This window comes from Dipodomys merriami, unplaced genomic scaffold (assembly GCF_024711535.1).
Source record: "Dipodomys merriami isolate MVZ:Mamm:240054 unplaced genomic scaffold, mDipMer1.0.p SCAF_12, whole genome shotgun sequence".
Taxonomy (NCBI): Eukaryota; Metazoa; Chordata; class Mammalia; order Rodentia; family Heteromyidae; genus Dipodomys; species Dipodomys merriami.
In genome coordinates, this window is record NW_027202493.1 from 40,417,483 (window position 1) to 40,489,571 (window position 72,089).

Below are 72,089 nucleotides of genomic sequence, written 5' to 3' on the forward strand. Positions count from 1 at the left end.
TTCCATTTTCTGTGCAATTCAATAAAACTAGGAGTTCGGGCTTATAAACAATTGGAAAAAATTTAAATAATGGTACCATATCCGAAGTTATAAGGGCAAGAAGTGTAGCTCAGTGTAAAGCACTTGCCTTCAGTGTAGGAGGTTCTGAATTCAATCCCAGTATAGAAAAGAAGAAAAGAAAGTAAGACAAGTGTTCCTCTCATATTGCATAGGCTCTCTTATTATTCCTGTGTACATTTTTAAATCTATTTGCTCCCAAGTACAATTAGAATTCAAATGAAACTAGCTAAATTCAGATCTCACTCTGAGAACCACTGATACATTCACATATTAAATATTGTCTTAAAAGACAAACTGCCTTTAAGGTTTCTTGGGAAAGTTATATATGAAGATCTTCATGTACTTCTGGCATAACTTGAAGGTTTATTCTGAAGTACATTCCTGTTTGTTGAAGATATAATATTTTCCTTTTTATTTAAATACTAGTTCACCGTTTCTAATTTTGATACTATTATACTACTAACTTCAATAGCAGTCTTAATGAGGAATCTATTATTTTAAAGAGAAGACTGTTTTATGAATAATTAGAGAATTGTATCTCATATAAACAATGAAACTATCTTTTACACTTTTCCATTATTATACCTTCATACTGCTTCTATGTCTCCCAGTTTTAAATATTCCATAAAACATAGAATATAAATAACTGGTATGTTAACTTTCATTTTATTGGATATAATTTTGCTATTTGTCATCATTATTTTATAATGATGATACATTACTCTGATCATGGTTTATATGTATGACAAATAATGCCTAAATAATTCAATTGTGGATGCTGAAAATTTTTAATGAATTTTCTCATTTATCATGATATGAGCTGTTTTCTCCTATCAAGTTCTTAATATGATACATATATTACTACATTATTATAGAACTATCCCCATATTTTTGTGAATAAAATTCCCACAGATATCATTCCATTTTTATATTAATACATTCATTTTCTATTACATACACTTTTAACATTTTTATTTATCTATGAGAATAAAGCATGTGTGTATGACCACTACCAATCTCAGATCCAAATTATGCAGGTATGGCAAAACTAATTAGGGACTTGAATTTTCTGTGTTTTCACATCCTTTGACTAGTATAGAAATAGTCTTCCTTTAATTGACATGTAGGACCATCGGGATTAAATTTAGATCATTTTATTTTTGGTCTTTGAAGAGGTGGTTTTCATTGCTCATTATATCTTTTATCCTCTATCATTAATTTTCCCTGGTCATGCCCCATGGAATTGGTAGAGTGATTCAGGTTAAAAAGTGCAACTTTATTTCATGACCCAATTCTGTGCCCCCAATGGGAAGGAAGTGTTGATGATTCTCCCTGTCTCCTGTGCTTTGAAGGGATGCACCAATGGCTGCTGTGAGCCTCTGACCTGCAGACGAAAACCAGGACCTGGCTGTGGTCAGACACCCCCTTACCTGACTCTGTGAACACACACGTGAGACCTCCCCCTTTCTCCCTCCCCCACTTATCTGAGCACTGGAGGGGGAGGGGGATAAAACAAGATAGAAACAGGAGATAGGAAAAGAGAAGAGACAGGGAGGAAGGAAGGTCAAACAGAAGGGAGGAGGGAGTGGGGAAGGACCATGTAATTTCTTAAGAGCTTTGAATGATAGAAGGCATATCCTTTACTGGTTAAAGGGTGCTATGATTGAAAGAAAATTATACCTGGACATAAGACACTTAAGTGCTAGTCACAATTCTAACAAAAACTTGGGACTTTAAACCAAGTTATTAGTTTTCTCACTTTCCAAATGGAGTTCATGATATGTTTTTCTTGGTACTGTTACTAGTGTTACTCAGATTCTATAGATTAACCTTTTCATTTTTACGTAGTATCTTACAATTGATAATAGCCATGGCATTTATTTTTTTCTTTTAAATAGAAAATGAATCAAAGAATCTTCTTCACTGAGAAGCTGCTTTTCCAAGACACACCAAGAGGCTGTATATTTTTACCATTGTATATAAATACACATGCCATCGTTGTATTCTGGGTTCTGAGTTTGTGGATTCAACCATTGAACAAATGTACCTGGAAAAAAAAGAATTACGTCTGCAGTGAACTTTTATACATTTTCATGCCATTATTTCTCAAACAATTCAACTATTTACATAATATTTACATTGTATTAGGTATTATAAACCATCCACAGAGGATCAAATACATGGGAGGCCATATGCAAACATTGTGCCATGTTACACAACAGGTATGGCCATCCGCAGATTTTGGTGTCTTCCCTGTGTCCCGTGCCCATATAAAGTAGATACCAGGGGAAGATATTCTTCTTGCTGACCTTTCCACTTTCAGGAAGTTTCTTATGTGTGTTTGGTGCAGTAGTGAAGATTGAACTCAGGACCTTACACTTTCTAGGCAAGGGCTTTTCTACTTGGTTGCCTTTTTGGTCAATATGTAACATTCACAGTTTTCTAGGACCTTTTTTACAGATCGCAATTGCTTTTCATAGGCACCACTCTGTTTCCAACCACAGGAAAACCAAAACACAGCATTCCTCTGTAGTTCACTGTCATTGTCTGTGGACACAAGAGTATGGCAGGGGATCCTGACTATGGCCTCTTCTAATCAACCACCTACATATGCAAGGCGCCTGCAAACCTGTTGTCACGGTCAATTAATTTGAGAGAGGCTCAAGGGAACTAAGGAAAGCACTTAGTGATCTAAAGGATATTACTGGCTATAATATAGGTAAGCAGCTACATGGAAGAGATGCTTGGGGCAAAGTATATGGGAAGGGATGCGGGTGTTCTAAGCCCTCTTCAGCCAAGCTGTTCTATAGGAAGGAACCCTTACATGGTTCAGTAATCTAGGAGCTCCACACATCCTGCCCTTATAGAGAGATGTCATTAGTAGTCACAGTCAACTACACCATTGGCCATTCCTGATTATCTCAATCTCCACCTTCTCTAGAGGGTGGGGCTGAAACTTTCATCTGTCCAATCACATGACTGTTCACCCTGGCAACCAGCTGCTACCCTAAGGCTATCCGGGAGCATCCTTCAATCATTCACAGCATGAGCATACAAAACGTTAGTTCAAAGACTTCAAAGTTTTTTTTTTTGTTTTTTTTTTTTGTCGGTCGTGGGGCTTGAACTCTGGGCCTGGGCGCTGTCCCTCAGCTCTTCAGCTCAAGGCGAGCCCTCTACCACTTGAGCTACAGCGCCACTTCCGGTTTTCTGGTGGTTTATTGGAGATAGGAGTCTCACGGTCTCCCCTGCCCGGGCTGGCTTTGAACCGCGATCCTCAGATCTCAGCCTCCTGAGTAGCTAGGATTACAGGCGTGAGCCACCAGCGCCCGGCAAGACTTCAAAGTTTTAAAAACTATTTTTCCCAGGAAAAGGGGAGGATACAAAGCATATTCTTTCTATTCTAAATCACAATATTATAATTCTTCTTCCTTCCTTTCTTCTTCTTCTTGTTTTGTTTTTTGTTTTTTGTCCATACTGGGGTTTGAACTCAGAGCTTTGTCCTTACCACATCTCCAGTCCATATAAGATCATTTCTTAAGAACACTGCAAGTAAGCTGTAAGAGAGTTTGAACCTTATCATGTTTGGTGGTGTTGTTGGTTGATTGGTTGGTTGATAATAGTGGTGATAGAGTTTAAACTCTGGGCCTGCAAGAGCTATTGTAAAATCATTGAGGAGATGCGCTTAGTGCCACAATAGTGCTGTGTTTTTGTGGTGCACAGATGCATTTTGAGGTGATGAAGACCTTCCTATTTTGCACTGCCAAGGTGTAGCATGCTACTCTTTTGTTAGGCAATTGTGACACCTGCTGTCCGCCATAAAGAACTTATCCTGCTGTTCTTATGGCAAATGCAAAGACTGCTGCTTGGGGGGGGAAAAAGAACATTTTTAGGGGGTGGTGAACAGATGAACAGTTCATTTGTCCTGCCTCTGGAAAGTCCAGTCTCAAACAAGGAAGCATTTTTTAATGGAAGCACTGCAGATAGTCCAAGGCCTGTCTAACTCACCCTCCCTGATTTTTTTCCTGCGAAGGAAGTGATAAACTATGGATTGACCACTAGATGGAGTGGTATCCAAAGCTGCCATATATCTAGGGGCTCACACACAGCACTCTCCCCATTTCTCTGTGAGGCACACATACCATGTACGGGTCTCTGTATGTTTCAAATAGAATCGTGTTGAGTTATAATTTATACACACTAAGATATATTTATTTGGAGGGCATAGGTAATGAGTTTTGACCAAATGTAACCGCGTTTGCAATCAATGTATGGAACATTTCCACCATCTGTCCCTTGAATCTCTCAGCCCAGTCAGTTTCAACCCCATCCCAGGACCCAGACGATCACTCATCTGCTTTCTATTGCTATGAATTGGGTCTATTTTTGTTTCCAGTTTCAGGCTCAGGAAATCTTAAAGTATGTCTGCTTTGCGTCCTACATCTTCTAAAGCATTAGTGTCTGCATTAGTATATCATTGGAGATACTTGTCTTCAGAAATCAATGACAATATATTAGTGAGCTTTCCTTCATGTAAAGAATCTCTGAGATGGATGCTGGTGGTTCACATCTCTTATCCTTGCTACTCAGGAGGCTGAGATCAAAGGATCGAGGTTCAAAGCTAGATAGGGAAGGAAAGTCCATGAGATTCTTTTTTTTTTTTGGGGGGGGGTCCGGTCGTGGGGCCTGAACTCTGGGCCTGTGCGCTGTCCCTCAGCTCTTCAGCTCAAGGCTAACGCTCTACCACTTGAGCCACAGTGCCACTTCCGGCTTTTTTCTTTTTGCTTATATGGTGCTGAGGAATCTAACCCAGGGCCTCATGCATGCAAGGCAAGTGCTCTACCACTGAGCCACCTTCCCAGCCCCTCCATGAGATTCTTATCTCCAATAAATCACCTAAAAATTAGATGTGGAGCTATAGCGCAAAGTGGTAGAGCATTAGCCTGAAGCAAAAGAAATAAATAAATAAAGTTTAGGGACAGCACCTAAGTCCAAATCTCACGACCAACAAAAATAACAAAGCTGAGATTATAAACTAATAAAGAAAAACAATACACTCCTGGAATGAAGCCAGTATGGTCATGGTGTGTAATCTTTTGAATGTATTGTGAATTCAGTGCTCAAGAACGGAGAATTTGAAATTTAGATTTCTTTCACTACATCTGCAGTTGTAATAAATTAACACCTGAAGCCTTGCTCTTCTCAAAGGGTATAAAATATATGCAAATTTTATTTAGAAATCCCCAAATATGTAGACATATACTTTTCCTGCATCCCACAGAAATATAATGGTAAGATCAAAATAGAACAAGAGAAGTAGGCTAAAGTCAAACAACTTTTCTAATTAATAAAGTTTCTTTTCAGGATAAAATACAGCAACCTCTAAGACTATTCCCCAATGCAGTGAGGACAAATGAGAAGGGAAATCCAATTATTTGTACTCTAAAAAGATGTGACTACATTGTTTTCCACTCTTACTCCCATTTGGGAAATTAAAATAAGCTTTACAGACTTGGAGAGACAAAATATTAGATATAAATCAGATAGAATAACTCATTAGAAGTACTTATAGTGCTCTCTCAGTAATTTTACTCTTAGATAAAGTGCTTTTTTCCCAGAGCATATGGTTGAAGTCAGATTTCATTATTAGGAACAGAGCATCTTAGAGTCAGAAGAGACCTTTGATATCTGCCAATCTTAATGGATTTGAAGCTAATTTTAGAAAAAGGCATGTCTAGGATACATATTGATTCCAAGTACTGATGAGGTTTGTATTTCTCTGTAAGTTTCTATTTCTAGCACCTTTCTGTTTGCCTGTGAAATTCCTAACTGCTCAGAATCCTAAGTCTTAGCAGGCAAAAAGCACTTTAATAGAGACCTTTAATAGAGACGGTGTGTATAATATACAACATGAGATGTGCAGGAAAAAGACTTGAGATATCTCTTGTGATCTGTATGAAATTAGAGAGTGAAATTGGCTTGTTAATTTGTGAAATCATCCCGCTTCCCCACTTCGCCTTTGTATAGAAAAGGACAGGGTGCTCATGGAGAAAGAGTCATGGCCTATAATCTGGGAGTTTACTAGATATTTGTGATTAGCTGTGGGCACAAGTATATCTTAGGGATTTCATTTGCAAAATTGTTAAATAATAACTAATGCATAGTGTTAAAGCCAAATGATCAAGAACTTGGCAGAGGGAATGTTCACAGACTCAGTCTTATTTCAACCTTCACTGGAAGGGTTCATTCAAGCCTGAATCAAATGTCTCCATTTTGATCTAAAGAATCTCTGAGGGCTAAACACCTCCATAAACTTTCTCTTGCATGGGGGAACAAGCTGAGCAGTGGGAAACTTCTGGCACAGATGTGAACAGCCACCATAGGCCTCCGTCCTTGATCAATGGAGAGCTGCTCTGACAGGCACACAGAGATCAAGTTGTTCTAGAAGGTACCATTGTTTGCAGTCCATAAAGTTTGAATGGGAAGTCTGTAGAGATGGAGTGAAACTCATTTTTATATTGAGAAGGCCAACACAATGGGTATTTTTGTTATACACACATACATACACACGTACCCACCTCTACATATATATATATATATATAAATATATATATATAAATGTGGTCTTGCTCTAAGTATTTGATGGTCCATGAAAATCTTGTTCATGGTCAGCTCTGAGATTCTGGCAGTCATGTACAGAAATCCAGAGCAATTCTTTTTTTTTTTTTTTTGCTAGAAAAGTGAATATTGAAGTGGAACTATTTTTGAGTTACAGTAAATATGCTATGATCATCTGTTTTATACACTCAGTGTAACCATAAAGTTTTGGTGAATTAATCCAACTTTCAAATGACTATTTATTGCGTCCCAACAGCCTGTAGTGTTGCTAGACCCTGACAGGGACACGTGAATGGTAGACATAGTTTCTGTTTCTGAAGATCTTGAGCTTATTTCCAAAGATGCAAATCAAAGCCTCACTCAGGATTGCTCCATTGCTGTCATAGACAGGGTGTCTGCAAGTTCAGATATAAGATAGTAAATATAAGATTGTAACCTCTGTGTTACAGTCTTCTGGACCAGCAAACACACTTATGAATACCTCATCTCTCACCACCACTAATCCATACCAACAAGCAAAGAGAAAAGCCAAAGTTGACGCCAGCTCACACACACATGAACATGCAGACTGGAGGGCAAAGGTGGGCAAAAATTTTAGCTATCAGGGAAAGGTGAAGGATGAAGATCCGGATATGAAAACATAAATGGGTTTAGGAAAGACAGACCGTGGGGAGACCTTCATCCCAGACAGTGATTTGTCATATGGTCACATTGAAGGCAAAGTGTAACATCCAATAAGAATTAAATATTAAACCACCAAGTACCCTCTCTGTTCTACTTAGTCAACCTTGAAGGAATTATTTCACCTAAAACTGTAGGAGGATGAAAGGGGACATGGCTATGAGGAACTCACTTGAGTGTGCCAATAGAAGGGACAAGGAGCGAAGCAATCAGATGTTTGAAAGTGAAGTGTCTAATGTTTTTACCTGATGATTAGAAAATATTTTGCCAACAGAAGCTGGACATGCTACCTTACATGTTGTATATTTGGCCACCCATGCTTCTAGGAAAACCTTCTCCCAATGGCAAAAAGACTCTAGAGTAACTCAGTAACTCTTGAGTGATCATCAGGTTCTTGAAAATTAAATGTACACCAAGGCCAACAGTCAACAAATTCAATGCACATTCTACAAAATTAAGAAGATTGTGGTAAGTGATGAGGGAGAACAATGAAAGGGGTGACAATGACTTTGACCCGTGATTCTCAGATCTCAGCCTCATGAGTAGCTGGAATGGAGGTAGGTGCCACTGGTACCTGGCAACATCTTGTTTTAATACATAGGAAGACTACACCCTAATATATTGTTTAAAAGTATAGGTCTTGACAGATTCAACCACTTGAGCTACAACACCACTTCCAGGTTAGTCTCATGGACTTTCCTGCCTGGGTGGCTTTGAACTATGATCCTCAGATCTCAGCCTCCTGAGTAGCTAGGATTATGGGCGTGAGCCACTGGTGCCCAGCTATATATTCTATTTATTTGTGATTGCTATTCCCCACAAAGAACCTTGCACCTTTTGGTAGTAATGAGTCAATTTTATGCCTCCTGTGAATTTGTTACACACAAGTTACGATCATGTTAATTGACAACATTGTAATTTTCTAATATTGCGTTTTCCCCTGATTTTTTATTATTACATTCAATATTTCATTTCTCAGCTGAATGTTTCTCTTTGCAGTAAAGGTCTGAGGATAGGAAAAAATAATAAAAACATGAAATCATTGGATTTTGATGTTAAGAAGATCTTAGTGATCAAACATTATAATAATTTCAACTATAAATAAGACAGCAAGGCTCAGAAATAAATGGCTCTTAAAGTTAGTGAATTCATTACAGGAAAACACAAAGTTCCTGACTTGGAATGTGGTGTTCTTTTCAGTACATTACAGACAGAATTAATAGGCTCTGATTGGCTTCTGAATCTACAAAGAGAATTACAAGATGCCCTTAATGTGGGTTTGGAATAGCTTATAATGATATTTCTTTTAAAGTCAGATAGAACATTCTAATTTCAACCCCTTATTAGAAGTACAGTTTTCAAACATTTTCTTCCCTTGTGAAGGCTCTCTCTTTCCTCTGATGACTTTTTGCTTTGCTTTCAGAGCTTTCTGAATCTATGGGTTCCCATTTACCTATTTTTGCTTTTATTTTCTGTGCTCTTTGGGTCTTACCAAAACAATCAACCCCGCTGAAGAGCATATCCCCTGTGTTTCCTTCAAAAAAATTGTAATTTTGAGCCTTACGTTTGAGACATTAATAGGTCTGAGTCAATTTTTGTATGTAGTGAGAGAGAAGGGTGTAGTTTCTTTCTTCTGCACATAGAAGTACATTTACCAATGATGGACCTTCACCCAGGGTGTATGCCTGTGGAATCCTTGGAAGCTCAGTGGGAATCAAGCATAAACATGTGCATGCTCATCTCTCCTTCTAGAGTCTCCATTCTGTTCCATTGTTTTCTGTTTGTATGTCAGCATATGCTGGCATGATTGATAAAACTTTGGATCCTGTTTTAACATCATATAATATAATGTGTCCTGCTCTTTCCTTTTTTGTTCCAGATTACTTGGGCTTTACTGTTTTTATTTATTTATTTATTCATTCATTCATTCATGTATGTATTTTTTTGGTCTGTATGTAGTTGCATTTGCCACTGATTTTTTTCTTCAGTACTGTGAAGAATCACTGGCATTTTGATAGGGATTACACTGAATATGCACATTGCTTTGGATACTATAGACATTTAAATAATATTGATTTAATAATACCGATCAAGAAAACAGAAAGCCTTTCCAGTTCTTATTTTCTCTTCAATTTATCTTATTAGTTTTTTTTTATTTTTTCTAAGTTCTTTGATAAAATTTATTCTCAAAGGCTTTGGGGGATTATAAATGGAATTGTTTATTTCATTTAATTTCTATTCAAATTTTTTCTATAGGATAATCTTACCATTAGTACTATAATTTGAATATGATTATTTTCTTCATTCCTTTCTTTTTCTTCACTAACTCAAATGGGGAGGAGCCTTTCTTCATCTTACGATGCTGCTATGAAGGGAAGCATTTTGAATATCTGGACCAAGCTTGTTTTCTATCTCCAACCCAGAGTATCTGCTCTATCATCTGTCATTCCTCTGGGGTCTCTATTATCGTGAGTACATTCCTTATCTGCTTATGAAAGTCCATAGCACTGTTCCCCAAGTCTCAAGAAGTAGAAGAGAAGAGAGAGAAATAGGAGAGAGAGAGAGAGACTTAGAAAGGTGGTCCTGAGGACTCACCTGGGCTTTAAGAGAGAGTAAAGGCAAAAGAGGGCGCACTCTGGACAAAGTTGCAGGCCTCCAAAAGAAACTATTTGTGGATGATTCTATAAAGACTTCAAACATAGTAGCAAGAAAGAATAAGCACACAAACCTACAACCATAAAACTCCTTATTGAAATAATGATGGGAGTTAACTGGAGCACAGAGAGATGGAGCTTCACTGATCTTCAGCAGAGAAATAGTGAAGAAAACAGTCTCATGAGAGACTAGTCACTAAAATCTGCTTTGTCTCATATTCAGATTCTACAAAGGAGGAATTCTTTTCATGTGGAAATCTGCTTCAAGGTTAGTTGTTTTTTAAGAAAAGTTTTGTATGCTTTAATGAACTTTCTAAGTTAAATACAAGATGCTACTGTGACCTGAGGGAGAATAAATTATAGACAAGTTATAAAAATCTTCATTTTCCCCTATTCCTTACCAATGAGTTTAGAACTGAGGGACAAGGATTTTCAAGTTTGAAACATTGATTACAGAGTTGCCCATCAATTGTGAGGAACAGTAAACTTCTCACTCAAAAGAGAGATGCCCTCGTGTAGAATAAAATAAACACAGAAGCAGCCTGCTTCCATGATTTTTAGTTTCTCATCCCCACTACTTACAAAAGCTCTTTTTAATTTCCTTAAAGTTCTGAAGCACTAGAAATTTCACATAGATAAATTAAATACGTAACATTTCATAGAAGATACCAGACAAATAACTGGAACACTTATAATTAAACATGACACAATATATGATTGACATTCCATGATTGGAATTTTAAAAATTGATTTACTCTTTCTGCACAGTTTTTAGTGTAACAAAGGAGAACTTAGTAGGTTTCTTATAACTTGAAATGTTCTTTTTGCCTGTCACTGTGAATGAAGCCGACATGTTCTATTTGGAGCATGAGTAAATATTTGTTTGGTGAATGGTCAAGGCTTATGGGCCTTAAATATCTCTTCATTGATTTGAAAAATGTTAGAATTTCTCCTGGCAGAGATTATCCGTTGAGCTAAAGTGTGTGGGTGTGTGCACGTGTGTGTGCATATGCATGTGTGCACCCATTCTAGGGCTGGAACTAAGAGCCTGGGCATTGTCTCTGGACTTTTGTGTTCAAGGCTAGCGCCCCACCACTTGAGTCACAGTACTACTTCCAGCTTTATGGTAGCTAATTGGAGATAAGAGTGTCATGGACTCACATGCCTGGGCTGACTTTGAACTGCAATACTTAGTCCTCAGTTTCCTGAGTCATGAGGATTACAGGCGTGAGTCTGTAGATGAAGGTAATTTGAATAATATATCCAAAATGCATAAGGAAAATACATAAGGATATTATCAGATAATGTGGTAATTTATGAATTTGCTCAATAAATCCACATGAAATCCAGTCTCTTTTACAAAGTTTATATATTTTCAATATATTTGTCTTGTTTGCTTTATCAAATGGTCCCTTGTGTTTTTATTACGGTCTTCCACACAGCAAGGACTTCACTTTCTTTAGCGAAAGCATAGGCCTCTAAACATCTTCCAGTGGTTCTTTCTAGAATGTTCTTGACAGTTCTCCTTTTGAAGTTTTAGTACCTCTAGAAGCAAGTGTATATCAGTTCTGAAGTGGGCATCGAGGCCAAGCCCACGTTCCCCAGCACCAGCTCAGTGGCTGTCTCTATGAGAACATGATGTCCAGCCTCCAGCTTTCGCCTCAAGCACTGAACACATTGTGTAATCGGAGCCGGGGGCACTTCCTGGTGCCGGATCAAAACTGCCTGTCTGGGTGCCAACACTCTCCATCCTCACCACAGAAGAAGAGCCAGGACGGAGCGTGAGGCCCGGCTTCGCTCAGGTACCGAAGCCCCTCTTCCACCAGGCTATCCAGGATGTGTCCTCACCACATACTGCTGATGATTTTACTCACTTCTCTGATTAAAGGTAACAACTTTTTATTGAGTTTTTTTTAACTATTATGTCATACGGCAATGTCTAGTCCCAACATTTAAATGATAAATGATGAAAGCATTATTGAAGATGGTAGAAAGGCTTGACCCTCCTACTGGATGATTCTGCACACCTGCATCTCACTCTTCAGGACTCAGAGTCCCAATACTAAGGAAGGAATAATGTTTCTGCATACCTACCATATACGAACTAGACACCTTGCTAGCTGTTAGCCAGTTTACCATGAATTACCATCCTTTCTCTACTTTATAGATAAGGAAAATGAGTCATAGTTGTAGATCAGAGTGTAGATATGCTACCTACTCAGATCATACAGTTAAAAGGGGAGTAGGGAGGTAAAGCTTTATTGAGATCAGATCAGTCCAGGCCCTCTCCCCTTCATTGCAATCTGAGCCCTGAGGTCTCCTCCCAGCTGACAACCTGGGGAAGACTTCATTTAGCACTAGCATGGGGGCCCCTAAACTTATCTAACAAATGGAATCCTACAGGAGTTAAGATTTCAGATGTAGAGATTCCTTAAAGGACCAAAACAATCTGGTAATTTTCATGGAAAGGGGCTTTGAAGGAGGTAGATTCAGGAACAGTCGTTAAAAGATAATAAAATGACAATGTAACCGCTGCAGAACAAGGCTAAAACATGGAAGAAGCCTAGAACATTCCTTCCAAGTCCCCTACAATTGAAAAGGGGGGAGGGTGTATGCTCGAGGCTGCTGATTGGAAACCTATGAACTCCCTATGAACACTTTTTTTCCAATCACTGGAGATGGATGTTATACCAGACGGATTTTCTCCTTATGTTTCCTTTTAGAAAAGGTCATCCTTGGAGTAAAGGGTCAAGAACTGGTTCATCCTAAAAGACTTCCTCTGGTCCAGAAGCGAGATCTTGGACACATCCATGATTTTAATGCACAGGTATAACTTCTGCTTTAGTAAATAAGACTTCAGTGCCTTTGCAATGAGTAAAAAGCCAACATTGGCTCCAATCAGAAGTAGATAAGAGTGCAGGACTGTGTATTTTTCAGAGGATTCTCATTAAGTTGAGAGCATGTGCTCAGGAGTAAACAATCCTATCTTTTAGCAAATTACCAAACAATCAAAACAGCGCATCAGAGTTTTAGCCCTTGCCATTTCTTACATTTCAAATAGAATGAAGACTTCCACCAACAGTTCTCTTGAGAAAGAAAGAAAACTGAGAATTTTCACAGGAACAAAAAGTCCTGCGTGGCCTCTCCCTTAGACAATTGCTCATTTAAGTGTTAAAAATTTGAAAACACTTAAAGTATTTTTTCAAAATTAATAAATATCTATTATAGCAAATTGAGAAGTGGAGGTGTGGCTCAAATGGTAGAGCACAACCTTCATTAAAAAAAAAAAGACAATTGAGAGTATGAAGCCCTGAGTTCAAACTCCACTATTGGCACTAAAAAGAAAAGAAAAGAAAAATTCTGGCTACTAATGGCTCTTGCCTGTCATCCTTGATTCATGGGAGTTTGAGATCTGAGGATCTGTGGTTCAAAGCCCACCCAGGTAGACAAATCCAAAAGACTCTTATCTCCATTGAGCAAACAAAAATGCCAGAAGTAGAAATATGGCTCAGGTGGTAGAATGCCAGATTTGAGCAGGGGGAAAAAAGCTAAGACAGAGCCCAAGGCCCTGAGTTCAAGCCCTTGTGGTACAAAACAAGAAAAGAAAATGGATAAAATACATTGAGAGAACAAGGTTCACAATTAAGTGAATTCAATTTCCACTGTTATAAAAGTTCTTAGAGAATGATCTTAGATATCTATCAAAGACACTTGCATTTTACATTTTAGCTTTTCAAGCTGGCTCACAGAAAGATCGGCATGTTTCCCTATCAACTATGAAAATACAAACTTTTCCAAATGCAATGACTTCCCTTCCCTCTCCCACTACAGAAGTCACTTTTCTAGGCTGGGCAAAGGTAACCACTATGTTTCTCAGAGCGTCACAAGCAAGATGCATCTCAACTTTCCCAATGGCTTCCCTGAGATCCTATTTCTTCTGACTTCAGACCAGAAGCCAGAAATAGTCTGCCCCTCCCATCTGGAAATAATATCATTTTATCCCAATAAGTTTCTTTACACATAAATTTTTCTTTATCTATGTCTTTTCTCGCCTCAAGCATTTATATTGTTCAAAAGTGGATGCAGTCAAAAAGGCAAAACTAGTTTTCTCCTACCTACTGTATAGAATCTGCAGACTCTCCTAGAAGCTACTCTGCAAAGACTTACTCAAGACCAGTTTAACTCAAGATGAACCTAGAGATTTTATCGTGTTAGTGCCCAAACAAGCAAAGAAAAAACCAAGAAAATAATTTGTCACATGTTACCCTTCCATTATTTGAAAACCTTTTTATGAATGGTAGTATGTGTGACTGGTCTGAAGGCAATTTACCAGTAATACTTATAGAAGCTGCCATAAAGCACACCAGGAAAAAGTCAAAATCTAAACTTGCACTGCCTTTCTTTAGAATATCTTGTCAATACTTATGAAAAAGCTTGCTCTTTTTAATGCTATTGATGGGGAAACTGTATTTTAATCATATTTCCGATCATTAATATGGGTTTAACAAATAAACTTTCGCTTACATTGTACTCTGTAGACAGGAAACACACTCCATGTAACAATGCTTTTAAGACTAGGACGTGGTAGTGATTTATTAAATGAAAGAGGCGAGTATAAATAACTCCACACAAAATTGATTACAAACACATAAATAAAGACCTAGGGACTTGGCTGGGGGTGTGGATGTCTAGTAATTTGTGGCTCCCTGGATGAGGGGACTTTTAGATACTTTCCATTTTGCTTTACTTGTAGGAAATAAGTGTTTAGAAAATTATAATTAAAAATAACTTCCATAAAATTCTCCTTATAATACTAGCTCACTTTAAATCCAGCTTCATTCGTATTTATTCCCTGAAGAGCCTGAAGTTGGAAAATTGAGAAGTAGATAAAAGTCCACCTGCTCCTGTGACAGGTGAGACACTAAAGAAATAAATACTAAATAAATACCTGTGAAAATCACATGACAGACCTTGTTTTTCAGGAAATATATGAAGAAGAAATACTATATGAAATAAAACTAAGTGGGAAAACCCTAATCCTTCACCTGCTACGATCAAGGTGAGTTCTTTGTCATCCTATACCTTGCTCATCTTGTCTGGGATATTTCTGTTTGCCTCAACCACCAGTACAGTGAACTCCTCAGCCATTGTTACCTTATAGATTTGGGGGATTCTGCCCTTCAGCCCAAGCCTATCCTTCCCATCAGCTTCAACAGACCCTGGGCCTTGTTCTCTGGACCCTGAATTGCTCTCTTTTTGGGTACTTGGGGTTCTTTATGCTGTGTCTGGTCACCTCAAGAAGAGGATGGATGCATTAGTACTGCTTGAATCCACAGACAAAAAGAAATGTGAAAAGTATCATTTTTCAACTGGCTTCTAAGCTATTCCAAATACATATTAAACCAAGTTCTTTTGGAGGCATGAGCTAAGAAGGAGGAAGAACTTGCTTCATGCTGACATCCTAAGGGCCTTAGCCTTCTTCAATAGCCCTCCATTGATGCTGTGAATTTCCAACGTTTTCCTATGGGCCTTTGGTACTGTCTGTCACAGGTGCCCACACATTAAAGGATGAGAAATTGGCAGATATTAAGTAGAATGGAAAGTTAGACACTACTAGAGAATCTGGTTAATTAGCTTAAAAGAGAACCAAACAATAGGGGTGGGGAGGGGAAGTTTAATCTTTTATTCTGAACCATCTGCTAGATCAGCAGGCCAAAACACAAACCATAATCACCCTGAGAGTCATATTCAGGTTCATTTCAGATCATTCTGGAAAGTTCTGGTTGACCTCTCAATAGGTTTGAGTATTCGTATTGCAACTCCATAATTCCTTAAGTGTTCTTTCATTCCTATGCCTAGACTCTTCTCTACCACAAGGCTGTTTTTAATCTGTTAGGGGCTGAAAATTAACAAATCCTATTTCTGTCCTGCTCTCTGTTTCAGGGACCTTCTGGCCTCGAATTACAGTGAAACGTACTATAACGTGAAAGGAGAAGTGCTTACCAGACACCCTCAGATTATGGTATCTCTCTAATCATCCTCTGCCTTTCCTCTGAACTTTATATCCTGGTGTTATTTTTCAGTCCCAATGCTAGATTTACCAATGAGTCCAAAAAGCATGATTTTGCAATTGAGTCCTGACGGGACTGCCCTCACCAAATGACAGAGCATTAGAAAATAGGACTCGATGAGCCTCCAGGGTGGCTGACCACTAGCCAGCTAGCAATTCAATGTTTCCCAATGTATTTTTGCTTACTAAGCAGATGTGTCTGCATTTAATATGGTACAAAGTGGTAGAAGGGGGAATATAAGGGATCCTACAGGAATTGTGATTGGGGTAAAGGCTGAAATCTAACACGTGAAGCAACTGCAAGATCTCCATGGAATTTTATTTCTGTGGGATTCGCAGCCCTATGCCCCAGCCCTTCTGATGTATGCTACCATTATGGTCTCATCTTCCTTCTCCAAAACAGCCTTCACTTTAATCATTAATATCATTCTAGTGATGTACATTCTATTTTACCTCCATCTACCTTTCCAGAACGTCTCGCCAAGATTGGCATTATTCCCTTTTACCAAAAATTGTGTAAAACCCATCTCCTCTATGTAAAGCAAGTATTGATCCTCATGATATCTAAGTCATAACACAATCTTATAAAATTACACAGCCTTTAAATTCAGTTGAAGATCAAGTCTCATTTTATGTTTTCTTTTTTGCAGGGAAAGGCAGTCCTGGGGCTTGAACTCAGGGCGTAGGCACTGTTCATGAGTTTCTTTGCTCAAGGCTAGTGCTCTACCACTTGAACTATAGCAATCCTTCTGGCTTTTGGGTGATTAATTGGAGATAAGAATCTCACAGCATTCCTGTCTTGGCTGGATTTGAATCACAAACCCAAATCTCAACCCACTGAGTAGTTAGGATTATAAGAGGGAGCTACTGGCACCTGGCCAGAATGATCTGAATTTAAAAGTGTCAAGAATATGGCTTGATTTCATAAGCAACCTAGGAAATGATGATGCTAGCCCTAGAGGGCTAGTTTGGCAAAGATGTGAGGATGGATTTAAGGAGTCATAATGGTATGGAAAGGGTCACATATCTAAAGTTGGTGTCATCACCTAACAAAAATTTATGAGAAATGTTACATACAGGACTTTACATAAAATAATTATACAACTAAAAGTCTCTAAAGGAAGATCAAATATTTCTAAGTGAAAGAATGTAATGAATAAATGCATAGAAATTTTTGAAATACTGATATATTCTCGACAGAAAATAAATGCTGATATGTTATAATCGATTAACTGATATTTGTATAATGTTAATGTCAGTGTTGATGGACTTTTCTATTTTAGGATCACTGTTTTTATCAAGGTTCTATCGTACATGAATATGACTCTGCAGCCAGTATCAGCACATGCAATGGCCTCAGGTAAGGCACAGAATCTTCTTTTTTTTTTTTTTTTTGTCGGTCCTGGGGCTTGAACTCTGGGCCTGGGCGCTGTCCCTCAGCTCTTCAGCTCAAGGCGAGCACTCTACCACTTGAGCTACAGCGCCACTTAGAATCTTCTTATTGTTAAAAGTTTTCCTATGCTTGGGCACCACTGGCTCACTCCTGTAATCCTAGCTACTCAGGAGATGGAGATCTGAGGATCATGGTTTGAAGCCAGCCCAGGCAGGAAAGTCCCTGTGAGATTCTTATCTCCAATTTACCACTCAAAGACCAGAAGTGGAGCTTTGGCTCAAAGTGGCAGAATGCTAGCCTCGAGCAAAAGAGCTCAGGGACAGCACCCAGGCCCTGAGTTCAAGCCCACGACTGACTAAATTTTTTTTAAAAAGAGTTTTCCTATGGACATTAATGATATCTTTTTGACTAATTTCTTTTCTGCTAACCCTGTTAAATATAAAAAAATGATGGGAAAATTGAGAGTGTATGTGTTCAGCAGTGGCAGTAAGCTCCAGCCTGTGACTTATGTTCATTTTCAACAAGATGTCTAATGCAGCGCCCTCGGTAGGATGAGTTGCATGGCATGTGATCAAAGGGCTCAGAGATGAAAAGTTCCCGGACATAAGCTGGCCTGTGTGCTCAGACCAGCAAGCCCAGAGACTTTCTCCTGATCATTCAGTGTGCTAGTGGTCAAACTGAATCCCAAACCCATGTCTCTTGATTTCTGATTCTGTGAATTACTAAATCTGGGTATTTCTCTAAGTAAAAAGTTAGAGAGAAAGCTTACAAGTCTTTAAAGACTTGGACCCAAGGACAAAGAAGAAAGATGCAAGGAGATGGACAAGAAAGACTTACTTTGATTAATTCTCAAGAGTTTCAAGAATTTGAATAGCTTTACTAATGAAACCATCCCAGCATTTGTAACACCATATATGTCCTCTATATGACTTGTAAGGAAACTCAAATTTTCTGCAATCACTCTGATACAACCACCAGTGGGAATTACTACAATATTACTTACACTGAATGCAGAAATTAGACTTTCAAAAACTGCTGAAAATCCAGATAAGTTCACTCTGACACAAACAATTCTGAATTCAAAGATTGAATCTCATTTCATTTCTTAACTTCCCAAACTTAACCTACTACATGCCCATGAGGTCATGACCTTGTAGTTTCTCTTGACAAAATGAGATATATCAGGTGTGGTGATACATGCCTGTAATCCCAGCTTTGGGAGGCTGAAGCAAGAGATTCAAGGGTTCATTGTTAGCCTGGGTTGTATAGTAGGCTAGTGTCTCAAGCAACCAATGGCAGAAGATATCTCTCAATTAGTACAGCACATGCCTAGAATGTTCAAAGATCTAAGATTCATCCCCAGCACTGAGAAAAAAATTCAGTAAATGGAATCATCATAGATCATGTGTATGCATCATGTTCCAATTTCTCTAGGGGATTCTTCAGAGTAAACGATCAAAGGTATCTCATTGAACCATTGAAATACTCGGACGGGAGACAGCATTTGGTGTTCAAATATGCCACCAGGATGCCGTATACTGCCAATCATTCTTGTGAAGAGCTCAATTTCACCAAGGAAATTGTTCCGCAAGAGGAAAATGATAAGGAAGACCAAAAAGCAGAAGTAAGTGGCCCATTTTCAATCTGATCTGCCCAAGTAAAACACCTCATATCCTAATTGTGACCTAGGAAAGAAACGATGAATCCAACTAGCAAAACATAGTATGGCTGTTTTGAATTTGATACTTAAAGGAAGGCTGAATTTCAAACCTCATTGATATCCATGTTAAAAAAACTGTTTATTGCCTATGATAAGTGTCAGTTTTAAAAATGGGTGTCTGTGACTCTCTTCATGGAATGACATCCCTAAAGACAGACGCTATTCCATGATAAGGATGTAAGAAGTCCACAGTGTCCTGAAACTATGCTGAATACTGTCTTTTTTTTGTCTTCCCTTCCAGTATTGGGAGAGTTGATAATGATAAGCCAGAGTCTCCCCTTTTATAAAAGGGAGAATGTTCTACTATTCTAATAGCTAAAGACACTTATGGGTAATACAAAGTGTGATTTTCGGTCAGATGGTTGCAAGTTTTCTGTGTTTTCTATGCAAACAGATTTTAGTCCCTTCAATCTCCTCTAGTTGTTCCCTAACAATCTGTGTTTATCTTCTCATAATTCATGGTCCAGACAGTGTCTGAAGCCTGGGCCTCTTGGCTGAATAATTAGATGAATAGATAATTACATAGTAGACTTGGTCAGATCTTTAGATTCTTATTGGAATGACCATGTAGTCATTTGAATGGAAAAAGTAAAAGAGAAAGGCTAATGAATAGGAAATACTGCTTCACGATGATTGAAATTGCTGCATAGTCCTGTATGTGTCAATATAAAGTGGGTATTTATATACATTGGTAGAATTACTAATGCACTCATTTCCTTCACCTGTTAATATCAACAATAGGAACATTACCTTAAAAATGTTAGAATTTTTTCAACGTTATAGTAAAAAAAAAAAAAAAGTTAATCTGCATCACTGAATTTTCTATGAACTTCCAGAGTGCCCGCAAGGAGAGCTATGTTGAACTGTTCATTGTTGCTGATGATTATGTGGTAAGTTTTGGGTAAAGATTTTGTTCCTCACTCATGTGTATAAGACTGTCGTTCTGATTATGACCCATTCCGGGTTCCAACTTCTGTTTCTTATTTCCCAAAACAGATGTGTTTAAGAGTCCATCAAGCCCTCTTTCTAACACAGCTGACTAATCCCAAATAGAGCTTACTCCCACTCTAAATGTTACGGAAATTCTCAACAATGTATAAAAACTAAAAACGTGTCAACAACCCCAGAGCTGAGATCAAAAGGAAATACTGACATTTTCCAAATGCTAAAATTTAAGCAGAAAGTCTTTATCAGAACCGGAAATAAATTCTAAAACTTTGGGGACTTATGATCTATAGAATACAGGAACAAGAGATGGCGGAATTGTACCTTCTTAACACCAGAAGCCTGTTTGGCTATGTCTTCTGTACAATCCCCAGAACCATAATAGGCTGACTCATCCCTGAAAGCAAAACTAGAAAACCTCCAGTAAAGCAGTAAAACATAAAGGAAATTTCCTTTCTGCTTGACATTTTTATGAGTAAGGAAAATTTTATCCATGGGAGAACAAAATTAATTGTGAGGCATAATAGAGTATTTTTATTCAGGTGCAGACAATGCAAGTTAAGCTTTCAAGGTAAAAAAAAAGAATTGGTTATGATCTGGTAAACAACTAGAAGCCAAGTCAAAAATGTTCTAGAAAGATCTTTTTATAACCTGAGTCACATGAAAGAGAATCTACCATCATGAACAGATAGGAAAATAAACTCACCCAGAACTCTAAATCATCTAATGGTATTTCAGAGCATTCTTATTATGAAAGTATTGGCTTGCATTTATTGAAGATGTAAAAGTGAGTCAAAATTTTAATGAAATAGGGATAGGGAAAAGATCGGAGGCAGATTTGAGAGGCTGCTTTAACATCTGTAAAAGGAAAAAACATACATGTCCTTGAGATAATTAAACAGAAAATTGATGCCTGAAGAGGAAAATCAGAAAACTAGAGCATGTATAGATGACCATTTATGAAACACAGAGAGATAAATAGGAATCAGCCAGGAACCAGCCACAGTACATGAGCTAATAGAGACTAAGACATGAAGGAATGTTTTTGAATGTGTAATGGTCAGTATTAACTGTATACAAAAGGCCCAGAAAAGTGAGGAAAGGTATTCAGAGTTTTTGCTATTTAAGAGGACATGTGTGAGCTATCAAGAATAGTTCTGGATCAGTGGAATAGCGGTAATAGAAATTAGCGCAGGATGTCAAATCAGTGGGAAATAAATACGGAAGAGATTCTAATGCTGTATCCTGGAAGAATTTCAATATTTGAGATAATGGAAGAACAATGGAAAGGTAACTAGAGAAGATCTACAAGATTCAGGAGAGGTGTGTTTACTCTTAGTGTGATCACGAAAGAGATTTGCTCATCTCATGTATCCCTACAGAACACTTCCTTGTCTTTAAATATATTTAATTGATCATTAGTCCCAAGATCCTGATAATTCAGAAAGTTAGAGAACAGAACCAAATTCTGAGCAGGCTGGAGCACAGGAGTCCTTCCTGATCTTCTCCACTTCTTCCTGTCCTTTGCAGGCATGCGTTTGACTTCTAGGTATTTTGGATGGTATGTTCCATAATCCATGGAGATTATGAGCAGATTCAGAAGGCTTAAGATACTGATGTTGCAGTAGAGATTTAATAAATGTTGCCTTTTTATTAAAACAAAAAGGAAGGGAAGGGAGAACATTTCCTAGGTGTCAGTGGCTCATGCCTGTAATTCTAGTTACTTCAGAGGCTGAGCATTGAAGGGTCACAGTTCACCCCGGCAGAAATAGCTTGGATTGCTGGGTGTGATAAGTTCACACCTTCCACCTCAAGCCACGTGGGGGAAGGGCTGAGACTGCCAGGATTATGGTTCCAGGCAAGCCAAGAGTCCATGGGAAAGTTCAGATTTCATCTTCACGGAGGAAAACTGGATACAATGCTGTGTCCCTGGGATCCTCGCAAGGCCCAGGCTGGATGCAAAGTGAGACCCTCCTCAGAAATTAACCAGCAAAAAACAGAGGGGAGGAATGGCTCAGTGGAATCTCACCAGCCTGGAAAATATGGGACATGAGTTCAAATACCTGTAACACACACACACACACACACACAGGAAAGAAAGAAAAGAAAAAGTAGTTTTGAAAGAATGTTAATCAGTTGGTTCAATGCATCTGTGTAATGAATTTGAAAAGGAAAAAAGATATAGAAAGAAAATCTTAGTGTTAAGCCACATGCAATGTGTTTACTAACTGCTGTATCCAATGACATATCAAAAACTTCTCTTTCCATAAATTGTCCAACTATTTGTTGGCTGGGCAATGACTTCTTTATTATTCCAATGAATTGTTTTCTTTGTAATGTCTTGCAATGAATGAACGGTTCAGGCAGTCTCTATTATTGGTAAACGCTGATGGTTTTTCTTTCCAGTTCCGCAGGAACAGCAAACCTCACAGTAAAATAAGGAAGCGAATTTGGGGAATGGTCAACTTTGTCAACATGGTAAGGTTTGATATAATTGGACTCAACCTAAAAATATAAATGCAAAGAACTTTCTGGAGTTTTCTGCTAGAATATTTTACTTTATGTTTTTATTTTGTTTGCCATGGGGCCTGAACTCGACCTGGGCACTGTCTCTCAATTCTTCAGCTCAAGGCTAGCGCTCTACCACTTGAGCCACAGCGCCACTTCCAGCTTTTTCTGCTTATGTGGTGTTGAGGAATCAAACCCAGGGCCTCATGCATGCAAGGCAAGCAGAGACATCTTCCCAGTGCCCGGCTGGACTATTTTAGTAACTTGATACTGAGGCAGTTCCAATCACAAAAATTCACCATGTGATCTAATCTACAAAAAAATATCAATGGGGGAATAAAAGAATAGTAATAAATCAGACCTTTGTGCTTTTGGTTTTCTAAGTAGATTATATTTAACATTTTAAGAACTTTCAAATGTGGATCTCTAATCACAAAATTTATAGAACCATGTGTGGAGACTTCAAAATGCAACCACATGTGAAGCAAACCTCACTATTCAAATGAGTCCTCTACCAACTTATGTAACAAAACATCTTTTAGGCTTCAAATGGATTGCTTGTGGTTTGGCAGAGAAATTAGGAAAATGGTTGCAATAACATCTGTATTATTAGATGTTTTATCTAAATTCTGATGGATTATAGTGTGTGAGACACACACACATCTTTCTTTGCTGACAGCTTCTAAAGCAGCCCAGTTCTGTTAGTTGGGTAAAGAGAACTCCATAGCAAGATACCAGAAGGAACCGGAAGGTTTATGGGCTGTAGCACTTTCCACATTGCTTAGTCAATCCCTAGGAAGGTTTCTCAGATCAAAAAGTCATTATAAAAACTCAAACACAGCTGAGTTTCTGAAGGCTGTTTCCAGCTTCCTTACATACTGTAAACCCTACTCTCCATCTAAAGTAGAAAGATGAAGAAGAACGTTCACTCCACCATGTACCACTTTCACCAAATTTGTAATAGCAGGATATTTTTCACACGAGGTTTTCATAAATTCTTTCTTCTAGACACCCTCTAAGACCAGTGTCTTTAAGGCTTGTGGTATTTCAAGGAATATCAGAATGATTTCATCAAGAATCTTTGTGAACTGTGGTCATCTCCATGAGGAAAAACACTCAACAAAATATTCAAATCACAATACATTCTGCACTCTAGTTCCATCTTTCAATTTGTTAAACAACAACTGTACTATGTTCTTATGTACAAAACAAGTTAAAAATACTGAAGGATTTTGGAAATGAAAAGGAATGTGGTGATGATGCAGGATCCTGCCTAGCCCCTGATTGAAATATGGTTTTGCTGAGCAGGTTTACAAAACCTTGAATATTCACGTGACATTGGTTGGCATTGAAGTATGGACCAATGGAGACCAAATAGAAGTGGACCCAAATATAGAAACTACCTTATCACATTTTTCAACTTGGCAAGAAACAGTCCTTAAGAAAAGAAAGCATTATGACCATGTCCTGTTACTGAGGTATGTGATTCCTCTATTTTCTTGAACATCTTAGGTGTATTATTAAAATATAAAACAGAACTAATGAACAAAAAATGCTTTATAAAGTACTTGACTGTGTAGTACACACAGGTAAAAACATGTTTCTTCTATCTATACACAAAACTTCCAAGTGGATTATTTAATAATCTTTCATTTTAATATTGATTAAACTACAAGGGAAACACAAATATGCTCATATTCCTAGGCAGAGTTGAAAATGTGACTGCATAGGCACAGCAAGTTGAGACTCTCATGCGCCTCTCAGAATTCAACACACACAGCTTATTCGTTTTCTTTTTGTTGTTATCTCAGCTTAGCTTTCAGGCTGCCCTCAGAAACACAAAGCTTGCTAAGTCTAAACTCAGAGGTCAGGTCTAGTCCTTGATCAATTGGTGAGAGTGAACAGATCACCAAATCATATCATTCTTGATTTTTTTTTAATGTCATCTAGATGCCAAATATAGTTGAGTAAGTCTTGGGCATGGATATTCAGGCATTATTATACCCAAATTTATGGGGAATAAACAGTAGCGAAATAGCACCATAAACTAGCTTAATTTTATTCAGGCCTCCTCTTTGTATGCATATTTTTCAGCAATTAATAAGTAGGTCCAGAGCTATGTAAATGGTTATAGAAAGACCCTTTTACTTTAGCAGAATTTCCCTTATGCTGACAAGTAGCTTTGCATATTACTGTTATATGTGGTGTGAATTGCTACTACGTGTCTAACTGGCCCTCATGTTTGGGACTTATGTGTCAGTTTTCTGGTGGATTTGCACAGATGTGGAGATAGTAGGACCGTGTATATGGCATTGTTATGATACTGCTTCACGTTTAAGCAGCTGTGAAATAAATCAGCTTTTAGATGGTTCTCACTCTGGGGCTCCACCCTTCCTGGCACTTTTTCAAGATCATTAGCATCCAGAAAGACCAGAATTCCAAACTCCTCTAAGACCCTAAGTAAATGCTAAAACTTATGATGTCAGAATCGGAACATTCATAAGTTGTTTTTCATGTTTTTTGTTTTGTTTTGTTTAAAAAAAGCAGAATATCTTCTTGATGAAAAAAATTGAAGTCTAGAAGGGAAAAATCTTACCTGGTTGCCCTTCCTGAATTTGAATCTTTTGATATTTTAAATGTTGTCTTCTAGACCATGCTTGGTCCATTTATAATGACCTCATTCTAAAAGCTGTTTGTGAATCAGATCAAATGTTAATCCCTATAAGAGATACATCTGTATTTGTCTTTGTAGGAAATCTAGACTAGCCCTCATATTATGTCTCTTCAAGATTTTGGTTATAGTTATGATCTCTGAGTTTCTATGGTTGATTAAAAATTCTAAAGTTTTTTAGCCATAGCTACTTGATCATGGTGTTGAGTGCCCACTAGACCTCTTTGTTTTCATTTATAACGTTTTTACTTTGTTTTTTGTTTGTTTGACGCAGGGTCGTCGGTCCCTGGTGCCTGGAATTAATTTCTTACTTGGTCTTTTGTTTTTAGTGCTTTTATCAAGAGCTTGGTGCAGGCTAGACTGGAATTTAAAAAGTGAGATTCCCATTTTTAGAATTTTTTAGAACTTTTAGAATTTTTCCTTTTTCAATTTCACTGGGAGACTGTAGTGGCATTTTCAGTGCTCTTAGATTTCAAATGAGTTCAGCATCCATAAACTTCATTCAAGAAATGTAGGACACTTTCTGGTGCACAGCACAGCATTCTGGGACTTTGCTGCCCATTGGTCTCTGTGTTAATTGAACTTAACTCAGAATGAAGAGTGTACATGCCTTTGTTTATAGTGGGAAGTGGCTTCAAACACATGCTCAAGGAATTTCTTACCCAGCCGGGATGTGCCTGCCCCATTATTCCTGCAGTGTTGTTAAGGTAGGTTGTGCTTTAGTTATATTACCTTATGAAAGTGTTTGGATTCAATCATGTGATTTCTGCGTCTGTGAAAGATGATTTGTGCATTTTGTCATATACTCTCAAGGTATGTTACAGAAACTATTATCTTCTTTATGAAGGAAGGAAAGTATTTTATTCAAAGCAATTACAGCTGAACCTTTTTGGAATTTCATGTGCCTCTTTAGTGCCAAACTCTAGTGCAGCAAGCATATCCCCTATGTTAAAATAATTAGACAAAGCATACTTGAAAAGGCAGAAAGTTTCCATTTCATACTCACCAATATTATTTAGAACACGACTAAAGCAGAAAGACTGAAGGCAGGTGAATTGCAAGTCAACTAGATGGCAATATTTTTAAAAAATGTAATCATAGCTCTTTAACTGGGTTGAAAAACTACTTGATGTTCACCGTTTAAAATAGCTTTAGCTTTTTAAAAAAAATACTTAAAATTTCATCCTTAGATTAATTGTGGAGTTAAGAAAGCTATGTCTGCATTTATATTTCATTTGAATTTTATTTATACCTACTTTATATTTATATTTATACCTACTTATAACTGTCTTTAAAGGAGTAAAAGGTAATCCAGTTTTCTACTACATTTTCCTGGGTGTTCTTTAATCACTCAAACTCTGATGACCTCATTAATTTTCAGTTTGATTCAATTTCTTTCAATGACATAGTAGTCTTGTCACCTAAATCTCTATTTAAAGACCACAGAAAGCCTCCAGTTGATGCTATATGAAAGTTACACAGACTCTATTCTCGTGATACAAGCTTTAAAGCCACAAGCTTTAAAGGAAATCATGTGCTTCCATTGTCCAGGCTAAATTTCTGAGCATACTTCTGTATAAGAAGATACTTTTGTAATGCTATTTTAAAGATACCTCTGTAATGCTATTTTTAACATCCACATGGATTTTTATGCTGAAGAATGTTATTTTGTTTGTTGAATCATTTTGCTACTAGAAAACAAACACCTTTTAATTGTATGAGTAAAACACCTTAGAATTAAAATACCTTTCAATTAACAAAAGGTATATCAATGTTGTTTGGAGTTCAAAAGGGCCTCATAGCCAGATACATATCCCACATTAATACACATGAAATATGATTATTTCTGAGAACAGGTATTATTCATACAACTTCATGGCTACTTCAGCAAGTGAAGATACTGTCCTTGGACTGACAAGAAAGTTCAGAAGCTAGTCACTATATCCTATCAAGACAGGCTTGTAGCTTAGAAAGCATGATGGCTATGAGCTACTTTCTCTTCTTATTTGTCTGACCCTTTTCAAAGTCTTGAACCTTCTAATTAATGATGTCCAAGTAAGACCATCTGAGAAGTTACTGGAAATGTGAAGGCATGTACTTATTTCCTTCATGTTTTTGCCTAATTGCCCTGTCTATTATGGTCTTGTTAAGCCTTCAGACTTAAAAGCTAGTACTGTTTAAAAATGACTACCCAGCCATTTATTCTATTTTTTTTTTTTTTTTTGGTCAGTCGTGGGGCTTGAACTCTGGGCCTGGGCGCTGTCCCTTAGCTCTTCAGCTCAAGGCGAGTGCTCTACCACTTGAGCTACAGCGCCACTTCCGGTTTTCTGGTGGTTTATTGGAGATGGGAGTCTCACGGTCTCTCCTGCCCGGGCTGGCTTTGAACCGCGATCCTCAGATCTCAGCCTCCTGAGTAGCTAGGATTACAGGCGTGAGCCACCAGCGCCTGGCCCCAGCCATTTATTCTAAAACTATTTGATGTCTATAGTTTGAGCTTTGGTTACTCTCTCAATTTTGATTCTCTCTCATTTCTGATACGTTAACTGATCCAAGAAACACTTTCTAACTTGCATGAGCAAAGTGAAATGAACACTTCTAGGCATCTACCCTGAACAACAGGAACCAATATACAAGGACACGTGCACCTCCATGTTTATTGCAGCACAATAGCTAGGATATGGAAACAACCCAGATGCCCCACCACAGATGAATGGATCCAAAAATTGTGGTATCTATACACAATGGAATATTATGCAGCCATTAGAAATGACAAAATAATGGCATTTGCAGGGAAATGGAGGGAGCTAGAAGGAATCATGTTGAGCGAGGTAAGCCAAGAACGAAGAGACAAACGGTACATGGTCTCCCTGATAAGTGGATGCTAAATCCAAAATGTTAGGTGATACGACAAAACTAACAGAACTTCAGAAACAAAGAACTCCCACTCATCTGGTCGAACCACTACTAAATATTCCCATGCTGCTGATCACATGTATGGTGTATAACATGTGAACACCGTTATATGTTATAGACTGTGAAAGACAATTTGCTCCAGGAAAGTTAGAATGAACTTGTGACTTTAAATGAGCATCATTATTCCACAATACTGTGAAATTCGGGAAATTATGTAATCACTTAATCACAATAAAAAAAAAGAACCTTGGGGAAGATAGGGAGAAAAGGGACAGTAGGGGGAAAACAATGGCGGGGGTAACAATGTTCAATAGGAAGCGTACTCATTACCTCACTCATGTAACTGTAACCCTCTGTATAGTATCTTTACAATAAAAAAATGAAATGAACAAATGAAAAATGCGCTGCCATCTTTGAATAAACTGATAGCCGACCCCTCTTTGGAAAGTTTCTTCCAATAAAACATGAAATACAACTGGGATACAGGATAATGACCAAGTTTGCCAGGAATTTTATATCTCTGATCTTCAGGTGTTTTTTAAATATGTTTTTTATTGTAAAAATATTGTACAGAGGGCTTACAGTTACATGAACAAGGTAATGAGTACATTTTCTACCAAGCATTGCTACCTCCTCCTTTGTTTTTATTTCCACATAGTAAAAAAGTCCCCCCACAAGAAAATACAGCATTGTTTTGCTGTGTGAGAATGGAATTGACAAGAAGAACAATGGAATCATTTTACTTGTATCCCCATTAGAATATCTGGTACAAAGAAGATCATTTTATATCGGCCATCCTAAAACACCATGCACAAAGTGTTTACCGTGTACCAGAAATGCATTTCTCGCAGTTCCAAAGGCTGTGAAGCCTGAGCTGAAGGCACCGCTAGATTGGCTGTCTGACAAAGGCCCGCCGGGGATCAAGGTGGCATCTTCCTGCGGTGTTGTCAGACACCAAAGGGGCAAGAGGTGTTTCCTGAAGCTCCGTATAAGGCACGAATTCAATTCCTGAGTGCTTTTCCCCCAGGATTTAAAAAAAATCACCTCCAGTCCTTGGGGGTTAGGGCTTCCAAACATGAATTTTGGTGGACACAAGCCTTCACACCATAGTAACATTAATTGCTTTAAATGAGTCTATGTGAATGCAGTAGGTGTTACTGTACCACACACACCCATACGCACACACCAAAGCTCATTATGTACAGACACCCAGGTAAAGGAGAGGGAGTCAACTAAGTCAGCGATGTCTCAGTTATTTGTGGACTAGGAAGTAAAAAGCAGGTCCTTCAACCACTTGTTCACAGTGCTATCTGTATGTGGTATCATGTGCTCGTGTCTCAAAGTTGGTAATGAGCATTTTTGATCTAATAACTTTTCAACTAACCTAATAAACAATAATCACTTGATTCAATCATTGAATAAATAATTTAAGCTTTTTACTTGAATATGCATTTTTTTAAAAATCAGGATCTGCTACCTGACATCAACATCGTAGCAAACAGAATGGCACACCAGCTGGGACACAACCTCGGCCTGCAACACAATGACAGTTCCTGCTCCTGTCCCCTGGGGGCATGCGTGATGGACGGAGGGGGAAGGTGAGGTACACAGGGGAAGGTGAGGTGCACAGGGGAAGGTGAGGTGCACAGGGGAAGGTGAGGTGGACAGGGGAAGGTGAGGTGGACAGGGGAAGGTGAGGTGCACAGGGGAAGGTGAGGTGCACAGGGGAAGGTGAGGTGCACAGGGGAAGGTGAGGTGCACATTCTCTTCCTGAGGAGAGAATACCTGCGTGTACTTGTTGAGTAGTGTGGCGGTGAGTTCGGTTATTTTAGGGATATAGTGCCATCTTCTGTGGAATTTCCTGGAAGGTCTTTTTGCGAGCACAGGTAAGGTGAGAAGTTTTCTTTTAAACAAAAGCCTATCAGCTGGTGATGTCTTTTTCTAGAGATACGCTGAAAACAATTCTAAAACTCTACCTATGCACATAGCTAAAGAACATGATGACCATTAATACCGACCTCCCCCAAGACACTTCAGTGGAGTCAGTGTGGCTTGGTTTGCTCTTTGTAAGCTATAATTACCTTCTTTATGTGGTTCATGACACGTTATTGTCAGCAAAGCCTTCCCTGGCCATCTATCCCAAATCTCCAATCCTCTTTCATTTGGCTCAAGTCCTGGCATTTTCCACCTTCTCTTTTCCTTTTGTTGTGCTGTTGTGTTTTCTTCTTGGTACTTATCACTACAGATTACAGCCTGTGTTTTGCACATTGGACTTCTTCATTAGATCGTTTTTCTACCAAAACATAAACTTCATGAGGCCAGAGGATTTTATCTGGTGCTTGTCACATTGCCTTTGCCTAGAACAGTCTGCGTGTTAGATATTTCAGAAATAGTCATAAAATGAATGGATGTCCTGTATCCCTTGGTTATACTGTGAATTGTCTGCCCATCGGTCAAGTCCTTTTACAGCAGGTGTGTTGTGTATAGTAAGAAAATAGACCTTAAGTGATTATCATTACTTCCTTAAAGTTTTTTTAATTTTTATTTTTTTATTGTGAAAATACTGTACAGAGGGGTTACAATTACATGGGCAAGATAATGAGTACATTTCTTATCAAGCATTGTAGCCTCCTCCTTTGTTTCCCCTTCCCATCCCCTCCCATCCTCCCCCGCTCCCCCACCCAATCCTCCCTGCTACCCCCCACTCCTCCCGCACCAAAGTTGTAAAGTTCATTTTTCGACATAATGACTTGTACATCTCATTGTTGCAATAGGTCTACCTGTATCCCTAGTTAAACGATTTGTTTTTCCCCTTGCCCTCCACAAATTATACCGGCATCAAATACAGTGAAAGCAGGGCTTATACTGTGGGGGAGGGACTTCCTTAAAGTTTAAATGATTGCAATTAGTAAAGCACCCAAGCATCTGACATAAGTGAGAACTCAGTAATCAATATCAAATATGACTGTCTATATAATTAGCAATATTAGCAGAGCCCTGCCTTCCTGACTCATGTAACTTGAGTCTCTAAAATTTATTTAGCCTTTCATTATGTTAATAAATTATATCAAGGGAATCAAACAAAAGGAAGATAGAAGGGAGCCAAGTTTCAGTTTCGGAAAGAAGTATTTAACATTCCTATGGATATGTACGATGTTCCTAAATAGTTTGTTTCCACAAATGTCGATGAAGGATTACTGGGAACCAGCTACTACACAAAGCAGTAGGTATTTTTTAAATATTGAGTATGATACATTCCTTGACTTGTGAAGTTTGGAACATTGCAGGAATTGTAAACTCAGATTGATAGCAATCCAAGATTATTTTAGGTGGGACCCATCAAAGGAGACAGGGGAAAAGAAGAACAGAAAACATGACAAGGCTGAGACTCAGGAAGGGTTGGTTGGAAGCTGCATTGGCATTCTTTTTGCTTACATAACACTTCAGCTGTGATCTAAGAAGAGATTTCCAGTCCTGTGAAGCCCATCTCCCATTCTGCTCTCACAGTTAACATCCGCGTCCTTCACGCTGTGCCAAGATGCGATAACAGGATAACTGTTTATTTTTATCTTCTCTCTAGCATTCCTGCACTAAAATTCAGTAAATGCAGCCAAGCCCAGTACCAGCAGTACCTGAAGAACGCCAAGCCAACATGCATGCTCAACATCCCATTTCCTGACAGTTTTAATGACTTACCGTCTTGTGGAGACAAGAAAGTGGATGAGGGCGAGGAGTGTGACTGTGGCTCTGTCCAGGTATCTGTGAATGGCATTGTCTTTCAGTGACAAAGTTGAGGCTCAGCTGGAATCTAGGCAGAGATGTGGGTACTAATCACATTGATGACGCTGTCCCTTGTAAAGCTTGTAATGGAACCGTGCTTTGTTTCTTTGTTCTAATTTGGGAACCAGCTGTTGCAGCAGCTTCATTCCAAGTCTTCTTAGGCAGTGATGATTCAGATATAATGACCTTGTGGGAGAGCGGCAACCTCACATTTCCCTAGCTGATATATTAATTGGCTCATCTTGTAAGAAGGACTCACAGGTCTCATTAAATCTGATCTCTCATACGCAGCAGGATGTAGCTAATCCTACAATATCTCTTACTTGCTGTCAATTGAGTTTTTTACTCAAGGCCTGTAACACAACTGTACAATTCCCAGCCTCACAATTTTTTTTTTCTTCACAGAGCAAACAGCTTTGAAACCTTTCACACACTTAATTGGTGTGGGGAGCATTTAGGAAAAGCTTTTGAGGCAAGTGTTAAAATGGGTAGGGGGCTGCTTTGTCCCCAACATAGGAGCGAATTCTCTCCGAAGATTGTCAGATGAACAGCTGTCCTAGACAACCACTGACTCAAATTCATGTGTGTGCGTTTAAGTCTCAAGGAAGGTGTGAAAACATGGTGTCTGGTGAGCAGGAGTGGCTGCGGCTCAGACTCTACATTCTGACCCATTTTCAGGAGCTCTGCTCCTCTGAGTGCCACGCGGTAGACACTGTATGGACCTCAAATCCGCACTCATCAGAGAGAGAAAAGAGATGCCACAATCAGCGAGGGAACTGTGACTTGTCTAGAGGATAGAACTGATCCTCAAATGTCTCATATCGAATACAAGAGTCTCTTAATTAGGGAGACGGATGGTTTTACCCAGGAGCATTTGGGCAAGGGTTCTATAGCCTCATTCAAGCCCAGAAAGCATTTCATGCAATCACATACCGCTGTTTCCTTTGCAGTTTTAATTTTGCTTTAACAGGTGGGATGTTAGTGACCACTCGCTGTGATTAGTAACAGGTGCATTAAAAGAAAAGTCAGTTTTTAACTACTTGGCATATTGGGCAAAAGATAGTGCCATTCCTTTAAGAATCACATTGCACCTTAGCATAATGAAACAGCTGTATCTTCAGGGCATGGGAGCCCTTGAGAGAATGGAAGGGCCCAGACTTTGGACTCTTGATTCTGTTTTTGTGTGTGGATACTCAGGTCCTGGGCCATGAACTCAAGGCCTGAGCATTGTCCTTTTTGCTCAAGGCCAGTAATGTTCTACAGCTTGAGCCACAGTTCTACTTCCAGCTTTTATGTGGCTCATTGGAGATAAGAGTCTCATGGACTTTCCTGCCTGGGCTGGCTTTGAGCTGCAATCCTCAGGTCTCAGCCAAGGATTGCAGGTGTGAACCACCAATGCCTGGCTTGCAGCCTCTATTCTTGACTAGGAAAGTTCCTAAGCTGTGGAGTGTTGAACAGCTAAACAAAGAAGGAAACACAGTTAAAGTCTGTCACAGTGATCTTTACCTGCATCCCAGAGTCATTTGCATTTAACCCTGAAAATTCACCCAGAAGTACAGCTAATTACCTCATCAAACAGGAATCAAGAGGCAAACCTACTTCTGAGACTCGCTTTTGATTGTATTTCCAGGAGTGCACTAATCCTTGCTGTGATGCGCACAGGTGTCTCCTGAAGCCAGGATTTGATTGTGCTCAAGGGGAGTGCTGTGAATCTTGTCATGTAAGGCCCTTTGCTGGGAGAGGGTTTCTCTGCTTTCAGATCAGGTGGATGAACACCCGAAGATCTGCCAACCTTAGCTGAGCCACCATTACTAATTGTAGGATGAGGCAGGGCTTGCTCTTACCAGAGCCTCTGGTGCTGCTATGCACGGGCCAGGAGAGAAGTAGCATGGGGTGTTTTAGGAGTGAAGTCGCATGACTGAGGCTGCTCTTCTATGAAACCTCAGCTGAGAGGGAAGTTATCATCTTGATAATAACAGCGTTAACGAGGAACGGGTTACACTGGGGCTGCCAAGTGATAATGGCAGATAGATAGTGATAATTGGTGAAGAAAAGTTGACCAAAAAATCCCAGATGGCTCTCTCTAAGGGTTTAACCAAAACATCTTTTACCTCCCTGCATCATGAACTCGCCAAGAACTTAACTGTTTACATACATCTTCAGTTCTTGCCAGAACCCAGCACACTTAAGTGACTGTTGAACATCTGGATGACAGAATCTCTCTATAAAATACCTCCTGGTAATGAGACCACCACCCCCCCCCCCAGCATGTTTCCAGTACATGCAGGGAGATCTGATCTCCTGGTGATAGAGATTCCTTTTTCTAGACAAATGTCCCAGATGTGTGAAGGGCATTGGAGAGGAGGTCATTGTACTAAAGCAAGGGTGAAGAGTAGACAAAGCAAACAAGAGTACTTCCTCATTTGTCTATTTTATGTCCCATCCTACTTATAACTACGTGTGACGATTGTAATATCCATCTGGTCATCCCTAAAACTGCCAAAGTGCTAAAACCTCTACAGATTAAAATAATTCTCCATGTAGTAGAGAAGGAAGTAATGGTCTGCCTTGAACAAGGCATTTGAGATCAATGAAAGGGGCCAACTTGCAACCCAGGTGCCCAAGTCTTACTGACCTGAATGTGTACATGCCTCCGTCTGCTTTGATTTTCATTAACAGATAAAGAAAGAAGGCTCTCCATGCAGACCAGCAAAAGATGAATGCGACCTTCCTGAAGTTTGTTCTGGCCACTCACCGGAATGTCCCCCGGATCAGTTCCAACCCAGTGGGACCCCATGCAAGAATGCAGAAGGCTACTGTTCCCTGGGGAAATGCCCCACTCGGGACCAGCAGTGCCACGAATTGTTTAGTGGTGGTGAGACACAGTCACAGAGATAAAGCCGATAGCCTGCTTTTCTCTGTTATTTTCCTGTAAGAATTTGTGCTTAAGATGGGAAATCATACCACAGGTAGCATTGTCCCAAGGAATTATCTAGCATGTCCAAAGGGACATGGCCTCTATTGTTGATCCTACCTCTGCTACTGTTACTTTAGATAGATAGATAGATAGATAGATAAATAGATAGATAGATAGATAGATAGATAGATAGATAATCTTGATTCCTACCTTAAACATTCTCCTGATGGATAGGATAAGTGAATAATTACTCAATTCTACTTCACTGCTACCTAATACCACCATGATAGTGAATGCTCAATTGCATTAGAAAATAAGGTGTGGTATGATTTACCATGTTTGTGCTTCATTGTCTTAGTTTTATCATAATTTCATACCCCAGGAGCAAAAGAGAGTCACGATGCCTGCTACAAGTTGAATAAAAAAGGAAACAAATTTGGCTACTGCAAAAACAAGGAAAATGGATTTGCTCCTTGTGAAGAGAAGTAAGTGGCCTGTGAAACACAGGGCTGTGGAAGAATGTAGAAATGCCAGCGAGGCTCTTGTGGCATCCCGTGGCCTCTTTTGCCTGAGAGATTGGGAAGAGAGGGGAGCAGGAAGGGAAAGCCATGTCCCTGCCCAGTGGACTGCTAGGTGTTTACATACTGTGTTTCTTGGCTGCGGTGCTGGGACATAGAAAGATGGAAAGATTGAAAGTGCTTATGGAGGAAAATAACATTACAGAAAAAAAAAAAGGAATGAGTCAAATGGAATAAAGGGAAAGTTAATAAAAAGTAAAAAAAAAACTAGTGAAGGAAATAAAGTCATAAAAAGAAAGGCAGAGTTGCAATTAGGGTGGATAATTCAGAAGTTTTATCTGCTGTTCATGTGCCTGAGCTTGAACACACCTCGAGATTTGGCAGCTTGCATCCTACAAGGCTTTAATGTGTAAAAGAACACAAGCACAAGATTTAGACTGAAAGCAACCGCCATCAACGCCGAATGGCAAGTTCAGCTTTATTCATGAAAATACTAGATAGAAATGTAGGTCCACTTCCCTTCCTTCCTTCCTTGTTCCAGTTGCTGCCTGCGTGGAAAATGTGGGCTACAATAACAGAACCTCACAGGCTGACAATCAGTCAACCAAAATGCCAGAAAGAATACAAAGGGTGTCTACCTATTCTTGTTAAGTCACACAAGTTCACCTTACTAGCAAGGAATGTTCTTCTGTGAACTAGGGACTGACTGCTACCAGTTTGTGAGAATCATAGAGAACTATTTTTAAATCATTATTTTATATGCTTTATTCATCTCAGTTCCCAGACTCGGTACTTCAGCTGTGTCGTGTTTTCTTCATTTGCTCTGCAGGAATAGCCTGGGCCTGGGAAAATGTATCTGTGCTCCTGTTTTGCCAGCCTCATCTCTTAACTGACTCCAAATCTAAGCGTATTCTCCCTTTCCTGCAGAGATGTGAAATGTGGGAAGCTGTTCTGTACTGGGAGACAGCTCTCCCCTCTCCATGGAGAAGACAAGACGTACTACCTTAAGCTCCCACAACCCAATGCTACCTGCCAGTGCAGGACTGTGTTTTTCTACCACAATGCTGAAGATGTGGGCCTGGTGGATTCTGGAACAAAATGTGGAGATGGAATGGTAAGACTGTTTGTGTACTGGAACTTAGAGTTCTGCTGGCCAGAAAACATCACTGGATTCGATAATGCGTTCCAGAGGGGCTATCTATGGGAAAATGGCAGCTAAAAAATTGAAGCAATAACACTGTAATCATATTTTTGTTTGATTATAGTCATGCTAAGAGATGTATACTTGCTATAAATATGCTTAATTAGTATCTTCTATTAGGGATCTAATGAAATCAGACATGACTATTTTTTCTAATTAATGGGACCGTTCCATTCTTCATGTATTTATGCAACCTCATTTACTGGCCAAGTACAAGGCTGTCAGGAACCACACTAGACACGAATGATTGAATGGGGATTTCAACAACCTGTTCGTATGTTAGATTAAGCCATTATGATTCAGCAAGTGTGGTTTCCAGTGCTGTAACCAGTGTGGATGTGGAATGGAAGGGATGAAGTGTGTCATCTGAATTTTCCTCCTTAGGAAGAAAAAAGCCCAGAAACAATAGGAATAAAATCACATACATTTTAATTAACCCACAGAAAACAGAATGTATAATTCCTATGCAATTACATAAAAGGATAAGTCATGTAGAATATTCATCATTCTAACTTGTTTGTTACTTCACTTCTAGGTGTGCAGCAATGGGGAATGCGTAAGCCTGCAGAAGGCCTACAATTCAACAAGCTGCTCTTCTCAATGTGATGAAAATTCAGTAAGATGTTATTGCTTCTAAAATTAATGTTCCTGGCCTCTTACATAAGCCTTTATTCTTGAGTGTATGTGTGAGTAAACTGACCTTTATAATCAGATAGACAGATAGCCAGATGATAAGGGAGATGATAGATTGCTAAGCTTATGGTTGGTCTGCATTCTGGCTGTCATATGTGTGACTGTAGCAGGGGCTATTCACATATGGGTTCTGGAAAGATACATCATCCTGTCTTGTTCTGTAGATTTCATTTTCCTGTTTTGACAGATTTCTCCAAAGATGGGTACTTCTTGTGTTTTGTTTGCTTACTTGCATGCCTTTGATTTTGTATGTAGTTGAGCTCATTAATCAATAGAGGTGTGTGTGTGTGTGTGTGTGTGTGTGTGTGTGTGTGTGTGTGTGTGTGTAAATGCATGCACAAGTCTGGGTGTTGGTTGTGAAATTAACATTAGCCTAAATGAAGTAAAAAAAAAAATACCATGGCCTACATGAGTCATTTGGTAAAATTATATGGGTAGCGATTCTTCCAGATGGATGGCCGTGAGCCTCAATGCCAGTGTGCAGAAGAACAGACTCTTACAGACTGGGGAGAATCCTTCAACCTGAGCAGTAAGCATCTGTGGGAGCACAGATCACAGGTGTGCCCAGCGGGCACACTGTACTTTTGTTATGTTCCTCTGTAGGGTCCTCTTCCACTAGTGTGCATGCTTGGAGACTCAAGCTGTATTTAGTGCAGTGACCCCATAGAACTAATAACTAACCCAGCCTCTTCTAGTGAGAGGCTGTTCAGCCTTCCTCAGCCGTAAGGAGTGACCAAAGCAAAGGCAAAGATTCTGCGTGTTGCTCATTGGTGGGAAAACAACAGTAATGGTGGTGATGGGTCATGAGTGTAAACGGGGTTGGCATGTCTGGGAGAGATTCACAGGAGAAGGGGGAGGGACAGGAAAGGGTGCTGAGGGGTGCAGAGGATGGAGAGGTGTCATATTTATACAAAGACGGCATTGAGCACCTGCAGCTGGAGCAAGGTGGAAGGAGGAGAGAGAGGGACGGCACGGAAGGAGGAACTGTAGCGAACTCCCCTTCTGTTATGAATGTACAGTAATGCAAACTGAAAAAAAAATCGTCAGAGCTCCATTAACTGCTAACTTTGCGTTGCTGTAAAGCGGACCCCCTGGCTGAGGGCCATGTTTTCAACGCCGCAGGCATTTCCATCGTGGTGATTGTGATTGCTGGGCTTATTGCTGGTGTGGCAACCGTCACATTATTAATTCGCTACCAAAAGTGCATTAAGTTGAAGCAAGTTCAGAGGTATGTCTGCATTTCCCGGGGTGAAGGGACCTCCCAAGGGTGGAAGTTTTGTGTTTATAAGATACTGACTAACAATGGAGAGAGAAAGTCTAAGTCTCTGAAGAGCAGATTAAAAAATACATGCACCATGTCTGCCCATATCTCCATTATGTCCCAGTTGCTGCATGTCAGAATGGTCTAGAGATATTGCAAAAATACCACTAGATGGGTGGTTTCTCCCCAACTTTTACCACACTGCTACCTGAGCATCATGTTTTCAAAAGGCTTTAGATGGCTTCACAGTTTTACCTCCTCATTTGTGTCCCTGTTCCATGTTCTTACTGACAGTTCTCCTAGGGAAACACAAGGGGTGGAAAATAAAGGCTACATCGCTGAGGATCAACCAGGGACAGAGCCCGTGTTGACAGATATTCACCCCCTACACGTAAGGGAGTTTCATGTGCCCTCGGGATGAACTGGTGTGTGTGTGTGTGTGTGTGTGTGTGTGTGTGTGTGTGTGTGTGTGTGTGTGTGTGTGTGTGAAGTTGAACTCAGTCTAAGCTGCTTGGAGTGGGCAGTTAACTGAGAAGGTAACTGTGTTATGCTGAGAAGCAATTTCACTCAGTTTGCCCACAAAGAAGGTCTTGACCTACTGTGGGGCAGGGGAGAAGAGCACGGCAGCCAAGAGGGGAGTTCAGAAGCGAATGTCTACTAACCAAAGAAAATAATATTTGGGGCTGGGAAGGTGGCTCAGTGGTAGAGTGCTTGCCTCGCATGCATGAGGCCCTGGATTCGATTCCTCAGCACCACATAAGCAGAAAAAAGCCGGGAGTGGCACTATGGCTCAAGTGGTAGGGTGCTAGCCTTGAGCTGAAGAGCTGAGGGACAGCGCCCAGGCCCAGAGTTCAGGCTCCATGACTGGACCCAAAATCAAAACAAAACAAAAAAACATATTTGTAAAAAGACTCTAAGCCAGAAGACAAATCTTATCCAACTTGGAAAAATGTGTTCTCCAAGTAAAATTACATTCAAAAGCAGTGACAGGTTGATGCGGATACTGATCTGGTGGAATTAAGTACATTCTAAGGAATGTATGTGTCAAATGAAAAATCAAAATGGTATTAGATACTAAATGTTTACCTGGTTAAAGAAGAAAAATGTCCAATTAATAACAGAAACCTTCACTGTAAGAAACTAGAAAAACAGGCCAGGTATGGAGGTTTATAAGAGCTACTTGGGGAATGAAGATCAGGAAGGCCAAGGTTCAAGGCTAACCTGAGCAAAAAGTTAGGGAGACCTGTCACAACCAATAAAAATCTGGGCATGGGGAATGTGCCTGAAACCCAGGAAACACAATAAAGAACACGGCCCAGGCAAGCAAAGGCATAAACACGACAAAATCCTATTTTAAAAAACAACGGAAGCAGAATGCATATGGTTCAAATAGCAAAATGCCTATGGAACAAGCTCAGAATGCTGAGTTCGAAACCATTCCTACAAAAACAAAATGAGAAAAGACACTAGGAAAAAGAAAAAAAAAGGAACGCAAACAAAACCCTGTACAGATAGAAAGCAAATGAGAAGTAAATAACAGGTCACACCAACAAAAGTAAAGTAGGGCAGATCAATGAAAAAGTTGTTTTCTGAGCAGAGTCATAACATTTAAAAAAAATAACAAACTTCTAGGCAGGCAGATTAGGGGGGAAAAATCAGAATTCAAACAGGATCATCAGGAAAGTAACATCATTGGAGATTGTACATATATGAAAGTAATCATGAGAGAATATTATCTCAGAATATGTGACCATGTAATAAAATAGAAAATTTCCTGCAAGACACACATCACCAAAGCTTGGTCTAGCCTCACTGAAGCATGCCTCTATCTTAATGGTCAGCTGGAGGGTGTGCGTCACAACCCAATGACTTTTCAGATCAAAGGAAGGTAGGTGGCTGTGGGATTTCCAGATTACATTCAAATTAGGAGGCTCCCAAAGGTCTCAGAGGCTCCAGTGGGCCAGGGAGAAACCTCTTCTCTTCTCCGCATGCTTGCTTTGTGCACGGTAGACTAGAGGCAGCTATCTCTGGAGACTTTTTTTTCCCATATCTTCAGTGGGTTAGGGTTTTGTGGTGGTGGGTGTTTTTGCCTTTCCTAAGAAAACAGTCCAGGGAGGGCTGGCAAATGTGTTCTGGGGAGTTGACAAATAGTCATACCGGTGGAGTAGCGGCTGCAGGTTAACAATGTCTCTTTGCATCAGCAGAGAGCTTCAGAGTCCTTGGAGAGTCTTCCATCCGGCTTCCCAAGCCCTCACTACATCACGCTGGTATGTTCCGGTCACTGCCTGTGGGTTACGGGCATCCGTGACCATTTCATTAATAATTTTGATACCGTTCATCCATGACTTGGTTCCTTGAAAGGGACAATATTACCACACAACTCTCTGACCTCAGGTAAAACGAGAACACTCCAGTAGAGACATCAGAGCAGAACAGAGTCTGGGGAAAGAAGGAACTAGAAGAGCCATAAAAGTCCTTTGTTTGGAATGCTGATGTCCTCTTGTTTAGCATGAATTCTTGTCAAGCAGTTTGGATTTAATATATTACTTGCTGCAATTACCTCATTTGTCTTTTCCCTTGAGTTCTACTCCTGAGTGTAAGACTTCTCAAGGATAGCTTTCATTGGTACTCAATCAGCTCCAGGCTGGGAAACTCACAGTTAAGCAAGAGAATAAACATGGCAGGATCTCTAGCAATCACCCCCAAGGGTTCATCTCTATACCAACTTCCTGGAAGTGAAATTGCAGAGCACCCCTCACCCAGAACAGGGTGCTGAACACACCCAAGATTCTCAGGGCTCCGTGGTAAAATCGGCAGTTCTTATGAAGCTTTCTTTAGGGATGAGGCAAGCCTGGGTGAGGGCAGTTTTCAGTATTTGGTTGCTCAGCGCCCTCGGCTCAGGCAGAAGCATCTGTATTCCCAAGTTTCCCCAGAGACCCAGCGCAGCCCATCATGGAAAGCAGGGTTGGTTGACCTGGATTCCAGTCAAAACAGTGTCTGAGTCAAAGAAAATGCTTAGAAAAATCTCTTACTGTCTTCAATGCAGGGAAGATTTCACAAGTGTCTGGTAAGAATTTTCCTAACCAGAGAGAGCTACATACTGTCCTAGAGCTTTCATGGAACAGAAATGTTGTGCTTACCTGGATTTATGTGTGTGTGTGCAGGCATGTGTGCATGTGCAAGAGCAATAATACCTGATGCAATTCTTCACCCCGCACAATTTATTTATTATAGAAAAGCGCAAGCAAAGATCCAAGAGGAGTTACAGATCCCAATCAAAGTGCTAAAGTGGTAAGTTTTGGTGACGGGGACATCGCCCTTTCTTTCTTTTCAAATGCTAGCATCCTTTTATGCTCTTTTCTGTTGAGAGAGGATGTCCTCTGTTCCTATCCAAAAGAGTAGGAGGGCTAATTATTTTCACTGACAGTATTTGCTGACGTTTCTGAACAGAGAATCCTGAAGAACAGAGGCTTTGACAGTCTGAGGCTTTTAAACTTGACCTAAGGAGCAAGCAAGAATTCAACACACTAAACCCATTTTAGAAAGAAGAAAACAACACGCTCCTTTCACAATTTAGTTGACCCAAGAATATAAGCTCATGAGTGATTTGTACATTTGAAATACTATTCGCATATTAGAAAATTTAATGGGAAAAATGTTGACTTTGGTCGAGGAGAAGCAAAACGACTCATTGCTTGGCCCCATTTCAGAGTTTTTGCCTTCATGCTTTCCTTCCTTTGTCTTTATGGAAGATTGCTTTCCTACAACATACTGGGCACTGGGTCCCTTCTCCAGGTCTTCTTAGGAGGAATTCTGCACAATGCCAACACACTGGATAAAACAGAGAAGGTCACTTTGTGAGCAGCCCCTTTTTTCCCTCATGACAGAGCTATGCACACAGTAGAGAAAGGACCCTCCTCCTCCTAAGGATGAAGGAAATGGTTTGACGTCTTGTACTGGAAAAGGAACATCATTTCATCTTGTAGTAGGCCTGTTCATTTTTGTAAGTCCAGAAACAGCTCCAGCTTAGGCAATCTTTTAAAAAAAGTGTGAATAAACATAACACAACAGAACCTAGCACAACAGAACCTAGAAAGGTTAATCCAATTAGTAGATGAGTAACTGCAATACATGTTAAAGGAAACATGTATAGGAACTGACTTATTTTTTTAACCATCTGCTTCTGTTTAGAGTCTGAAATTGGACATCCAAAATGGCTGTGCGATGCTTGGCTGAAGACACCAAACTGCAGGACTTCACAGTCTCCCCTTGGCTCACTCCACGCATCTCCGTAGCTTCTGCCATCGTCTTTATCCAGACAGGAAAGCTTTAAGAGAAACAATTTCTTTCTGCTAACGTTTACTTGTAGAATTCACAACCTGTAGTATAGACATATGTTACAGAAAATGTCTAGTGTCTTTTCAAATGCACTTTCATTTGCTACAAAAACAAGCAGTCTCTTGGCTCTGGTATTGCATTTTTTTTTTTGCCAACAAAATGTTCATCTACTTATTTTTATGGGAATCAAAGCTGGGAGAAATCTAAGAGGCAAAGGATCACGTGTGAAGGGTTCATCCAAGCATTGAATTGGGCATTGTGACCCATAAATGATTCACTATCTCCTGAATTGTGGGGAAGGGCAGAGACCAGTTGTGTGGTGTGATTCTATTGGTCAATTAAAAGTGGAGGAGGCAGGATAATGGTCACCATGACGACAGAAGCATCCCTGAAACACCTCCTTAGTCAGCAACCCAGGTCCCAGAATGCTCCTGGCAGTTCTAACTCCTTGGTTTGCCTTTCTAGAATTCTTTTAAGGAGCTGATTGAAACATTGGAGGGCTACAAGGACTTCAGAAGGAAGGACGTGCTCTGAGCAAGCATGAAGGGTCCCCAGGTCCCCAGAACACATAGATATGGGGGTCCCGGCGTGGTTTCTGTGACTGTGGTTCCACCTGGGCCCTGTGGGTGCACTTACTCCAATGCCTGCCCCTCCTTACACATTCCTCTCAGCAGGCTTCCTGTCTTCTATTGCCTCTCTGGGAACGATGCAGCTCCTGGCAGCTACTTTTTCATTTACTGAAAGAAACTCTCCAGGGCTAAATGAAAGCATTCCGGACTCAGCAAAACCAAGGCTAGAGAGAGAGAGGAAGAGAGCCAGTCGGGCGACATGTCAGTGGCCCTGCTGGCTTTTTCTTTTCCCTGGAGACGCACAGGGGGACGTGACACCGCTAGCCCTCCAGCTTCCCTAACATTGTGGATCATGCTGCCACCTTAAGAAAGAATGTGGCTGAATGATGATGAAAACTGAAATACTGCAGGTAAATGTGCAGAGCGGGGGCCTCATTCAACCCTGAATAATCCCAGTTTCAGGGTAGCCCTATCATCCTGTTTTTCTGGATCCTACTTACATGGCTGAATAAGATCTGGTTCTCTTTATGAAAGAACCACTCCTCTGGTCTGTTAGTTTGGCTACAGTTCCCATATCTCTTCTACAAGATTCTCTACTGTGCTCTACTTATTTCCTTGTGCTCCATGTTTACGGACTTACTCATATCTGATCTTTCTTTTCCTTCACGCTTTAATTATAAATATGCCGCGTATCCCCTGAGTCCTGCTTTGTTGATTCTGGGCTAGTGTCACCTCTTTGGGTTCTACCCCTGCTCCTCTGTTCTTCAGATGGCTCTCCTGCCAGGTGAGACCCTTAGAAGATTTAGGGAGCATTTTCCAAGTTTGTCCAGGTTCCTTTTCCCAGGCCTCATGAGATGTATCTACCCTCCTTCCATGGGCCGCCCTCTTCTGTTCTTTTCCTTAGGGATTTAGGCCTTCCAGTGCTGTGTATAGCTCAGCAGGGTGGGGCCCAGTGGCTGTGGATCAAGTCCTCCGGTCACAATCGGTGCCAAGTCTCGGCTCCACCCTCTGGGATGGGAATGGGAAACATTCCTTGAAGCCATCCTGCTAAACTTTCAGGGGCTCAAGTGTCTCCAAGACCTTAACCCAACCCAGTGGCCTCTAATCCTAGATCTATCCCCAGTATTTCTTAGAAACAGGGGTTGTAAGCATCAGAGCCCCAGGCTGTGTGTCAGCTTATTTAGATGTAACCCTAACATTTTCTGCCTTTTGTCTCCAAATCTGAATCGTTTCCTACCATTGCTGGCAGGGATAGGATGTGAGTGGGCAGGCCGCCTTCTTGTCTGCCCTATAGCCTTCTTGCTGCATGACCCATCGATGGACGCAGGAACCTTGTTGCTGATGGAACTTCCCAAATTCAATCCAAGCTCCAGAGATTCTGGGACTCTGGGCTTTTTTTGTGCTATGCAGCTGGGTGGTGTCCCCTCTGCTGCACAAAGAGGCAGATTTAGAAAGAAGCTGGAGCTCCAGGCCCATCCCATGTCCAGTCCTTCCAAGATCTCTACATTAGTTGATTATTATTATTTTGTGACACTAGGAGATTGAACTCAGGGCTTTGTGCATAGAAGCATAGTGCTCGACCACTGAACTCCATGTAAGGCCCTGCATTTTTTTTCTTAATGGCTTTTAGTGGATGGAGGAGGAAGAAGAAGAAAGCAAACACTTTACAAGCAAAAGTGGTGATGTCTCTTGGAGACAAATAGAAAGACCACCCAGCTAGTTTGAACGTGTAGTCACAGCTAGGGCCAGGCAGGCATCAGCCAGAGACCAAACTGGATGGAAAGGTGTTCTAAGAATGGGTCAATGCTCTCATGCTTTAATAGCTCTTCACATACTCTTAAGATATAAATATTGGGTGCCAAGCACAGTGGCTCATACCTATAATCCCAGCACTCAGAAGGTGGAGGCAGAGGGATCATGAGTTCCAAACCAGCCTGGGTTACCTAATGAGTTTAAGGTCAACCTAGGGATACATAGTGAGACTTTGTGTCAAAAGAAAAAAGAGTTAATTTCAGTGTAGGACTAAAGTCTGGCTGAGCTCAATCTCACTCTCCAGCCCCCATATGTACCCATGGGCCCTGGGGTATGAGCAAAACCTCTGCCCAATCTCTGCCTGGCTAAGAATGCATAGTAAGAGCAGGACACAAGTGAGAATAGGAGCCAGGAGCTGAGCAGATACATCAGTGTGAGGTTACAGACTGTGAGGTTAAAATTAGGCAAGTCACCTAAAAAACACTCAGAAAAACAAATCACAAGCCGGGCATTGGTGGCTCACGCCTGTCATCCTAGCTACACAAGAGGTTGAGATTTGAGGTTCGTGGTTCAAAGCCAGCACCGGCAGGAAAGTCTATGAGACTCTTATCTCCAATAAACCACCAGAAAACTGGAAGTGGCGCTGTGGCTCAAGTGGTAGAGCACTAGCCTTGAGCTGAAGAGCTGAGGGACAGCACCCAGGCCCAGAGTTCAAGCCCCATGACAACAACAACAAAAAGCAAATCCAGATCCATGTTCAATACCATGCACTGTACAAATCGGTTCTTATACCAGTTCTGCTGCGGGTGCAGCAGTGATGATTCCAAACAACACCAACAAAATCTTCCTTCTACCACCCGCTGCCAGCATCTCCAATCTACCAATCTACTAAATATTCTCAGACCTCAGCCATCTTGACACAACCAAATGCCTGTTTATCCAGGCCATCAATCCTGCCAAAAATTACAAGTAACCAAAACTCACCTTGGAAGGGCTAACGTTAGTGATGAAAATGTGCAGTGTTTACCTGACAAACCATCCTGAAGTTCACAGGATAACCACTAGGTGGCCACATAGCTAGCTAAATTTCAGGTGCCCTGGGAAACTGCCTGATGATTTTGTCCTTTTTCCAAACAGCAGGACACCTTCAGTATCACGACTTCAAACAAACTTATTAACGAATTTGCTAAACTTTATTCTTGCTTTTGCTTGAGACTGTGTCCTTTTCTGGTGTGGGTTATGACCATGTAAACATGAGCTAGCTAGATGATGATGAAGATAGTTAAATACACACAGACACAGAGACACAAGCACACAGACACAGACACAGACACACAGACACACAGACACACAGACACACACACACCAAGAGAAGTCTGACAGTGAAAATGTCCAGTGGAGATTTTGAACTGGAAAAGCAATATCTTCTCTATTTTCAGAAGGCAGCAGCCTGTGTAAGTTATCTGACTTTGTGATGGGCCATTGATGGCAATTGATTCCTCAACTAATCGCCACCCAAGAGTGAGAACTATTGATTAGATCCCCAGGTTTATTGGAAGCTTCCAGATCACTTTCAAACTGCAGGTCAGGCTGTGAGAGCCTTTATGTAAGGATGTGGTCTCCCTGTGGGCGTCACACAGTGCCATAATATCATCCACCAGGAAGAGCTGCAATCCTGAGCCGCGTATAATGTATATTGATTACTCAGAGATGAGGACATATATCATGTTAAGCCTCAGGGGTCTCCCGGGAGGAGAGGTATGGAACCAGGGCCCTTCAGGATCCCTGGAACTGGAGCTGGGAAGAAATTCTATCAGAGCGGCTTCATACAATCATCCCTAACTGAATTCCAAAGCCAGGGCTGCTAGCTCAAGGGTCCCGGTGATTTGGTACAATAACGAGGCCAAGGAAGGCAGTGTTTATGGAGGACACACCGTCTGCCGGGAGTGGATTTCTGCACTTCCTACCTCCTTTGTGCATCACGTAGAATTTTTAATCACTTAATGTCTTGGGAAAATTGAGGTCAAAATTAGTGAAATGACTGTTGAAGAGAACTAATTAATTCACCAGGAGCTCAAAGCAGGAAGTCTAACTGAAGAACATGCCCTTTTGTCATTACATTGAATTCTGTGGAGGGAAAGCAGACACACATATACCACCAAATTCTACTACAGAATTCCCCCAAACAAGAGACGTTCATTTAGCCTACTCCCACGCTCCTCCTCTACACACCATACTTCCCAGCCTCCCAACCGCAGCAGTGGCTATGTGGGGGTTTACATAACAAGAGAGAGTAAGCAGAGCATCCTGCTCTGCTTGGGAAGACTGGGCTACTGCAGAAGGTAGACCTTGAGGTTGGCAAGGACCTGAGTCTCGGGATTCCTCCTCCAGCTCTTCTAGGCTACTCCCTAGTGGATGCCTTGGGAGCTTGGCTTTGCTTTTACAAAGACTTCTAATTCTGGAGAAACTTTCTTCCCAGGACAGGCCTGTCCCTCTGTTTGCATCCAGCTCAGTGTGTCATGGAAGACACACTGTTGCTGCCTCTGCCATCCCTGTTTGCAGGACAGAGAAGAAGATAGGATTCCTGATACTCCCCAGCAGCCGTGGGCCAGGGGAGGAAAGCAGTGGAGAGCACAGCCTTCCACGTTCTTTCATACAGAAAACACAGGAGCTGTCACAAGGCACAGCGAAGCGATCCAGGAGCTAATTCTCAGCTTCTAGCTGAGAGCAGTCAGCGCAAAGCGTGCTCCCTGCCCTAGCCTCGTGATTTTCTCAGCAAGGTACTGGCTCCATTTTCTCATCTTTTCTGGAGTTAGGATGAGAGCAAAGAAAATTTCCAGTGATGAGTTGTGATCCTAACAGGATTCAAGAGAGGAATCACTGCTTACCTTTTGGGAAAATAGGACTTGAGACAAATCCTCTAGCATTGAAAATAATAGCTAAACTGCTTCCTCCCTCTCACATTATCAGCATGTTTATTTGGTCTTCTTTCTTGTGCCAGTAGTGGGGCTTGAACTAAGGGCCTTGTGCTCTTTCTTAGCTTTTCCTTCTCAAGACTGATACTCTATCAACAGAGCCTCACCTCCACTCCCAGATTTTTGCTGGTTATTTGGGGATAAGAATCTCTCAGATTTGTTTTCTCAGACTGGTTTTGAACCCAAATCCTCAGACCTCAGCCTCCTGAGTAGCTGGGATTACAGGTGTAAGCCACCAGCACCCAGCTATCATCAGCATCTGGATATCAAAGCTTAGTCAATAAAACCAAAAGTGGAGAATAATATCCCAGTAACATCCTCAGACTCCACAGCATTCTCTCGAAGTCCTGAGGCAGGGAGAGTGGTTGCCAGTGAACCATCTTCTCTAAAGTGTCTCTGCTGTTCTCCATGAAAAAGAACATCTCCAAAGTTCAAGATGCCACCTCCTTCTGAAACCCTGGGGGCAGGCAGAGCAGGGAATGGATCATCTCAGAAGATGCACACTGAGTAAACTCGAGGCCTCAGGAGCGAGGCCTAACAAAATACATGAGCTGCGTAGGGACTGACATCATCCAGGCTCTGGGTACTTCTTTATTCATCGGTACTCGTTGTGTGGTTGTGTCTGTACTTGCTGTATAGTTAGTACAGTGTGCATGTGTGGTTTTGCGTTTACAGTGATGCTCTAATGACGTTCAAAGGCACAGGGAGGTAAAGTGCTGTCCGAGAAATCTCAGCCTCACGGGGTAGCAAAACAGGCTGGTAAGTAGATGGTCACAAAATAATGTGATGAAGGACAAAGGGGAGGATGAGCAGGAGGGGCCAGAGTCCTCAGGAAGAAGAGAGAGGCTGCACCATCCACTTCCTGTCTATGTACAGAGACTGAAGGCTTCAGACAGATGGCGATAAAATCATGTCAGGAAAGCATTACTCAGATATGTTTTCCTGGAAACAAAAGCAACACTTAACATATCTATTAGATTTTACTCAATTATGAGGATAGCTCAACTGTCTAAAACCTTGAGCCAAGAGCAAAGAGTGAATTTATCAAATCCTGTTTTGAGTTTAAAGGACATTTGTTTCTCTTGTAAGTAATGAAAATAAATCCTAGTGCAGTTAATAAGAAGTAGAAAATAGCTACAGCATCGATCATTCTAGAAATCAGACCCAGGTTGCCTAGCTGCTAATACTGCATGTGTTCCTGCTCATCCTCAGAAGCTTCGCTGAATTGGAGGGGCTGCCCCAGAAATTCTCCCCGAGATCTGAAGATCCTAACATCCCCTACACAGTCACCTGAGCCCCAATAAAAGCTCCTTTAACGGAGACAGTCTATCTGAAAAGACACTGCATTTTTATCCAGTTCTAAACAACATAACTTCCCGTTTCTCCTGAGCATCATCTAAATCTTGAATGCATTGATATTGTCACAGTAGCTATTGGCATGCTCTGCTCTGCTAATTCAGGCATGCGTGTCTTTTTTGAAGAAATGTAGATCAAGTTTCCTCTTGAATCAAGGTCATAGTTTCCTTCCTGCTTACATGCTTCCTCATTTTTCCTTGGATGTCGCACGTTGTGAGTGACAACTTTGTATGCTGGATTTATTTGTAATCCTATAAGCAGTGTTAAACATTGCTCTTCAAAGCAATGGCATTATATCTGGAAAAAACTTGAACTTTGCAGGCCTTGATTTTAAGATGTGTCTGCAGGGCCAGGGCAGCCTTGACTGGGGTAGTTGTGTCTGGACAAGTGGGAAAAAGGGCTGTGTGTGTGTGTGTGTGTGTGTGTGTGTGTGTGTGTGTGTGTGTGTGTGTGTGTGTGTGTGTGTGTGTGTAGCTGAGCTACTGGCTTCTAGAGAAAAATATTTCCTAATCTTGACTCCTCAGACAGAAAGGCTATGTTATCACTTCAAATAAGTTGTAACAAGGTATCACTGTCACCACTCCAAAGATAAAATTCCATGTAGGTCAGAGAGTACATGTTGGAAAGGCTCAGATAAAATGGTGTGTGTGTGTGTGTGTGTGTGTGTGTGTGTGTGTGTGTGTGTGTGTGTGTGTGTTCTTCGTTGACCTTCCTATTCCCAGGGAACTATCTCAATAAAGCTCTGTTAATTCAGGGGCAAAGTAAACAGTGTCAAGTTTAGGCTTTGATTCCATCTGTTCTGTGAAATCTAGGACTTTCCATATTCTGTATGTCAGAAATGGCCAGCAATTCCTCTTTTAGTGTTAATTCCTGGATATGAGAATCTATTCTCTATCTATCTCCCTGAGAGATAGATAGTTTTTCCTTTAAAAATGTAACTGCAGGACTTTCCTGTCACTCTGCGGCAGAAGCCTCAGGACTGAGACACCAGGGAAGCACGCTCCGCTTTCCACAGTCGAGTGTGACGTTGATGCTCATGGGAGAAGTCCAAGAACACACATCCACATCCTGGTGGCCAGAACAGGGTTACACAAGGGACACGTCAACATTCTTACTTAAGCCACTCTGTCTTCCATATCTGTTTTATCTTCTTTCTTGTGTACAAAACAAAACGAAGCACAGCACAGTCATGGTCCAGGGAAATGCATGGCCCTTCTAAATTACTAATCTCCTGGATTTTGTGATCTAGTGATATTTCTGATAAACGGGAGACTGGTGACTAACAGACACACATCCCCTCAAACTTCGCCAGAGATTGCAGGCAGGTTGGGGGGCACCTCCTAGCCTGTTGGTACCTGGGGAAGGGACATGCCTCTTCGCATTAAGCAGCAGTACTAAGAAAGAATTGCTAAAATGAAAGCTTCAATAACAAGCCACGGGGTTTTGTAAGTGATTTACTCTTTTTAATTAAGTGCAGTGCTTAGAAGATCCTGCACTTTATGATAGCACTTAGAAGATGACAGTGCAATTTTCTTTTCTTTGCTAACATAATCATTTGTTTTAGTGGCTTAAGAGAATGAACACATGGGACTGGGAAGGTGGCTCAGTGGTAGAGCGCTTGCCTTGCATGCATGAGGCCCTGGGTTTGATTCTTCAGCACCACATAAGCAGAAAGAGCTGGAAGTGGTGCTGGGGCTCTAGTGGTAGAGCACTAGCTTTGAGCTGAAGAGCTGAGGGACAGCGCCCAGACCCAGAGTTCAGGCCCCATAACTGACAACAACAACAACAACAAAATGCACACATGTATCAGATAGACTAGAGAGGGTTTAGGATAGTTAGGCTACAAGAAAAAAATCTATACATGTATAAGAGAAATTGGAGGTTTCAGAATAGTTACATTCTAAAGAAAAATTTTAGCAGCTACTGAGCTAACAGTCTTAGTACTTGCATCATTTGGTTACAAACCTTTTCTTTATCACAATTTTATCAGTGATATATATGTTAGAGTGTTATGTTTTAATCCCTAGATATAAGAGGTACAAATTGCTCCTTAGGAAAGTTGCCTTTTAGTAAGGTGTAAGAAACAAAAGGAAAATAAGTTTTGGTTTATTCTGTCTGTGTTAGTTCATAAAGCCAGTGGCACCCTGGGAAAAGCCTGTCTTTCTAGTGGGTCATCAGAATCCAACTGGAGACCTTGGGAAAGCATTAGTACCAAACTTGGTGTTGGTGGGTTTGCTTGCCTTGGGAGGTAGGGAGTTAAAAAATTTATTCTAGCTGGATGTGGGTGGCTCATGCCTGTAATCCTAGCTACTCAGGAGGCTGAGATCTGAGGATCGTGGTTCAAAGCCAGCCCGGGCAGAGACTCACCAGAAAACTGGAAGTGGTACTGTGGCTCAAGTGGTAGGGCACTCGCCTTGAGCTGTGGGACAGCGCCCAAGCCTAAAGTTCAAACCCTACGACCAACCAAAAAAAATTTTATTCTAGCCAGGAGCTGGTGGCTCATGCCTGTAATCCTAGCTGCTAAGGAAGCAGAGATCTGAGCATTTTGGTTCAAAGCCAACCTGAGTAGGAAAGTCTGTGAGACTAATCTCCAATTAACAAACAGGAAAATGGAAGTGAACTGTGGCTCAAAGTGGGCAGAGAAATAGCCTTGTGCATAAAGAACGCCGGGACAGAGCCCAGGCCCTGAGTTCAAGCCCCACAACTGACAAAAAAAAGTCTAACTCATCCTTGCTATAGATCCTTATATTTTTTTTAAAATTTAATTTAATTTTATTTGTGAACATACTGTACAGAGGAGTTACAATTACGTGGGAAGGATAATGCGTACATTTCTTACCAAGCATTGCAGCCTCCTCCTTTGTTTACCCTTCACATCCCTTCCCAGCCTCCCCCCTCCCCCCAATCCCAATCCTTCTCCTTCCCCCTCCCTCGCACCCCCCCTGCACCGACGTTGTAAAGCTAGTTTTGGACATGACAACTTGTACTTCTCATTGTTGCAACAGGTCCACCTTATATTAATTTGGTATCAAAGACTTATATGGAAAAGAAAAAAATCTGATGCTAAGTGTTACAGACTAACCTTATGTTAACTCGGAGCACAGAGTCAGCATGCTCTCCTGAGTTTAAGTCTAGAGGCATGCTCTCCTCTTCAAAGATGGAGCCCACAGCTCGGCCAGCAGCCAAGGTTCCAGAAACTTCCTAAACTAAAATCCCACTGTTACCTCTCCTAAAAGCTATGACTCTTCTGCAGCAGCCAGCCCATTGGTTGAGCTTATACTAATCATTTTTCAGGAAGGAATTTGACTTTGGGGATTCAAATCTGTGAAGGTCATCAGACCACTTTCATTTTGGGGGAGAGGAGACAAACATCCAGAAAAGGCTGCAGGATTTGCTAGCTAGCAGCTGGGTGAAACCTGACCCTCAGCAACCACCACCTGCCTTATATTGCTCCCATCACAACACAATTCATTCATTGGATGCCCCTAATTACCCTGGACTCACCACAGCCACTCCAGAGCATCTTCAGGAAAGTTCCCTTGATTCAACTGTTCCATGCTACTACTTGTTCCAAAATGAGGAGTTGAGAGGTGAAGGAATGACATCTGCAGTTTGTTCTTGATGGCTCTTGGTGGCCCATTGCTGTCCTCTATTGAAGTCAGTGTCCCTCAGAAATTTACATAAAAATCCTCAGGAAGATGATGTGGTCAATATTCTACCAGTCAATTCACCTGGGTTATATTATGCAGCCCTTACACAGCCTCTGAGGACTCGTGTGTGTGTGTGTGTGTGTGTGTGTGTGTGTGTGTGTGTGCGCACGTGCATGTGTCTTTCTCTCACATAGGAAACCAAGGCTCTGAGAGCTCATGACTCCAAATCACTCACAGCTGCTCTCTGAATCAGACCCCTGCTCTATACATTGCACCAAGGTTGCCCATTACATGCATTGACTGTCTCTAAACAAAAGCAATATTTGTTTTCACCCAAGGTAATTACACATGCAGAGTTCTGGGTGTAGATGAACGGCTCTGAGTTTAAATCAAATGAGCATTTTGCATTGTAATGTGACTTGAATTCCCTTTTATTGTTTGTTTGAGGAAGAAAATCCTTGTAAGTGAATTTTGCAAGTCATAGTGGCTTAAAAGAGAAAAGTGGACAAGCAGGAGGGACCCGAGCAGCAAAGGCTCCACAGCCCTGCGCTCTCTGAGGCAGGAACAGAGGAGAACTGTCGAAGTTTCCTGGGTGTTTTTAGTGTCCTACATGAATAAGCTCATGGTCAAACTCCAGAATCTGGCAGAGAACTGCTGTTAGTGGTCTGGAGGTCTCTCCAAAATGCCTGGTCTCTCTGCTGCACAGCACAATGAGAACATATTAGCAAGCTCTAGGAGTCACACACACAAACGTGTGTGGTTTATGGAAGTCTCATTACCATCGGAAATGTCAATGGCTTAATGTAATGAAATGAACCACAGGCCTTCAGCCACCTGGTATTATGTAATGTAGCAAAAAAATCCACTGCAGGGGTGGGGTGGGGAGAGCAGGAGATGGTCCCAGCATGTTTCCAGATGCCATCCAGAGGTCAGCCCAATGACTGCTTTTTAATTCATTTCCTTCGGCTTCATTGATCATGCAGGTAACTTTCCAGGCATCCAGGATGCCGGGTAGCCTGGTGGATGAGGCCTTGAGTTCTAGTGTGAGCCATCTTCATTTCTGCAGCTCCAGAACTGAATATTTTGGAATGGTACATTTCAGGAAAACCAAGGTGCTGTAAGTTTGATCTGAACTGTGGGAGTTAGTCTTCTCCTTTACCTTCCACCTACAGAAATAGATGAGCTGTGCAAATCTATTTTGATCGTGAACAGAACAAAAATAAGAAGTGGAATAATGACAAAGGAACTCAACCAGCAGTGATGAAAAAGTTACAGGAAAGAATTCTGGCACAGAACATTACAAGCTAACATCTACGGAGCTACGACGAGAGTTTCAGGGAGGTGGTAGAATTTGAACTCTCTCCTAGCTCTGCACTGACTCTGAATAATCTCAGATGCCAACACTTGAATTTGGCTGTTGATTTCCACATGTAAGTTTAGGGTATTCATTCATCGTCCCACCGACAACGCCTCGTAGTAAATATGTCCAGTTATGACATCATAACTACAGCATTGCAATTAACTCATTGAAGTTGCCAAAGTTAGGCTCATTGCATAAATTAAGACTTGGTCTTTTGCTACCTAATCCTGTCACATATCATTAAGAGGTGTGGTGGTGTGGAGGTGCACTGGATAGTTTGGTCTCAGAAAAGTGTGGATGACTTTTAGCCACCTTGCTTGCTTACACCACTTACAACGTAAGAAACCGAGTTTCACTTTTCTTGATGGCAAATTGTAGTAACAATGCTCACCTCCTGAGGGCACTACAGCAGTATCCATGGAAAGCTATTATTATATGTAAAGCAATTAGAACAGAGACTGGCACATAAAAGGTTTCTTTCCTTAGCATTTATTAACAACTATTATACCATGCTAAAGGAAGCTTTAACTCTATGATTTCCTGGTTTGGTCGTATTTTTTGTTCTGTTCCCAGTAAATATTATTTTTCATGGAAAATGAAAATGCTCCTGAAAAGCAGGGAAAACAGATGCTATAGATGAACAAAGAGAAGAACTATTTCACACCCCCCAAGTCCTCCAAGATGCTCTCAGGTACTGCTGAGACACAAACGAATCAAAGTGTCTTGAAGAGGCTCTATCTGGAGCACAATGTGTTGCTAACTCAGGAATTTGAAGGTGAAATGTACAACTGCAAAAAGTATCTCAGTGGTAGGCATGCTATTGACTTTCTGTGTCCCCTTGGGCATGAGTCTTCCCCATTCTGTGCCTGATCCACAGCCTGACGGCGTACCTGTCTTCATTTCACTGAGAAATTGTTTCTGAAGGAATAAGGCAAGAACATTCTTAATTTTATCTTTAAACCACAGAGGCAATCTGTCTAGAAATAGGCCTCTTTGAGAACATGGGATCGAAGCCCTTTATGAGGTAGCTGCTAGGAGCAACTCCTACCTCCTTACCGTCGGTCGCAAGCCTGTTATTTGAAGACTACACTTTGAGCCATTTTAGATGAAACTAAAGAAGACCATAAACAAATTGACTCATGCTGAGTCAAAGATTGATCTTACTTCAACCAGCCCCTGATTCAGTAGTGACTCATGAACATCTTTTATCCATTGCTCTGTAATTTTGCATGGATCTCTACCATAAGTTTCTAGATAACACTCGTGGGCTTCTGCCTCTGTTACTCTAGTTTCCTGGTGGCTTTGAAAATGGGAGCTGACATCTCACAGAATGAGAAAGGGGGCATTCCTGCCTGCTTCAGCTTAACTACAAAGGCATTTGCTTTGGAGATTGGACATGTTTGCTCTAATTCATGCATTGATATCTGTATGTTCTCAACCAAAGAGATCACTTGGAACTCCAATGTTGATTTCCCTGGGTGTAGCCCTTCTCCACAAGGTAGCCGTTCTATTCTTCTGCAACACCATGGCCCAGATCAGGCAAAGACTGAAGTTACTTGAAGATGCTGCCATACAGGCCAGCTCATGCTGTCATCTGATAGCATGACTAGCACCTCTTGTGGGGCTATTAGTTCTAGCCTAAACTGTTCCTACTGGCTCTGTTCCTCCAGTGTAAAAGGCTTATCACAATTCACCATGCCTCATAGCAAAGCATATTATGACCCTACTTCATTAGACATCTTTTGAATCATACACACACACACACACACACACACGCGCGCGCGCGCGCGCGTGCGCACACTGATAGATATGCATGTGTTTATGTATGTACACGTTCTTAGTGTTGTTTCCCAAGTTAAATGCATGCAAATATGCATCTGAAGGTAGGTAAGAGAATATGCTTACCATAATATTCTAAACCTCCTATCATTGAACAACAGAATCTACATATAAGTCATGGTGGATTCCTACAATAGCATTTGACACAGAAATTTCTTTTAAGTGATGTAGTGTTACCTGAAATAGTATAGATAATTTTTTAGGTATATCTTTGGATGCAAAGTGTATATGGTAGATACCGTCATACGAAGGGCAATTAGACTGATTTTCTCCAACTTTTTGTATTCTTACTGTTATTATTTCCAAATATTGTTATCATCTTTCAGAAGCTGTATAGAGGAGCTGCATTCAACAAAGCAGTTCAGGAATGCAATGCATCTTGAGCAATATCACCCCTTTCAACTTTCTCATCCGTCTTCCCTAACCCACTTCTGCCTTCACTTAATTTTGTAGACTATGCAAATTTTATTTTTTTACTGAATTTTCTTCCCCCCTTCTTCATTCATCTGCAATTCTCCCCTGGACTCCATTTAATTCAAGTACCTGTTTCCTGGTGTTTATTTTGTTCATCTTTGATTTAGCCTGTTAAAGGAAGGGCACTGTTGAGCTCTCCTCTGAATCTACCACATTTCAGATTTGCGTACACTTGAATAACACTTGAATGTCACTCAAGGTATTTACTTAAATACTTATAAACTAATTCTAGCTTCCACATATGAGAGTGCAATTTTTGTCTCTTTGGGACTGACTTACTCCATTTAACATAATTTAAAAAAAATTTGCCTGTCATAGGGCTTGAACTCAGGGCCTGAGCCCTGTCCCTGAGCCTTTCTGTGCTCAAGGCTAACACTCTACCATTTGGGCCATAGTGCCACTTGCAGCTTTTTCTGTGTATGTCGTACTGAGGAATCAAACCCAAGGCTTCATGCATGCTAGGCAAGCACTCTACCACTAAGCCACCTTCCCAGTCTTTAACATAATTTTTTCTGGTCCTTCATTTCTTTGCAAATGATGACATATCATTCTTTTTAAGAGATGTGATATAAGATCCATTTATCCATTGAGGAGGATCTGGAATCATTCCATACCTTAGCTATAGTGAATAGTACTGCAATGAACATGGTTGTGCTGGTGGCTTTACTATATCCTGCTTTGTAATCTTTTGGATAAATCCCCAAGTATTGAATTGCTGGATCATATTTTTTATTTCATTTATGTATTTGTTTATGTATTTATTTATTTTGGTCAATCGTGGGGCTTGAACTCTGGGCATGGGCCCTGTCCCTGCACTCCTCAGCTCAAGGCAAGTGCTCTACCACTTGAACCACACTGCCACTTCCAGTATTCTAGTGGTTTATTGGAGATAAGAGTCTCACGGACTTTCCTTTATTTATAATAGTTCCTCTTTGAAATGTCACTTTCCTTCTATCTTCAGAGACCTGGTTCTATGTATCTTATCATATCCAATCAAATTCTATCTCTTCAATAATTTTTTTCCTCCTTTTGAAACACTCTCACGTTATTTTTTTATAACTCATACATGTGGCTCCTGATGTCTTTTCAGATCAAGGGTTTAACTTACCCTAAAATGCCAAATGTGTAATGAGAAAGCATGAATTTGAATCCTATCTTTGTTGCTTGCTAGCTGTGTGATTTATGAAAAACATTTAACCTGAGCCTCAATTTACCCTCTTGGCAAAGCATGGGAGATGGATAAGCATTTTTACCATATATAAACCTCCTGTAAAATAAAGACCTGCTGGGTCTCCAGAGAGCTTTGGGAATCAAATTAAAGGTTCTTTGCTAGACTCTCTCTAAGCTTCTCTACTTAACAAAAACTTCTGTGCATTCTTTTGTCCTCTTCAGGTCTGCAAGCTCCTGAAGAAGATGGCATTTGAGACTAACACATGTTGACTCCCTTAACACATGGTGTGCCTATGCTTACTCAAGAAACTTCTGTCTTTTAAGTAAACAATGCAAAACAATTACATATTGGCTGGGTAGACTTTTATTATACAGGTATCTGGGTAAGTAAGGAACTCAGTGAAGAATTAACAAAGGTACTGCATTCTTTGACCACCCTCCCAAAAAAATCAGAATCTCCACCCAGGGGTACCCATGTTTCAGGGACTGAGCTCTAATAAGTTGATGTTTTAGTCCATCTTAGATGCAACAGTGAAAGGTGCTTAGGGAACCCCAATCCATGCATGCTGTCTTGTAGGTGCAGTCTGTCAACTGCTGAAATGCATTTCCCACTTAATGCATCAGGCAAGCTACTTAGGGGAAGCCAGGTTTCCTCTCTCCTCTAGAGATTTCTTCAGCCTGTCACACTGCTTACCTCTGAAAGCTCTGTTGCTAAGCAACCATGAGCTCTTTCCACCACTTAAGTTTTAAATGCATTTTATGAAATTTCTCTGCCTGACATACTTGAGTGATGGTAGGGTTTGCTAGAGAGACAGAAAAGGCTGGAGATGGCCAGTCTATGAGCTCAGGGCCACTAACTTCATTAGTTTCTCCAGCTGGAGAATGAGGTGTCCAGCCCAATGGGAAGAATGGATACAGTAATGGTGTCACATCACCACAGCAACCCACTGGCCCCAAGAGCGAGCAAGGAACCACACATCTCTTTGTAAGGGCAGTCACTATTAATCTTCCTAGGCCTTTTTGAAATACCTTTTTTTACCAAAATATTTATATTTTTGAGCACTTACTTTAACAGGATTTCCACTTGTGAACTTCTACATGTAATCTGATTTTTAATGGCAATTTTAAGCAGCACAGAGGCCTTTCTCTCCCATTTGATTCAACATCTTTCCTTGAGAAATTGTTCCTAGGACTTCTGCAGTCTGCTGCTCTGCAGTCTGGGTGTCTTTGTCTTCCTTACTAAAGGAGCTAATGGGAATGGAAACTGGCTTTTCTAACTAGATTTGGCACTGCTATTCAGACTTCCCTGCAATGCACCACAGGCATCTCCACTCGCAGAACTAGTCCTCATTCTGCAGTGTTTTAATAATTTATGACATATTTCGGTACTGGGACTTAGAGCACATATTTGGGATTCTCAGATGTGTGATATGATTACCATTTATAGCTAATGACTCTCCTGACCACTCTTATCTCAGGGGCAAACTCTAGGTACATTTTTTTTTGCAGAGAAGTAAAAGCTTTGATCTTATTTTTAGCCTTGAGCCCAACCCTGCAATAATTAAGCAGTAGTAGGACAGTTGTTTTGAAAGTTCCAAGTTACTTCTCAAAAGGTGCTTATAAGCTGAAAGGGACATATATATTTCATTCTATCATTTGGAAACAAATGTTAAAATAATAACTTATAATGGTTTGCGCTCATACAAAACCTTGAAGAAAATAAAATGTTGTATTTTGGTGATTGAAATGACCCTGCATGGCGGACATGACCCTTGAAGTAGATGTTTCTGATGCTAGAGCACTGAGACTCCTGGAGGTCACATGATCTACCAAAGACCATTCTTCACCCAGACTTAACTCTAAACCCACCATTGCATACTAAAGTATCTCTTGATTTAGTAGCAGAAAAATCACACCATGGAACTACTTCTCCTACTTTTGCATGGTGTGTGTGGGGGGGAATAATTTTAATTATTTAATGCTAATACTAAAACCATTTAATACATTTAGATGCCATATTTTAATTTCTAGATTCTATGTTTCCCAGACACTTTCGATCACTGAAACTCAGCCTGAAAGTGACTTCATCCCAAGTCTAATCAGAAAGCAAAACCTGCCACTGACATCCCTGTTTTTAATGGAATTAGCTAGAGGAGGTAGGCCCGCATGCCACTAGAACAAGCACTTGGAAGGCACAAATGCACTTGGGCATTTCTCCTTGCATTAGGTCATTTAAAATAGACATTCTGGCAGATTCTGTAAAGGGTACATACTGGCTTCATTTTTTCATTGTAATTTGATGGAAAGCAAAGTATTGATTTTTAAAGTAAAAGCAAGAAATATTTGGAAAGGTTTTTTTATATCATTTCCATTAACTTTATTAGGACTATAACAAATCATCCATGTAGCAAGAGTACAGCATTCTTGTAAAGCAGATTCCTTCACTAAATTTGTGTTCTGTTCTCTGCCTGTCTCTAGGCAGACAAATATATGACTCTATTCTACTTCTAAAGTTTTTCTCTTTCACAGTTATTCTGTTAATCTCTCTACTTCTGTGGTAAATAATCCTACTTAGGAAAGATTATTTGCTTAGTGGTGAATTAGAGACTTCCGGAAATATCCAAATTATTCAGTGTACATTGTGATGTGCACATTCCTTCATTTCCCATTGAATAAGTTTGCCTATAAACAGGGCAAGGTAGCCTAGAAGGATAATTCAGACCCAGCAATGAGTCATGCTGGGGAAAGGGCAGTCTGAGGTGAAATTGACACGTAGCCAGTTCAAACCGGAAGGAACTGGCTCTAGCATATTTAACTCTCAATCCCAGGTCTTCAACAGAGCTTCAAAACAAGAATGCACTCAGAAAGCAGAGAAGAGGACAGATTTATTTAAATAGAAGTGAATGAATGAACTAATCTTGAAGGATGCATAGGGTAATCACAGTAACATAAAGTGATATGTTAAACGATGAAAGCTTATGGCTCATTATTGGTAAATAATAACCCATTACTCTGATTTATTATCTGAGTTTCCATAATGTGAAAGAATGACACAACCCATTCTTCAAGAAAGGAGGCAAGGCACCAGGGACAATGTCTAGATCCCACCAATGTGAATCAAAGTTGAGTTTAACACTTGCACTTTGTTGTGGAATCAAACAGCCAAGCACTAAGATGGCCCAGCCATTAGGAGCCCTAACCACTCCATCACAGGTGCAAAGATGATGCTGTTGCTTCAGAGAATGCACTCCTAACTGAGAATTCATTCCTAACTTCACAGAGGTGAAGCAGATCACTGACAGCAAGGGAAATTCAAGACCCCTTGGTTCAGAAGTTGGATGCTAATGTATTTAATTCTGTTTTGATGCATATTAGCTAGAGACCAGAAGGAGAGTCAACACAGCAATAAAGGACAGCAGAATCACACAAGAATGAGTAAGGGGATGTCAGGAAATTCCTAAATACTTCTAGAACGAATGAAACAGATCCAGAGAAAAGAGGAAGCAAGAGGGCTGTATCTGTGCATCTTCTTAGAATCCTTGTCATTACTGTGTGGACTTTGTTACACTTCTACCATTTTGGTAAATTAATTTAAGCTAATTCAAAATTAATTTACCAAAAAATGTCAATACAGAGAGTGGCAGAAATAGAGGTCTAGTATAGAACTAGCTTTTTCTCAAGCTCACTGAGAAACTGAGTCCATGAAACAAAGTTGACAGAAGACTCAGCTCTTCTTTTCTAGACTGAGCTGTTCTTGACTTCTTGATTATTAAGAAATGTGGCCATTTTCAGGCCCTCATTTCTGAGTCTGACTCAGATATCTGTGTTAACCAATCTTTAGATGTTGGTTGTGTTGGGTTCCAAATGAAACAAGAAAAATGCAACTCTTAAATCTTGACTTTATAGGATTTTGAAACTAATTAGCCACACGAGTTTTTTTTTAAAAAAACAAACAAGCAAACAATTAGGTAACAGCATAATGAAGTCACCACTTTGCAGAGAACTGTCATGACCCATCTGGAAGAATGGGTGTGACAGGTCCTCATGTAGATCAGGGCAACAGGAACTGCTGTCAATGGAAGAGGTAAGCCTTTCTTTTTGTCTGAAGGAGTCCTGGGGTTGAGAAGAAAGCTATCTGCGTGTGTCTAACCAGGATTCCTCTAATCCCTGATCCCTTAAATGTGACTCTAACCTTTTAGTTTTCCCCACACGAAAAGATTTACATTTCCCTCTGCAGCCCATAGTCCCAGCTTGCTGAAGACCAATGGATAATGAAATATAACCCATGGGGAATAATAGCTATTTCAGAAGTCACAGTTCTTGGTGAACACAGCAAGGAATCTGTAGACAGTTCTCTTTCTTCTTCTTTCAATGACCAAAAGTTGCTGACAAGCATTCTAGCCTGCAAAGTGAGGTGACATGAGTCAGCAAAAATAAAAAATAAAGTTATTTTAAAGTCAAACTGACCATCAGTGTTGTTTGTAGGCCTTGGAAGGAAACGAAGAGTATTTTCTTTTTAAATCTAATCATAAGCAACATGCATATCCCATACAGTGTCTTAGTATCCAGAGTTATTTCTAATATCACACTGTATAGGTATTTTATACATGCAAGGGTTAAAGTATTAGAAGCTGTCTTAAAGTTACTGGGGAAGTGAACAGCCAATGAAAAACATTTTTGATGAGGTAATGCTGCTCACTGGAGCTACATTGGTTGAGTCTGAAAGTCCTGTCTCCAGGAGTTGGAGGACAACTTTCTCTGCAACCAGAGAGAACTGGAGAATCTCCAGTTGCTTATATAAGATATTTTATGATGCACTCAATAAAGACAAGTCTCTCCCCAACTTGCCAATAGACTCTTTAAATTATTTCCCAACAACATGAAAATGTAAACTAGCCTGCAGGGGTTTCTGGTTGTTCCAAAAGAAAACCTATATAAGAGATTAAAAAATACAGAATTAAATTCTCAACAATCACACTTGTGTACCATGGTGGGAAGAATATGAAACTATTAGTTAATGTTCCTTATTCCTCATTTCATCTCATACATAACCACCTTGTGATACTACTTTTAGAAGTTTTTATTTTCTTAATTCTTCTCTCTCTCTTGAATGTTTAACCATCTAAGCTCTTGATAATGACAATTGTATATCGCTTCCACGTACCTCAGAGAGTTTTCTTTAATACAAGGGCATCTAGTTCAATACTGAGCATGAAGAATTCTGGGAGGTGTTAATGTCTACCTCAACTTCCAGGGTTGCCTTCCTTTTCAAGGAGAGATGACATTAATAACATCTTATTTTTAAGGCAATGTTAGCACCCTTTTAAAGCAAGTATGGAAAGCCTCTTAGCTGGAAGTGATACTTCCATATGTTAAAAAAGAAAATTCCAGGAGCTGAGAAGACAGTCTGTGCTTTACCGCTAGAGAGAAAAGTGCAGCTTTTCTTTTAGGTAGAGCTCTATCTCAGCCAACTTGCCTGAAGGCTTAATTATTTAATGAGAGCAAGGCTCTTATCTTTGTGGAATATAAGTAGGCTGCCCTCCCCATGGCGAGTTTGACTTCCATCTTCAAGTCTACTGGACTTTGAAGCCAGTGGCCCTCATCCCACGGCCGTGGCTGGTCATCTGAGCTCACCACCCACGTTGAAGGCACAGCGGTGGCTCCAAGGCTATCTTGGCAAGAACAAAACAAAACGTGACCCATTCCTTTTCAGGGGTCTTGTGCTGGTTACAGATGATACCACAGTCAAAAGGAAACTTCTTGATAGTCTTCCTGTCTAACTCCCTAGTTTCAAACCAACATTGTGCCTGTCTCAGCCAAATGAGAACCCCCTTGTTCTTGATGAACACCTTGGAGTCGCCCATTCAACCTTGAATCCATTAACAACTTCTCCAGACATAACTTCACAATCTAGTCACAATCAAGATCCCTTCTTACTTGTTCTTCTTCTATATCTCTAGGGCGAACTGCTGTCATTTCCCCCATTACATCCTTGTTCTCCTCCCTACCATGCTTCTATTCCTGTGCAGTCCATAGAACAAACTCAGTGGTTCTTCAAAACTAGTGAAGCTATGCCAGTCATCTGGATGACAGTCCCACTCACTCATAATAAGTCTGAGGCACAATCGATTGAGCGATTATATGACCTGACAGTGATTCTGCCCCTCATATCAGCTGACTAGCACTGACTTCTGTAGCTCAGATACATCAAGCATCTTCCGCCCTTCTATTGGCCTTCTGTACTAGTTCTCAAGGCTTTGGCTTCAAACTGGGACATACTGTCTGAGCAACTCTGGTTCTCAGGCTCCATTACAGCACCAGCTTTTCTGCTTCTCAAAGTCATAGATGGCAGACTGTGGGACTACTTGTCTCCATAACCACTTAAGCAAATGCCCACCATCAAACTCTTATCTATAGCTCAGCCTGTGCTGTTTTCATTAGGTTTCTCTGGAGAGCTTTGACTAATCATTCAGATGTACATATTCTATTCACTCCAAAACTAATCTCTCATGTATTCATATGTGAACACAAATGTACTAGTGAGTTATTGAAGATATGTTACTTTGACTATAGTTATAGAAATACTGAAATATGAGTAAGTTACTGTCTGGGAATAAATTTAACCAGAAACTTAAAGAACATATGTAGGTTTCAAAGAATGTATTTTCTTAACGTCAGGTATGGAGAATGAGAAAATGGGAAGGATCAAATCTACCTCTCAAATGTCTTCATTTAGATACAGATGGGAGCATCTTGTAAGAAAAAAAGCATGGCATATGTTAATAGAAAAATATATTCTGGTTCTTGCTGAAATTATAAGATTTTTACCCAGGATTATTTCAAAAGCTGAATACACCAGAGGAGTTGACAGTGGCGTATTGATAGGTAAGGAACAGAAGAGGGGGAGCCACTGGGCAGGAAGTCACTACGAGGAGACACATGGGGAATGAGAACTATTACGAGAACTGGACTGTGCTAGCCCAATGCAAGGCACGAGGATGAGCCCTTGCCTAAAAGAAGACTAAGAGGATCTGCACTGAGTCTCATAAAGGAGGAAACCTTTGTCCCAGGAAAGGCCATCCCAAGAACCCATCCGAACTCCAGTGTCTCCAAATACTAACAACCAAGCAGGATTCAGCCAAGGTTTAGTTCATTGGTATCAATGGCCCTTGATCTAGGCACTGCATGAAATATGGATGAAGAAAAGAAATCAAATGTGTGATCCAGACCCGGGAACTTCTGTGCTGGTGGCCGAGATGTACACTAATCCCTACAGTGTAATGCAGTAGACGTTTAAAGGGTGGATAACCAAAGCACAGTGTGGAGAAGGATGGACACAATGCAGGAAAGGAAAAGAACGGGTCCAAGAAGTCATTCCAAATGAAGCATATTTAGGTTTAGGTTTTGGTGGGGGTTGTCTATGTAGTAAAAAAAAAAATACAGGAGGGTCTTTAGAGGCAAAAGTGACAGACAACACTTAACACAGGTATTAAAGTATAAAGTAATACATGCTAGCCCATTGAGAGGTGTGGGAAAAGGCTAGACCCATCCACAACTGAGTGCTTGAGGGGTTATGGGTATGGATGAGACTGGTCATCACCTACAGCCAGGTTGCCGAGGACACTGTACTTGGGTTGACCCAATAGATGGAGCAGATGAGAGCACAGCTTAGAAATATTTCTCTAGCATAATAGGAAAGGATAGACTAGAGAAGGAACAGATCAAAGGCAAAGGACTAGCATAGCTTTAAACTCTTGGATTTAAGAAAGAGGTTTTCAAGGAACGCTTAATGGGTCTATAAAAGAAACCACAGATTTTGAGGGGACAGGTTTCCTTTGTTTTATTATAATGATAGGGAAATGGCTCCCAGGTAGCTAGGTGTTTATGAAGACAGTGGTGGCATTAGAAATATGAAGACTGTCTTCAAAATAAAAACAAAAGCAGGTTGCCTGTGGTGTATATAATGACTTGCTTTGAATATGTTGGATTTATGCTGCTTGAAGATCTTTCCAGTCTATAGGTCCAGGATGCAAATGTTTCTGTGGGTTTGTGGCATAGACAGTAGTAAAAAGTGCAACAGAAACCTGGAGTCAGTGTGATGAAATAGAAGTTTGATGACTGGAAGAGGAAAGAGCATGCAGGAAGACTTCTACAAGAAGAAAGTCAAAGATGGTACCTGGAGTGCATGCATGCTTATGAAAAAAATCAGATCCAATTAAAACAGAAAACTTCATGATTTATATTATATCACGCCAGCTCTTCCCTAGGAGAATGTGTTCAGTCAATAAGAAAAGCCTTGTTTAGAGAACATATTGACAGGCAAATTTAGTATACACAAATTTGTTTTACTTATTCTGCAAATTAGAGATAAAAGAATTGAAGTGTTTTAGGTAAAAAAAAAAAGGAGGAGAAGTGTTTTTGTTTTTGTTTTTTTTTTTAAAGGAAAGTTAGATGCTATGGGTCAGAGAGACCTTGAACTGGAACTTCACAAATATCACACACACACACACACACACACACACACACACACCATTTGAAGTTCTTTGTTATGATTAAAGTTTGTTCCCTCCAAAATGAAAACTTCTGTGGGTCCTCAGTTCACAGATGTTTTGTCTGAGGATTCATGGGAGAGGCAGAGGAAGTGTCCTCAAAGAGGAATTGCTCTCCACTTTGGACCCCTTCATGCAATGAAAAGACAAGGCTTCTCAGGTCAAATAGAGCAGGTGATGAGAAGTTAGGCTCCAAGAACTAACACAAAAATTTGGTGGAGGACTTCTTACATCCCTTGGGACCAGAACAATTCCAGCTGAGCTGTCTGTATGCTGCATAGGTAGACATAGATCAAAGATGCACCTGAACCCAAATTCTTCCATAATGAATTCAGCTAGCTTTGCAATCACAGGCACATCGGCAGCAATCACCCTCATACTGATTCACCTACATCAGCCTCTGTGTCCATATGTCAGATTCAGATTCACAACAGCAACCTCGTTATGATGCTTACCAAGAGCCGCCGTGTCCATCTACATATTGATCTTGCCATGTGTGGATCTTTATATACTCACTGCCCTGTGTGCATGCACAATGTTCCTTCACTGTATGTCCCAGAAGAATTCAAAAGTAGTGTTCCTTAAAGCTACCATCTTTGATCTTTAGAAAATTATAATTACAATTTTTAAAAGGCAGTTCTCTTGATAGCCAGATCATGCAAAACAATAGAATCTTGAAAAGAACATTTCTACGGCACAGGACAAGTATATCAGAAAGGCTTTTTAAAAAAATAATAAAAACCACTGCAGCAAAGCAGACCTTTTGTGCATTCTGCAGGCTGCTAGTAGCATCACGTTTTTATGTTGCTCTACAAGCCCCAGAGGACAGCCATATTCAAGCTGCAGATACTGCAGAGATGTGGGTGTGGTTTCTGATACTGAAGCAGACTGTCTATGAATATTCATAGACACACACTAAATAAAACCTTCTACAGGTTTTCTGGGAACAGTAAATGGGGAGCTAACTAGATACAATTAGTAAAGACAAGATGCTGAGTTCTTGGAAAATGAGTGTGCATAGCAATGTTAGTTCTTCCTAAAGCTTCCATCTAGAGCAACTCCAAATCACTCTCCTCTGGGTTAAGGGGCCTGTGGGCGTAAAAGAATGAGTAAGAAATAAATTCCACATACAACTACAAGGCAACAGAATCATATTTATTCTTAAGACAGAGCGTAGAATTGTGTATTTCTGGATTCCTAGTCAGAGTACTAACACTCAGCCTCAAACTTTCTTTTCACAGTATTTGCACAAAATTATGTAATTAAAAGTCTCAACATTTTTTCTAATCATAAGCTGATCTTTGCATGAATTGGAAAAAAACTGAATTGTGCAAAGAAAGACAAAGTACATTTAATTTCCCAACCCCAAAATTAGAGACAGTTATAATTATCACATATGTAAATTTATTTATACAAATTTATATATCCATCTATCTAATATACCTATCTATGCTTACATACACATATGCACTATATTTTATGCATATTCACATATTTAAAGACAGTAAATGATACATTGTTTGATTTCTGTTTCTTACAATCTCAAAATTATGTATATACTATTACATACTTAAAGCACCATTAATTATTGGGTACTTAGCAATTTCCCACTTGCTTTCATAAATAAGAATATAATAAATGTTATTGCACAAGTATCTTTACGATGCTTTTTTTGATTGTCTATTAACAAGTCTCTTTATCAAAATTAATCAGGGTAAATTTGAAATATTTATGAAAATTTCTACTCATAAATGAATATTTATTAGTTCCTCATATACTTATCACCACCTCCAAAAATGATTATTGTGATTGTGATAACCAAAAAGGCCTTTACTTTCCAATCTTTGATTAGTAAGAAAGATAGATTTTCTTTAGAAGTCTCTATTATCTTCTTTCACCTTTTACATAATGTCCTTGGATATGGCTTTTTAACTGTACTGAAATCAGTTCTTATCGTATTTAGAATTTGGAAGGCTGTATTCTTGAATAAGATCTCTCTCCTTGTGTGTGTGTGTGTGTGTGTGTGTGTGTGTGTGTGTGTGTGTGTGTGTGTGTGTGTGTGTGTTTCTACCATTGTTCTTTATGCCAGCTATTTATACATGGCATCTCTGGTCTTTATATGAAAACTTCCACATTTTTTACTTGAAGCAGCTTTTTGTATACTGGACCAATATGATGTCTCACAGCTACTTAAATGGCAGTGATAGAAACACCAGGTTCCAAGGCCAGTCCTGGAGCACAACATATTCATGTTAAGAATTGGTTCTTATGTCCTTAGATTGAAGCCTCTTTCTTTATATAGCATTCATCCCACAAACTGCATCAGTAAAGGTGAGATTTCTGCACTAAAGGATAATAACATTTTGATGATTGTTTATGACAAATTATATATCACAATTCAGCACTAGCTAGATAGTAGCTAGACAGTACGCTCGCTACACAAGCTTTAGGGCTCTGGAATTGGGGTCTTTGGTGTGGCATTTTTCTCTCCAGTTTCTCGCTTCTCCTTCAACACATCCACGATGAGAACATCTCTGCTATTTGGTTGTCAGGAGGATTACCTGACAAAATGGTGAACACCATCTCCAGTTGTTGATAGTCCAGCAATCGCCTCTCTTGTGGACGTTTGTCATTGAGCTTTGTTGTTTGTTTCTCCCAGGCATTCTGCCCATGTGTGAGAACTGCAGGATGTAGCCAACTTTATGCTGTGAAGTGTGACTACACAAAAATAAAGATGAGTGTGTGTCAAAGAGTTTATGGTTTAGTGAGAAGACAGACTGGCCAGTGCTGGGCAGGTCAGAGGGGCCAGCCCCTCCAAGTAGAGTCCGGGGCGGTGACCTCTGGGTTGAGCCCCAGCAGGCCTGGTGGACCATGACGCTAGCCATAGTGTTCATGAAAGACAGTTTAAAAAAATGTAAACTTCCATTGGGAAGAAATGAGGAAGATGGGAGTGGGTACCTGGGTAATCAAACTCAGTTTTTCCCCAACCCTAATAGCATTGCATCAGTTACTGTCTTGAAGGCTGAGTGTGCAGGGGCTGTTGTCTGTCTTCAGGCTGCTGTGTCTCCTTGCCTGCGTAGTCTGTCCTTTCAGTAGTGAAGATGAATGGTCCTTATTGGCAGACGGCCGTGAGGAATGCAGTGAGGGCTGTCTGGTAGGCCTGCATTTCCAATGAGATTCTCCTGATGTATTTCATCTGCAGTAATTAAACCTGTCTCCCTTTGCAGCAATGACTTTTAAAATATCAGGTGCTCTGGGTCTCCTTGAACAAGGTGTTTGTAGTTGTCACTACTGGGTTACTCAGGGACACCTTCAGATGCATCTCAACCCCTGCTGTGGCCAATTCAAACATCTGCCTGAGAACCTGAAGGGAAGAGCCCCTTCATTGCAAGGCTGAGGCCCAATTCACAGCCTCACCACCAAAGGCTTCCAGTGACCTATGGGGAAATTCCTGGGCAATGAAGGATGCAAAACACAGAGATGCCGTGTCAACCACAGCATACAATGAGCCTTTCAGATACCAAGGAATGCTATTCATGCCAGCATTTCTGCTTAAGAAATCCATAGGCATTCCAAGTACGGTGCTAGCCCCTATTTCCTATAGCATGCTTTTGATGGTTTCATTGAAGATGGCAGGCATGTTAGAAATGGGGAAAGATGAAGGGAGCAAATGAAAGACACTTACAGGACACTCACTCTTCGCAGATCTTATTTGGATAAAGTTCACAGGAGGGGCCAGGTAAACTGGCCATTGAGAAGTAGACGTGGGAGAGAGAGGGGCCCTGTGTGAGTGGGAAACTGCAAAATTCTGCATGGGGAAGGACATTGGTGTTGGAAGGGGAAGGAGGAGAGAGCATCAATACACACAGCACTAGCAATCTCTTATGCTCTTCCCAAGTGACAGATACAAAATGGAGCCCACCATATATCTTGACCTCATTTTCACCTCACCAAAGCACTTTAAGGTAGGAACTTTGCTATCCCAGGCTTGTAAAGAAGGGGGATGAAGTACAAAGAGTATTGTGCTTGGACAAAGTCCACTGGGCAAAAGGGTCACAGGATATCAGTTAGACTTGGACATTTCCCCTGAAAGCAGGGAGCAGACACAGAGGGATTTCTAACATAGTGACATGATCCGACCTGCACTTAGTCAATATGGACTTGGAAACAGAGGCAAGAATGGAAATGGGGAGGACATGAGAGACAGCAAGGAAAATAGACAAAAAGACTTACAGTAACGAACTAAAGCAGATGTCAAATACTAAGGATGATGGGAATTTGTGCAATTAGACAGGATTTATACTGTGTAAATATTTCCTTGGCAATCTGGAAAATCCGAAGCGTGACTAATAGACTGATTTAAGCCCCGGGGCCAGAGTCATTTAGAGAGAAGAACATTGCTTTGCTTCACCCATGATATTTAAATTCCAAACAAGAAGATTTGCAGAGCAGCCTTTGTTATGACGTTTATCAATGCAATTTGAAAGTGAGAGAGCAAGACACAGTGCTGTTGCTCTGATACTCTGTCAGACAAATTTCTACAGCCTAACCAGTAGCCAGAGCTGGCGGGGATAAAGACCCCATGGCTCATATTAGAAAGTCATCTGTGAGGGTTGTCATTCTGGAAAGTCACATGGTTCGTGGCCCTAGAAATTTCCATTTTCTTTCATTCTGTTATGTCCCTGGAAACTGTCCAGGGACAATCCCATAAAGCACTGTTTTCCCCTGTAACATAAACAGGAGTGATCTACAGTTTCTTGTGGAATGCAAGAAATTGTGAACGTAAGAACTCAGTTTGCCTAATCTGAGTGTATTCTTACACACACACACATACACACACACACAATCTCACACACGCACACATAGCAATACCATGGCACTCCAGACCATGAAATGACATGACTCAGCATTTCGCACAAAGGCCATTTTAGAAGTTAAGGTCCTGTTAAGTCTTGCATTATTAAACTGTAACCTATAAATAGATTTGTTACGTGTCTTGATGTCCATAAATCATATTGGGAACAAAGCTTTGTGTTTAGTAGGCTGGATATTGTTTTGAGAAAAGGCAAATGGCCTATTTTAAGGTAGGAAAACTGATTGAAATTGATGTTATCTTGTCATTTTTCCTAAGCCTGAAAAGAAGAGACAATGGAATTATAGTATACCTATATACACATGTGTGTGTGAATGTGAATATACACATATGAGCTGAATATACACATACATATGTGCATATTATGTATATAATATATTCATATATCTATATATATGAACATATAAAAGGTATTTATATATTTTATTTATATATATTTATACATATATTTATATCACATATGTATATACGAAGGGTATCATGTGCAACTGTTTTGAGTGACTTTTTAAAAACATACACAGTGTTAAGTCAGCATTTGTCATGGTGACAAATAAACTAGAAAAACAGCATTAAAAAAAAGCAAG

At 40.4% G+C, this 72,089-nt stretch overlaps 2 protein-coding genes across 7 annotated transcripts in view; both read left to right on the forward strand.

Moving 5' to 3' along the window:
• The window catches only part of Adamdec1 (ADAM like decysin 1), a 15,312-nt gene extending 13,249 nt beyond the window's left edge, over positions 1-2,063 (forward strand). The window contains exons 13-14 of the mRNA XM_070016673.1: positions 1,413-1,510; positions 1,959-2,063. Coding sequence (XP_069872774.1) covers positions 1,413-1,502 — 90 coding nt within the window. The 3' untranslated portion in view covers positions 1,503-1,510; positions 1,959-2,063. The remainder of the gene's footprint in view (positions 1-1,412; positions 1,511-1,958) is intronic.
• A 9,671-nt stretch (positions 2,064-11,734) lies between these two features.
• Positions 11,735-43,065, forward strand: Adam7 (ADAM metallopeptidase domain 7). 6 transcript variants are annotated; one of them, XM_070016677.1, is made up of 23 exons: positions 11,735-11,898; positions 12,734-12,837; positions 14,993-15,069; positions 15,954-16,032; positions 17,364-17,440; positions 18,908-19,097; positions 20,030-20,083; positions 22,545-22,616; positions 23,955-24,124; positions 25,940-26,024; positions 29,698-29,828; positions 31,811-31,985; positions 33,641-33,730; positions 34,690-34,885; positions 35,310-35,412; positions 36,373-36,559; positions 37,182-37,262; positions 37,790-37,868; positions 38,423-38,567; positions 38,895-38,991; positions 40,802-40,867; positions 41,835-41,891; positions 42,792-43,065. In XM_070016677.1, exons 1-23 carry the CDS (start codon positions 11,847-11,849, stop codon positions 42,834-42,836), a joined length of 2,412 nt encoding a protein of 803 aa, XP_069872778.1. In that variant the 5' UTR covers positions 11,735-11,846; the 3' UTR covers positions 42,837-43,065. The 6 variants fall into 6 exon arrangements, with proteins under 6 accessions (XP_069872778.1, XP_069872781.1, XP_069872776.1 ...); XM_070016675.1 differs by having other exon boundaries at positions 11,736-11,898; positions 37,778-37,868; XM_070016676.1 differs by having other exon boundaries at positions 11,737-11,898; positions 37,778-37,868; positions 40,805-40,867.
• The last annotated feature ends 29,024 nt before the right edge of the window (positions 43,066-72,089 follow it).

What these genes read in the sequence shown, in the direction of transcription:
- Adam7 (XM_070016675.1), top strand. Translation starts at nt 11,847, where the DNA reads ATGTGTCCTCACCACATACTGCTGATGATTTTACTCACTTCTCTGATT. An exon ending in TTGTTGCTGATGATTATGTG is followed by an intron (nt 20,084 to 22,544) that starts GTAAGTTTTGGG and finishes TTTTCTTTCCAG; the next exon opens with TTCCGCAGGAACAGCAAACC. An exon ending in GTGACTGTGGCTCTGTCCAG is followed by an intron (nt 31,986 to 33,640) that starts GTATCTGTGAAT and finishes TTGTATTTCCAG; the next exon opens with GAGTGCACTAATCCTTGCTG.